The following is a 60,948-nucleotide window of genomic DNA, read 5'->3' as shown; positions in this document are numbered from 1 at the left end:
TAAAAAAATTTAAAAAAAGTTTGACTTTAGCGCGCTTCCACGGTAGGGCGGCGGATTTCAAAGCTAAAGAGGCGTATATGAGATCTCCGACACTCGGTGGGTACAATAGGTCATAAACGGTCGGCACAGACTGGAACGACATCTTCGGTACTAATTGCTCATGGATCGAATTTGCGACGAATAACCGACGAACTTTTTGCGGCGGCGTTCGCTCCTGCCGCGGTGTCAAAAAGCTGGCTGTTCGTCGCATATCTAGCCGAGCTAGATATTGTGCGCTCGGTGAACGCCGGTACCGGAAGTGGCCGATGCGCGGCGAAGGGGGGGGGGTTGGCCGCCTGACGCGTTAAGAAATGAAACCACCCCCTGCTATACGCCACTGTGACAAGTTAAGAAATGCAAGGTTACGCACACCAGGTAACTCCGGCGGAGGTGCCAAGAAAGTCTTCTGGTGCTAATTCAAGATGCTGTTCTACCTAATGGACTTACCACCGTGCAGTTGTACGATTAGCCGGGTGGTACTTTACTGTAGAGGGATGTTGCTATGATATTTGCTTCCATGAATGGTATTGATTTCTAGGCAGCACTCCGCAATTCCGATGGCAGAGTCTTTGTGACACATTCACTAAGAAATTCAAGAAATGGAAGGTAGGCGCACCAAATGGTTCTGCCGCAGATGGTGCCAAGGAAGTCCGCTGGTGCTACTTCAGAATGCTGTTTTTTCCAAAGGACTTTTTCGATGTTCCAAGGTATGTGTGCAGGTCGTAGATATATCGGAAATTAGGTCAGATTTAGTTTATCCATACCAAGCACATCAGCAGATTGATTACTGCAGGGCCAATTTTCGACTGTGTGTACTTTCTTATGGTCCAAATTTTGTTCTCCATATAAGGCAAACTTCAATCTTTTAAGGCGAGATGCCCGATTCATATGGAATTTTAAGTATCCACAACACAAAACGTACGGCGTAAAAAGTAACACAAATCTGCTTGCCTACATGAAAGTTGATGTCTGTTCTTCATATCAAAAGGAATATACAATTTTTGCTTTGATCACATGGTAGAGCAGGGCAGTGGCAACTGCTTTATTAAGCAGTACAATAATTATTGCTTACCTTTTTACATTATTTTTTGTAAGCACCACAAGCAGCATGGCACAGTGGTGCAGAGAGACTCCGGAGAGCGCAGGAGATATCATGGAGATATAGAGTGAAAGAAAAGGTAACCAACTAAATGTGTTGATAGAGAAGAAACATTATTGGTACATTAATGCACCAGCCACTTTAGGGACAACTGCACCTACTGTACACTTTTAGAGCTCTTATAGTAATGCTCTATTGTAAAGCCTGGCCTGTTTGACAATAAGTTGTCACGACATCTCTATACCTGATGAGTTATGAATACAAGCAGTATTAATTCATTGTTATGACTTTTATGGCGCACATTTTTCTTTTAGACGCGCTGGAGCACTGTGACGCACCAGACATCCTGAGCTTAGACAGCTCTTGCAGCCTGTCCAGAGTGGCTGCATCAACAAGGGCACCACCAAAGGCCAGCACTACAACTACTCCCAAAAAGTGATGTGGCGTAAAGTCAAACCGGAAGAAAAGCATAGTTGATGTCGTAGTAGACAAGGTCGACGAGCAGCTTGATCAAGTTGAAGAGGTTGACGAGTGCGCCCTCTTCGGTCAGATCATGGCCCACAGGATGAGACTGTGACAGTGCATCAGAACCGATTTTCAAATAGGTGTGTTTGGGGCAGCCAAAGAGTTTGAGGGGAACAATAAAATACTTGTGCACGCAAATGATTTGCCTCATGCAGTCTTCCTAAATGTGTCATTTAAGACTATGTCGCATCTGCAGCTTGACGCTGCATTGAAATGCTAATACTGAACGGTGCCATTCACAACTACGTTCTGTCTCGTCATATGGTGGACAAAGAACCAAAGCTACAAGCCGCCTGGTCCAACCATGAGCCAGCTAGAAACTATGTGGTATTATTGTTCCGGTGTGCGTGCCATATGAGAAATATAGCACTTGCTTTCTAGCTGGCCAATGATTAGACCTGGAGGCCAGTAGCTCTGGCTTTCAGTTCATCGTAGGACGAGATAGGCCATTGCTCCTCTTTTTTTTAAAAAAAAGTAGGCTAAAACTGCAAAATAGTATGATCCTGTCCCATCACGCCAGCACTAGCAATTAAAAAAAGTGAGAGCGATTACAAGTTTTAATGTCTTTGATAGGTACATTTTCTGCTTTTGTGCAAATCGATGCAACCACTACAGGTTTGTGTTGGCGTTCAGCTCTCCATGCAATGAAAATATGTACCAGGGTAGAGAAGAAAATCGTATCAGCGCAGCATCGGTGGCGTTATCTAGCAACGAGCAGGAATTTCTGAAGTTCACAATGAGGGCCCAGCGCGTGTCGTAGTCAGCAACTATGGGTGAAAGCTGCGCGTGCGTTTGCGTGGATCAACGTCTGTTTGTCTCTCATTTTCTTTGAGTAAAAAAGCTTTAGTTGCTAGTCAGTGCTCTGTCCTGTCCGGTTTGTCTCTTCCTTTGTACCTTTTGTGTTGTTTTATTCTACTATGTACAACGATTACCAACTATACTATGTTTCACATTCTATTGTACCGAAGGAAAGGCTACAAGCGCGAGTTCCTGGCACACCTCGGCGGCACAAGCCCTCGTGAACCAAGGGCAGCTGCCAACGCTATGAGCTCGCGCTTCTAGCTTTCGCTGCGGTACAACATGAGGTGAAACGGAGTATAGCCCAGCTATCAACCTTATTGCAACATATCTGGTACCTTGTAGTTGAAATAGGTGCTCCTCGAGTTTGGTGGTGCCTTTATGTGGACGTGTTTCCCATATACTGCAGCAAGGCAGTTTGGAAAATTCCACCTTCTTCTGAAGCCAATCACTCTGTTCAGCCACTGTTCATTTGTTGGTACATAATAACAGTGACATATTTGTAAAGTGGGACCCCAAAACAATTAAATTTAAGCCATAACAGCAAATTGTGGTCAACCATGCAGTTGTGTGTAGATAACAGGATAACAGGTAACAGGAAAGCCCTGCAAAATAAGGAAACTGGCCAAGTCATACACTACAAATACACATGAATGTTTGCATGCCCTACACACCAACTCATGTTTACAAACAAAGGTGAGCGCATTTAGCCGCACGCCACCGGCGCCGCGCATGCGCGTGTCGGCAAGAACCACCACAACCCGTATCAACAAACCTTTGGAATGTGATGTTGTCGGCGTCGGTGTGAGTCCCTGTGCCCTTTTTTGCGTTGGAATGTTTGATTGTACGTCTTACTCGAATTCTGATATTACTTTATTGACCTTAGCGAAATTAACAAGGCTTGCCACCCCGCAAAACTTTGGGTACATAATGTGACGCGCTGCAATTCCTTCCATGTGAATGTTGCAGAATGGACGCTATAAAGCTTGATTCACACAAGACTCTGCTCGCTATTTTCAGTCGTGATGTCACTCGAGCTGCCAAAGCATGGACTGCAGTTGCGATGGTCGAAGTCTTTAGTGAAAATCGCAAACAGAATTTAAACAAGTGAATTGGGCACGCCACGTCGGTGATCGCCACTAGTAACGATGCTCAACACCTCCTTGTATCTGCTGTTTACACCTAGCCTACTTTTCCAAAAAAAACTTTAAACGTAAGCCTTTTGAAGCCTGCCTTTCGTATCAATATGTTTGGTATACTGGCCGTTGTCGTTTGGAGCAGACGTCAGTTTAGACAAGTTTAAGAGAGCAGACGACAGTTTGAACGATCAAACGGCTTTTTGAACGTGAAGACATACTGAACGTTGTCTGTGGGTGGACTAGAAAACTTTATGGTTTTTCCCGCATTCATGCAAGAACAAAACAAATTTGACGACCACAAGTGTAATGACGAGACCAGCAGCCGACAGAATGCCGAACAGAACAGAACCCGTTTATTCAGGACGCCATACTTTATACACACACACAAGGACACCATGTTGCCAACCGAGCACCTGAAACCGAAACTGGACAATGTTCTATAATTCACACAATACACAACAACAAGTATCCGTGAATTCAACCCAAGGAGCTGCTCACACAAGCAATCGTGGTCCGACAGTGTCTGGTTTTCCCTTTTCACGGCGCCTATTCACTTTTTCGGACGAACCGAGCAGGCAGAAAACGCATTAAAACGGATATTCACACCTTTCATTGCTCTTTTGGTACAGCCTCAGTAGCGGCATTTTGACAAGGCAAGTTTTAGTCTGGTTTCTTCCAAAACAAAACAGAAATGCCCATCCCGCAAGGCGACTTCCACCCACAAGTCCAGACCGGAAGTGTGCCCGAAGCGCCACCGCCGCGGCATGAGGAAACAAAGTTGGGTTGGTAACATCATTTAAAGAAAACCTGAGACTGGGAAAAATATAATACCGAACAGCACGACACAGAATCTGTTGAGATTCTGTGTCGTGCAGTCTGTTATTTTATTTGTCCCATTCTAATGTTTTCTTTCAACGATGTTTCCTAACCAGCTCGCCTGTGTACTTTCCATCTTTGAGTTTGTGTATAATTAGTTCCATAAATCAATAAAACAAACAACAACAATCATACTTACCGGGAGGTATGCTGCCCTCAACCGACTTCAAAGAGCTCTGCAGGTCTCGGGGATGACCTTCCGGCAAGCCTGAGAACCAACCCTAAATGCCAGGGCCACATCCTTGATGGCGGTGCCAGAGGAAAGATGTCTGCAGATGGAAATAATCTGAAATTTTAGGGTTTTGTTTACCTTAAGAGACATTTGAACATTTTTTTTAACGTGCGATTGTACGTAAGCGTGATGACAAGCCTCTGTTCAGAAGATAGTCGCTCACAGCAGACCCAAGCAGCACAATTCCCTGGTTCAAGCTTGAGCCCGCTTGGGCAGCCGGGGAAAGTTTCCCCGGCCCAAGCACCATTTTGCTCCAAGGGGCAAGCTATCCCCAGCCTGGCTAGCCACCCTGGCAGTTCAGTGGGGGTTCCTTGTCTAGCCAAGCTTGGCTCTATGGCGTCTCTACAGCCAGGCCCAGGCTGGCAGTTCAGTGGTCAGCCAAGCTTGGCAAAACGGTCTGAACGCAGCCTGGGCCATGCTGGCAGTTCAGTGGTCAGTCAAGCTTGGCAAAACTGTGTAAATACGGACTGGGCCAGAGTGGCAGTTCAGCGGTCGGCCAAGCTTGGCCAAACGGAGTAAATACAACCTGGGCCACGATGGCATTTCAGCAGTCAGCCAAGCTTGGCAATACGGTGAAAATGTAGCTCGGGCCAGGGTGGCAGTTCAGTCGTCAGCCAATCTCAGCTGTACAGTAAAGCTCGGTCGATTTACCTGCACCGGTGCATAAAAGTGCAGGGTGGTGCTTTCAGTGGTATCTCAATACACACACCAGAAGCACTGCCCTACACTTTTCTGCACCAGTGCAAAAGGTGCAGGTAAATTGAACGAGCTTAGTATAAACACGGTCCATTGCCAAGGACCCATTTCACTTAGCTGTGAGCAAACCTTGCAACCATCCTGGGAGGCCCAATTTGTACCCTTTGATAAGCTTGCATTACATGAGTCTTTGCATCAAGAAATATGATAGTGGACAAAACCCATTTGCAATTACCTAGTTCAATTCGATTTTTCGCAATGTCCTCATGAGTTGCTAAATCGCAACAGAACAAAACAATTTAAAGTCTGCCATTTCAATTTTGCTACAAGTTTGTGGATGGAATGCACGAGAAAGAAGACTCGGAACAATGTTTTTTCTTTTATTTCTATATTTTCAATTTTCGTTTTTGTTCTTGACATCACGTCTGTGAGATGTCCAAGATGTCAGCGTTGACGTCAAAGTCGCCCTCTGGCAGGCTGCTGGGCAGGACAGTGACGAATTGGGCTGAGAGGATGGCCGCGTCTTGAATCTTCTTGGCCATCCTCTCAGCCCTGCCTCCCTCGCGATCCGGGGCCCCAGACAAGTAGTCGCCAATGGCACGCTCCACGTCGACCACGCTGCCTCCCACTCGGCTCCGGATTATAGCTGGAGAAAAAGAAAACAAAAAAACAGCAGAAGCGAATGTTATGCACGCCACAAAGCAAGTCACAAAATGCATTAGGGGCCTATAGAAACAGGGGGAAACTCTCGTGCAGTAATTTATTCCAAGTCGAGTTTAGGGCTGCCGAGAAAGAATTACCATATTTATTCTAAACAGGTTAACCATTTGCTGGAAACTGTTCTTTACCAGTAGGAGTTGATCTGTAATCATAACCAAACAAGGTCGACCTATAGACCAATGCACTGTTTTAAACAAGCCTGCATTTGGCCACATTAAATGTAGGCACTGTGCATGCGCGGAAATGAGCTTCCTGTGAGGTGAGGCGTTTGTGCACGCACCATTTTGACAACAGCGTCACTGCGGTGGCGTGGCATCAAAGCCATGTGTTCGTCTACAAAGGCCTGTTCACACATACATCACAGCACCAACTCAGTGAAAAGCACCGACTTTGCACATGACCAGTGGTGTCACAAGAGGGAAGGGTGGGGGAGGGGGGGGAGTGCACGAGACGAGTGGCTTGCATGCTTTCGCATTCACAACTCGCAAGTGGAAAAGGTGGGGGGGGGGGGCACCACCTTAGGTGCAGCGCTCGGGGGGGGGTGTCATGGCGGGCCACGCAACCCTATAATGGCATCACTGCATATGACCCCACTTTTTCCTGCTCACACACAATTCAGAGCCAGCTTTAGGCATTGACAGCAGTGCTGAGTGTTATTTCAACACCAATATTAATCTGCTAACTAACCTAAGAATAAGCTAATGTATTCCCCGTTTGAGAGAACCCAGACGCTGCTCTCACCAGCCACTGCAAAGCAATGAAGCTTCATGCACGCGCACCATGGGCAGTGCATGATTATGAACTCTGAGCTCCATGTGAAATCAAATTTGTGCGACCAGGGGACCTAAGCCGCTGTGAATGACAGAAGAGAGCATGCGTGCTGGACAAAGAGATGAAGAGGCAAAATGAAAAAGAGGTGTAACAGTTGAAAAGGCAAACATAAGAAACAATTAAAACAGGTAACCCCATGAGAGTTCGACAGGACTGCAGTTCCCGACTGTAACAGCCGAAATAATTTTTAACTGGGAATGTATGAATGAGGCTCTACCGTATATACAAACAATACTTAAAATTGAAAGAATAAAATAAAATGTGGAGGACAAGCACAGGACAACCACATTCTTTCGTAATTGTCCTGTGTTTGTCCTTTGCGTGTTATTCTTTCAATCTTAAGTATAATTTTCAACTCAGTGCAATTTGTTTAGAGTCCCTGAAAGATTAAGTTTTTCATAATCCAGATTCCATAGCAATACCACTAACATGGTGCATTACTTGAAACATCAGCTCACCGCCTAAGATCACTAGCCAGAAGGGAAAAGCCTCGACTTGATTAGAAAATCAGGGGAAATGACTAACCATGATGATAAAGAAAGTGCTTGCTTTATAAACACTTATTCAGGAATTATATGAAAATACTCTTGCCACTTTACGCGCACGTTTACAAACCACAAATTTTGCTTAAAACTGATCCAGTAATTCTTCAGATTCTTGGCAGCTGACAAATTAAAAGAAAAAAGTTCCCATCATTTTTAATTAGCAATGAAGGTGTGGAATGAAAACACCTTACCAACGGCCACGGCACAGAGCTGCGTGCCCCTGAACGGCCGCTTGTTGCCCCTGCGGCCGCAGATGCTGAAGTGCATCTGCACCTGCTTCCGCAGGAGCCGCTCCAGGGTGCGCCGCACAGCCTCCGCGATAGTGTTGCCACCCAGGCCGGAGAGCTGCTCCTTCTACACGAATAAAAGAAAAAAATATTGCACTTTAAGAATCACAGTTCATTTAATATGAGTAAGATGAAAACTGACTATGGTATGGCATCCATCTCACCTAAGTGAAAAGGTAATGTGAAATTGCATTAACTCTGTTGACAGTATTTACTACACTATTATATAATAGAGAGTACGGAAGATCTAATGAAAATAAACCCTGAAGAAGGGGAGCAAGGGAAAAAAAAGGACAAACACATATCTCGAAACACACCTAGCTGCATTTGGAGATTTGTGTTTGTCTTTTGTCGCCATACCTTTTCTCCAGAGTTACTACTGTTATTGTCCAGCTAGCTTCCACCTCTGCAATTATTGCATTATCATCATACTGAAGATCGATCCAGACTTTTACTGAAAGTAATTAATAGATCAGGTAATTGGCCCCTGCTGTTCTTGATGTTCTTGTTGCCTTCTTCCCTTCATTTTATACTTTCCAGCGAGCACTGATTGCCCTTAATCATTCTATATGCCCCTGTTCTTGACTCAAAAGTATGTAGAGGTGTGAAAACAATAAGGCCATATCTTCAATCGTAATGCTGCCTTAATAAGTGGCTGTCTGTGACTAAATAGAGATAATGGTTAAGCTAACATTTTGGTAAAGTTTAGATACGAAGCAGTTGAACATATGCCGTCGCTCCATTTCTCAAACCGGTTGAGCCACAAGGCACTAACATATAGTGAAAAAAAGTTTGATATTCACCAGGACAGCCTGATCAGGGGGGTTGATGAGGCGCCTCTCTGCTGCCTCAAAATCTTCCATTGTCGCCAGCGGTAAAATAAAAACCGCTGGCGGCACTGGGGCATCAGGCGGGCAGTTCGCACGCTCAAGCTGAGCAATGCGCACTGCCAGCTGTTCCTGGTTTGCCAGGACCTGCGCCGTGTCCTGGCGGAGAAGGTGCACCTCGTGCCGCACATCCAGCACCACCTTCAGTAGCTCCGACTGGAAGGCTAAAATAGAGGCAAAGAAAATTCTTGTGGTCAGAGATCTACGAAGGAAACGTGCTGAAAACAACACTTCACCTAAGACTAAAAAGAAAAAAACAATGATAAAAAAAATTATAGCTCAAAAAAATATTTTTAAGCCTTATGCAATTGATGGCAGCAAATGTAGGCCGTCCTGCCAGTGGATCTTTCATCGCACATATTGTTTACGTCCAAGCAATAAATTATATTTTGTTCCACCTTTCGAGAGACCAGAAACCTACAAATCATAGACGTGATTGTAGCTTCAAATTTAGCTACTTTAGAAATTCCAGCTCCAAATCTGTACCCGTTATCACCTCAAGGACCACAGTAAAAAAAAGTCCGGCTCCTAGCGGATCATTACTAATTTCCCCCTTTATGTAGAGAATTAAGATACATGCAGGCACATTTTACATCAAATATATATTATCTTATGGAGCCGTACACATTTCAAATGCCAAAAGCATTGCTGCCCCCTCTGACAACGAAATCGTATGAGAACTACTACTTGCAGCGTATGAGTAATGTGCAAAAGTTCATTTTTTTCTTAAGGTGAAAACGAGTATAGCTATATTTGAAAATGATATCCCCAAATTTAGCTACTACCCCCCCCCAACCACTCCCCTTGGCCAGTGACCATGGAAAGCAGGGTTTGGGGGGGAGGTGAGGTTTGAGGGCAGCACTGTTGAAGGCCTAGGGTGGCAAAATGTTAAGTTCACCTCTCGTCACAAGACTTTCGGAAGGGGCACAGCGTCACTGAAGGTGCGCAGCCTCATGATACGTTGTGGCACTGGACTGGTGATTATGGTTTATAGCATCTACTACTGTCTTGTGTAAGGTGAAATAGAGCATAGGAAACAGCCTCATCACTCCACAAGATTTCAACACAATAGGTAAGCTTCTTAAAACAAGCTAAACATTAGTCACTTTTCTTAATCAGGCACTAGTTTTTTTTTAGATATTTGAATAATAAAAATAAAACAGCTGTCACTGATAATAAAAATAAAACAGCTAGCTTGAACATGCAAATCAACCCAAGCTATGGGCACCAGGTTGCCCCACCTAGCCCAGAGTGGCGGAGGGGTTAAGGTCGCAGGTCTTTCTCCGCCACCACTACTGCCGGCTAAATGGTGCCACCTGCTGCCCTATGTGTGTGCTTACTTGCACAGTCACCGACATTTTTTACTGATGTAAGCGATTGCTGGCATCATGTGTACAAAGTCTGCTTTGGGGTCCCTCAAGGCACTGATACCGACGGACGTTGGGGTTCCTTAAGATACTGATATCAATGCCACTGATAAAGAGGTCGCAACCGTTGGACATATGGAAAACTATTTTATCTCAGAGTTGATGAAATGACATGTCGCAACTAGGATGCTTTCATGTACTATCGGGGAAAAATGAAATGCGAACAGAGGAGCGCGTGGCTCGCGGTACAGGCTGCGCCGCCTGGAAGTGAGCCTAGGAGCGAGGGTGCGTGGCCTACTCCGACGTGTTCACGCCCCTCCCTCTGTGCTCCTCAAGCTTCAGCAGTGCGCCTCTTAGTGCGCTGAAAGCTATCGCCGCTATCTTTGCTGGCTCAGCGCGAGCGGTGGAAAGAAGCTCGCCGCACTCGCCGAGCAGGCAAAGATAGCGGTGACGGCTTTCAGCGCACTGAGAGGCGCACTGCCGAAGCTGGGCGAGCGCCAATCGAAGGGCGTGAACACATCGAAGTAGGCCACGCACCCTCGCCCCGAGGCTCACTTCCAGGCGGCGCAGCCTGTACCGCGAGCCACGCGCTCCTCTGTTCGCATTTCATTTTTCCCCGATAGTACACTTTGCTCAGGTTGGCAATACTTGCACTTTCATAACGATTTTGTTTATTTTTTGCTTAGGAGCATGAGAGGTCTTCAATTTGTGATTCTGGAGTATGATCGTTTGTATACGGAGTATTGCCATAACTGCAGACTTATGGCAAGGCCACGTCGAGGCATGTCCAACACTCCTGTTTTGGTGTAAGCACCGAGTGCCTGACTTGGGCCTCAAAACGTTTATTTAACAAGACCCCCACCGCTGCCACCTGTCGGTGCCACAGTGCAACTGCCATCATGACAAGCATCAATGTTCAAAAGGCAGAACTGGTCTCATACAAAGCTAGAAGTATGAACAGATAGGTTTCAAAGGTGCCCCTGCTGCACGAGGATTCATACAGCCAAGGCACATTTTCTAAAGCAAGAAGGCTTGCCATTCACGTTAAGGTTTCAAAGGTGCTTCTGCTGCACAAGGATTCATGCAGCCAAGGCCTATTTCTAAAGCAAGGGGACTTGCAATTCATGTTGAAGTGAGATTATGTAGATATCAGCAATGACCGGTTCATGTAAAGATGTCAAACATGTTGTTCTTAACAGGCAATCAAACATCTCATTCTTGAAATGTAAAACAGAGCATTACGAGTGATGGGCAGGTTTTGTTTTGGTGGTCGAACTATATCGAGAGTATGGGCATTTAATGCCATACTAAGGGCATTGGAAAAATGAAATGTACAGATGTGATTGTGCCAGTCTTCTAAACTTGGTCAGGTCAATATTAAGCAGTGATCGTAATGAAACATCTGGTATGCTTACGGGACATGGTAGCCTCAACCACCTGAGCTGCCTCAGCTGCCTCCAAATTCCGCCTCCTGGGGGCTTGCCGCTCTGCCAGGGCTGTGGTAAAGTATGTTTTAGTCTCAGATTAAGGTCTTTCAACTCGTCACACAAGTCATTCACACTTTTCAGCAACTACATATCAGCCATTTTGGCACAGCCAGTGTCCATCTCTGCCCAACATCTCAAGGGCAGTCAATGTCAAGAAATCTGACAGATACGCTTCAAATGCACACCTTTTTGGGAGGCAAAGTATGTTTGTCAGCTCCACTTCCAAAATGAGCATAAGGTGTCCAAAGCTTAAGCTTGGTGACTTCTTTTATAAACGGTTTTCGAGGCAAGCAAAAAATTTTATGAATGACCGGAGGCAGCAGATTGGAGGCGACAGCAAATTTTCTGCAGTCTGCCAAAAAAATGTGCATGTGAAACGTGTCATCACAAATGCCGGTATAGACAGCCTTTTTTAAAGGGATGCTGAAATGAAAATTAAAATATACTTCCCACGTTAAGAAAGAAGTTAAATGTAATCACTGAAGTCAGCTAATGACAATCACACATTAGTATTTTTAACAGATGGTTATATTTTTCGTTCCAAACAGCCAATTCCATCGAGAGCAGCTGTCGGAGAGCACTATGCTTCTTGAGAAAACCAGCACCTACAGCGCGCTCGTGATGTAAGGTTTAACTTCGCGGGCAAGGCTACAAGGAGGCTGGTGTGGTTGTGAACTGTGCCACTTGGTAGTGTCAACATGTTACAATCTGGCGGTTCAAGAGGCCCGCTTCCCGCAGAAGTTGAATAGGCACGGGAGAGAAGGGAAGTTCGGTTCCGCCAAGGGAGAGAAGGGAAGTTCAGTTCCGCCAAGTTTAACAGTCTATGCACGCTCAGAGCTTAGCACAATACCTCTAGGGAGTGGCACTGCTTTTATGTGAAGTTTTACTTAACGTTCGGAAGCATCCACCAGGTGTAATCTGGTAATAAATTTTTTTTTTTATTTTTTTTTTCGTTTTAAAAAGTTTTTTGGCGTCAATTGAAACTAAAAATTGGCATCTTTGTGGTGTGGCCAAAATGTGCTTGGTATTTAAACCATAAAATAGACTAGGCATTTTGCTGCAGTACCCCTTTAAAGGGATGCTGAACCGAAATTTTGATTACACAAAACACGCGGTAAAAGTGTGCAATGGGATGCTACAAACACCAAAACACCACTCATACAGCGATATCTTGAACGGATGACCAAATTTTTCAAGAAAAGGAGGCGCATTTGAGAGAGATGATGTCGCCATGTTTCTCCGAGAAGGAGAGGGAACGGCCTCGCGTCTTCTCTGCCTCACAGCCTTGAGGGAGCGAAGCGGAGAGAGGAGGAAACTCGGTATAGTGATGTCACGCGCCTCGTCGGCCTAGTTCAATCTGGACCTCTTTTTCCAAAAATGCGGCCATCCATTCGAGATATCGCCTTACGAGTAGTGGTGTAGGGATTGTAGCGTCCCGCCTACATTTCCTGCATTGTTTTTTCTGAAATCCAAATTTCGGTTCACCATCCCTTTAAACTAATAACACTGGCTGTATCAGACGGTGGACAAGGGGAAACATCTCAGCTGTCTCATTTATGCTCATCAAATCATTAATTCCAACAGTTACAATTGTTACAAGAACCTTACATGCAGAGTGAAAGAGGTATAGCAGCTCAAGAGTGAAGCCACTGATCTCTGACAATTTGCTGGATCGCGCATCCCCGCTTGGTTGCTGTAGCACAAATGCGGCCACCGCACAGTCACCTTGCCACAAAAAATCTACCTTTCAGAGCGCAGCTAGGGTGGGCGGCAGCGTGCTGAAGACACGTTTTCTGCTTAGTTATTGTCATTTGTCGTAGAGGTTGTTTAAAACCTGGCGTAAATGGTGACCTTCGTTGGCCTTCGAGAACATGAGCAAATTTGTACAAAAGTCCAGCACCAGAGGAGAAAAGCACAACTCCTTGAAAGCAAGTCTAGCCGGTCTAGCGGCATGATAGAAATTTCCTTGGTATGCCAAACTGCTGCATCTCTGTGCCTTCACACACGTGGATAGCGATCAAGAATCGACGCCGTGTTGATGTGTTTTGCATGTGCAACGTGCGTGAAAATCTATGTGCCTCTGGAGCAGCGTTTTACTTTACTGTGGTGACTGTAGTGTCGAGACCGGTTATAACAAAATAGCGGCTACATCAAAGCAATCTCGATTTCCCATTCCCTTTCACACTTCGTTAACCAAAGTCAGTTATAACGAAATAGCGGATACAGCGAAGTGATTTTCGATTCCCGTTGACTTCGTTATAACCGGTCTCGGCGGCATTTGTAAATTGCGGCGTTCGTGGTCCAGATAAGTCTGATGCAGTGGCGACGGACGAGGGGGGGCGGCAGCGGTGGTTGAAGGGAGGCTTTCTTGTGGGCACTTACCGAGGTGGTGGAATTCATGAGTAATCGCATGAGGTTACGATAGAGCAGTTTGCAGTAAGTATATATGCAATTATTTTTATAAACAAAATAAAGTGTGCTATTTGAGGCATTCAGCAGTTCCAATGAACGCAACACTTTATGCTTGTTATATAATGAAGCACATAAAAAAATTTTCCGGGTTAGACTCTTTACTGACCCATGAAAATTACAGTATGAATGTTACTGGATCTTATGATTAGGCCTGCGCTGTGCTCTATAAACCGCCTTGCCTGGCGGTGAAGTCTGATCTTTGAGTAGCACCAAGCTGTTAGCTTGACCGGTATCCAAGGATGCGAAGGCACAGAGATGCAGCACTTCGGCGTGCCAAGGAAGCTTTGATCACGTTGCGACACCGACAAGACTTGCACTTGGCGAGTTGTGCCTTTTTCCTGCAGTGCTGTACTTTCGTAAAACTTTCCACGCGTTCTTAAAGGTAATTGTCAACGGTTACACCAGGTTTTCAAAAAATTCTCCGGCAAATGATAACGAACGAGCAGAAACATATCTTCAGCACGCTACCGCCCAGCCTCGCTGCGCTCCAAAAGGTTGATTACCTGTGGCACGATGGCCAACCGGTGGCCGCATTCGAATAGCGGGGAAGCGCAATCCAGCAATTATCGTAGAGATCAGTGAGCGAAGCAGATTAATGCTAGCCACAGTTTGTTGAACATTTAAAAAATAGCTGATAACCTTGTATGTGATATCTCTAGAAATACAAACAAGCGGGTTAAATATACAACTTTCCTATGTCAGTCTAGATTATCTGTGAATCATTGGAAAGAGCCGACTGTGAAACTTACGAGATGTAGGAGCCCGACTTTCTTTGGACCACCCCTTACTGGATGGAGGGTCTGGGGCCCTGCGCTTGGGAGGGGCTGGAGAAAAGTATCACAATTTACTTTCCACATGGGCAATTATGGCTTGGCCAGAGTGCCCCTTTTCTTTCTAAAATCTTAGACAACTTTTATCTACTCGTTTAGAATGCAATGCATGCAAAAGGCATGAACCCCCCCCCCCCCCTTTTTTTCTTGCTGCCATACTGCCAAAATGGAACATCAGAAAGGTTTAGGCGTGATTTTAAAACAAACTCTCTTTAATTTCATAAATTATTGTTTGCTTATATTCACATAAAAGAGGAATTTTGTATCCACGAGCATCTTTCAAATAACAAAATCTTAAAATCCCAATTCAAATTAACTGTTTTCTAAAGTCAAATGGAGGAATCACTTTTTACAGTTCTAGATAGGTTTGAACCTTCATGAATAACGTGTAGATTCTCATGTGTAAAACATGTGGAAATAAAGCAAGGACACTTACCCCTTGCACAGGCACCTCCCAGGCCAGTAGCTGCAAAATCAATGTCAAGTGTAAATACATTGTCAGTGTCTCTCGCAAGGTAAAAAAAAGATGAAATATATTTTTCTTTACTGTAGGCTAACTCACGTGGAATGGGCACTGAGAGACGCACAGGAGCGTCGGCCGTGTTGTCTCTCCCAGTGGCTAGAACAGACATATTATCAGAATAAAATTAGGTTAAACAAAGAACCATTTCTTCTGCTGAAAATGTTAAATTGCTATGATCAACATACCTCCATCATCGGGCTCCCCGACATCTGTGCTCTCCAAGCACGAGTTCTCCAGCCCCTCGGTGGCCTTCCTTTTGGCCTTCTTGTATGTTTCTTTAAGAGAAAGCAAATTGATACAGACCCACTAATTATTTAGCTCGTGCAAAACCTGGTTTACAATACTGCAATGCCAACCCATAACAGAGCAAAAAATCACTAAAACCAATTTACAATTTTCTAGATATGGTTCCTTTCACAGCTTACAATACCAAAAGGATATATTATTGTAGTGTTCTGCCGGGAAACCGGCATTTGGGGGCAATGCCTGATAGCAGCACTCTTTCAAGATCAGCATTTGTAAAGGCTTCAAATACTTTTTTTTTTATGTACAGCACAGTGTGGTGTCTGCTGCTAGCATGAGAAGCGCACTGTTGCTTGCATCATTCTGAAATTTAATGCAAAGGCCCCATATGCAGTCATGGTCAGAAGAAATGCAAAACATCTGCAGCTGCACAATCAGTTGTCGCGATTCCACAAACATCTACACAGAGCAAAATTAACTTTGGCTCAAAAAGCAGCAATGCCGAGAGAATAAACACCCATGACTGAAGCACTTAGTAGTGTATTGGGGTTTATGTGTTGAGAAAATGACTGAGAGAATAAGACGAGAGCTCACAGGGACGTCGGAACACTGAACTCTGGTTGGAATGATTAGTGGTAGAAATAAAGCTAGCTGTTTTTATCTCCACTGCACTCATCAAACGTGTTTGAATTTGAAAGCCCAATGCCGGACGCTGGCATTCCCATTCTGATGTGTTCGACAAGTGCAGTTGAGACAAAGATAGCTAGCTTTAGACCTACGCATCAATCATTCCAACCAGAGTTCAGCGTTTTGACATCCCCATCCAACCTCGTCTTCTCCTCTCACTCAGGTTTTCGCCGCATAAGGTGACACTTTCATTTGTAGGGCGAGTGCAACTTTGAAATGGCGTGCACTAGGAGCAGCCGAAGCAACTTTAGCTGCTGCTTGCGAGCTTCAAATCTGTCCATTGTATGTAAAGCCCCATTCACGCACTTGCATTTGACTACGAATGAATGAGACACGATCAGCTTTTAGCCTCTTGCGACTGCCTACGACCGGCTGACATTGCTGGACTGCTGGTCATAGGCCTTCGCAAGAAGCTTAAAAAATCAGTCTTGTCTCAGTCGGTCCTAGTCAAATGCATCTGTGTGTTAACGGGTTTTCATAAGACCTATAAGCCGGAACATGTAAACGTGTGTCACTCAATACAGACATGGCAACCTAGCAAGTGCTACGCTCCCTTTCGTGCGTGTGCAGTGCAAGACTACGGCTTTTTGAAGAACAGAGATACTCCAGGCTCACGCTCGTTTCCTACACTGGCTGCTGACAGTGCTATGGCAACTGTGAGGGAAAACGTGCACGTAAAAGCTCTGCTCTATCGCCACATGATACATATTTTTGACTATGAAATTTCAATTGCAATCATACTCCCAGAGAGCTCGCATTTCATTACCAGTCAAGTTTCTGATGCTGCTGTCAGGTTCGATGGGCTAGCTCAACACCATCTAAAATAATCAAAGCACCTGCACTAGCATTTCGCAGTCATCACAGTGAGATCGAGCACTGAAACAGATCAAGTGCTGCATCTTTCATGTCATTGTGATAATGCTCCGAGCTACTCTTTCCTTTCTGTTATCACAAGTCATATGATTTGTTTCATCTGTCTATATTTATGGTTGCACCAATAAATGGGGGATTCTTGGTCACTCCCGAATGGCTCTCTGGTTGTCTGACCTGTCTGAGACGTCATCTTTGATCGTGTCTGCGGGTTTGTCGGGCTGTGAAGGCTCTGGTGCTGGACGAGGATTCCAGTCTACGTCCGGCAGTAAGACCAGGGACGTAGTCCCTGGTCTTACTGCCGGACGTAGACTGGAATCAGCAGTCATATGATCAATTAGTGAAAATTACTCAAAGCAGTCATATGATCAATTAGTGAAAAGACGGTGAGAGAGCACGTGAGCTGGTGGTAGCTAATCATGTCGTATTGCACCTGAGACTGCGGTGGAAGAAATCGGAAGAACTTTCAGTAGAAGGAACGTTCTCTGTGTCTGTTTGAGACGTTCTCTCTGATTGAGACGTTCTCTGTGTCTGTTCCTTCTACTGAAAGTTCTTCCGATTTCTTCCACCGCAGTCTCAGGTGCAATACGACATGATATGATCAATACAAGCTTGCCGTCGTCTGTCAACAAACCATTGGAATGCTACGTTTTTGGCGTCGATGTGTGTCCCCATGCTCTTTTCTATGTTGCAATTTTTGCTTCTATGTCCTCCTGGCAGAGTCAGACTACTTTAGCAGCCTAAGCAAAATTAACTAGGCTTGTTTCACTGCATGTGGCGATTCTTTCCGCGTAGACGCCGCAGAATGGACGCTAAAGCCTGATTCGCAGGATGAGATTCTGCTTGCTATTTTCAGTCATTATGTCGCTCCAGCTGCAAAAGCATGAACTGTAGCGGAGATGGTTGACGTTGATACGAAAAATTGCAAGCAGAATCAGTCCAAGTGAATGAGACATAACAAGTCGGTGATGGCAACTAGTAACAATTATCAACATCTTGTATCTACTGTTTACACTGAGCCTGCTTACCTTGACCAACCTTCAAAATTAAAGGTCTTTTGAAGGCCTGCGCTTACTCCATATTGCAATTACCAGGTCAATGTTTTCGCTACGGGCCGCTGTCGTTTGAACGAGCAGGAACGTTTGGAAGAGCAGACAACGGTTTGAACGATCAGGCAGCCGTCCGAACTTGAAGACACACTAAACATAGTCCGCGGGTGGTCCAAACAACTTGGCCGTTTTTTTCACATTCGTGTTGGAACAAAACAAATGAATTCGATGGCCATAAGTATCCGCGAATTCAACTCAAAGTGCTTTCTGTACAAGCAATCGTGGTCCAATGCCATCTGGTTTTCCTTTTCACTAGCCCTGTCCATGTTTTTGGATGAACCAAGCAGGCAGAAAACTCATGAATACTGATCTTCAAACCTTTCGCAACTGTTTTGGTACAGCCTCAGTTGCTGCATTTTGACGAGAAGGCAAGTTTTTGCCTGGTTTCTTCTAAAACACAGGCATGCACGCCCCGCATGGTGACTTCCACCCACAGCCCCAGACCGGAAGTGTGCCTGACGCACCACCACCGCACCATGACATAACAGAGCTGAATTTGTGTATATATATAGACAAAGTTTTCGGGATCGAATTGGGTAAATACTAGATAAACCTTTGTCTTATTAATGTGGCCAGCTTACATTATGGACAATCTTAGGAAGGAACGGAGGTGTCCATATTAACGAGGCATCCCTGTATGTGCAAACTACACTCTCAGTCCAAATCTAAACATTGTTTACCTTTAGATATACTACATGATCATATCAATGACTAATGCCCCTAGGTATGTGCAAAGATTTCACAACTTGAAGCCACGAGGATATCATACAAACACCACTTACTGCAATAGGAGAACACCCGCACAGGGTGGAGGGGCCACTCCTCTTCATTCCCAGGTGGGGCCTGAGACTGGGCCAGTTTTATCACTGATGCCGGTGGAACGTTTTTTGGCCAAGAACACATCGTCTTGTCAGCATCGAGCCAGGCCGTCGGAACAGCGGCCACGCTGTCGTCCCCGACAAACTCAACCGCACAAAAAGGGCGGTTTTCCTTTCTGTAATGAATATAACATTTTCGTTACTGCAAGGCAAAGCCACAGCTGATTAGCAGTGGGTAATAATTCAAGATTAGGGCCGTGCTGCTGAGAAAGGGAGGATGGGCCTAAGAGGACACGGAATAAGTTGATGAGGGCTCACTCGCGTGGAACTGAAGATGGACGGTTTCTGCGGCCCAGCAGACCCGCCAATAATGAAAGACGTCCGACTCCGTCAAAGGTTTGAGCATGACTGACCTATGATCACGGGCAAGCGCTCGCAATGCACGGGCTCAAGTGCAAGCCCGTGTAAGTGGCACACCGAGTTCGTGGTGTGCCACACTATTTATTTTTAAATACTGCACAATGTACCTTGGGTTTAACAAAGCGACTAAGAATGAGATAGAGTTCCTGAGGGCCGGCAATCAGAGCATTTTATTGGGGAAAAAAAACGAGAGAAAAATCAGATTTCTTTTCTTACCTATGCCTGTTAAATGAAATGTCACAAATGTTTTTGTTTTTTTCCTAAATTCACACAAAAAGGTGTGCATACTGACCCAAAAAAAGAGAAGAGTTTCATATTTTTGTTGTAACTTACGATTAAATTAAGTTTGCTATTTGATATTAAAAAAAAAATGCATTAATTTACTGATCTCTATGACAATTGTTAGATCACGTTTCTCCACTCCGCGAATGCAGCCACCAGACGGCCATCATGTACCAACGGGATGTTGACCAGTTAAAGCGTTTTAAAGGGATACTTCAACGAAATTTGAAATATACCCGTCGTGTTCACAAATAGGCTGAATATGATCCACAATATCCGTAAATGACAATAAAACGTCTGTATTTTGAGCCTGATGGCTGTGTTTTTCGTTATAAACGGCCCACTCTGGCAAGTGCTCGGAGAGCAGCCAGCGGAGAGCACATGGCCTCCGCCGCAATCGTGACGTAGTTTGTCTCGAGATGAGCAAAGCTGCGTCAAGGCTGACATCGAGAAGATGTCCTAGACGTTCCAGCCACGGAGGCGGCTGCTTTTATACGAATTTTGAGTGACGGGTTAATCTTCTATAATCTTGTAGAGGAACAATAGCGGCATTTTGGGACACACAAAATATATTCTCGGGGAGGCGTTAGCAGCAGCCACCGGGTGCTCTTTGCTAATCGTTTAACTCGTTTTCAAATTCCTTTTGTGTCTTTTTCAACAAGAGATTGGTGCGTCTGATGTGATACTGCTCCCTTGAACACGAATAGACCAAGAAATAAGCGCCGAAATTTCGTTGTAGTATCCCTTTAAGAGGCTGGGCGGCAGTGTGCTAAAAGACACGTTTTCAACTTAATAGCAATCATTCGCTGAATTTTTTTTTTTTTTTTTCCTTGTGTACTTGGTTATAGGTGCCTTTGAGAACACATAGAAATCTTTATGAAAACATAGCACGGCATAAAAAAGTCACAACTCATTGAATGCATGTCTTGCGGCGGGATCAAAGAACATGCCTTGGAATGCTGAAGTGCTGCATCTCCACCCTTGCACACTTGGGCATACTGAACAAGCATTGAAATCGTGTAGATGATGCTGAAGGTCTGTCGTGTATGAAGATTTATGTGCCTCTGAAGCAGCGTTTTACTTTACTCTGAAGACTGTATTTGTAACTTGCAGCACTCGTGGGCCAGCAATTAGTTGATTTTGTGCCGACAGAACACAGCGGCGGAGAAGATCGTTCTTTGCCTCCGGGACATTTCTAGCAACCAAATCTGTGGAAGGGAATAGAAATTTATCTTTCTCGATTCCCCCATCTCCCACTTCCGACACCCCTGATAGCATAGCTCAAAAGCGTCAATGTGATTTGTAACCCATACATAACTGTGCTGCTCTGTTTTCAGGTGACATGAGTAATTCGGATCCATACGAGTACATTTTAAACACTGCCGATAGCGCATGATAGCAACCACTCATAGTGCAACCAAACAGAACTGCTGGACTATCCAGAGATCTGCGAGTGATATGTATGCGGCAAAGACATGTAAAAAGCGACACACCTTCAAAACCTTCCCGAATGGTTAACACATTCACACGACGTCTACTTTTTATCAGTGTCCAAGCGTGCGAAGGCAAGGACGCAGCATTTCGGCGTGCCAAGGCATGTCCTCTGATCATGTCATGAGACTTGCATTTGACGAGTTCTGCCTTTTTCCTGCAATGCTGCACTTTCGTAAAACTGTCCACATGCTCTTGAAGATAACATAGTAACCACAGGGTTTTAGAAAATTTTTTGTCGAATGATGGCAAACAAGGATGTGTTTTCCAGCACGGATGCCATCTAGCCTAATGCTCAAAAGGCTGACTTCCTGTGGGCACAAGATGGCAAATACAAAGCTTTCGGTGGCCGCACTCATGCTGCAGCGACCAAGCATTGTCTACTGGTGATAAGTGTACTGATCAGCACTGATCAGAGCACCAAGCACTGAACAGTGCGACCAAGTAGGGCATTACAGAGTCACATCTTCGCGCTAACTTACCACTTCGGAGCATGCAAAACTTATTCTTAATATTTATTTAGGCTGACAACTGTACGGATACTACCCATTCAGCCCGCTTCAGACGGGGCAACTTTTCAAGCACTTTCGGGGTTGCTGGCGGGTTGTTTCATAGCTTTCCCTAGATCGACACGAATTGCTGAAATCGGGTTCGGCCCCTGTAACGAGTGGGCTAAAGCGCACACCCAGCTCGACGCGCGTGGAGCGAAAGCTCACGCTGCAGAATCCAGGGATCCTGGGTTCGAGCCCCACCCCTGCCCATTTCGATGAGCATCGTACCAGCGTGCGGTCGTGTATCACTACTGCGTGGTGCACGTTAAAGACCCCACGCTAGCGGTGTACAGCACTGGCTAAATTGCTCATCTACAGCAAGTGACTTGTCGCAACTTTAAATTGCTGACCAACTACAGGCTGTATTCACCAATGTTTGTTTGCAAACAAGCTCGCTGCCGCCCACTATCGGCGGACCCCTGCGCGCTTCCGGTTTTCCTCTTCTTTTCCTCTTGCCACACATCCTTTTGTTATTTGTACTACGTTCTACAAAGCACGTAGGTTCTTACAAACCTATTACAGGTACCTCTCCGAAGGAAAATCTTATTTTCCGATCGCTGTGTGTTACTGAAGAAATAAATACACTACCGGAAGTCTACTGGGGCACCAAATACTGTGGCGCCCTCGTGGTACTAACTCCCACCGAATGCGGTGAATAAATATCCCCGTAACCCAATTTGCTTTTTTTTTTTTATGATAACTGAAGACTTGGTTCTGGTTTGAAATTAATCGCTTTTGGAAATGAACTGTTTCAGAAAGATGAGTTTGTATTTTTAACGCAATTTAAAGATATAAAAACATGTTTTTAGCATGTAACTGTGCGTCTAAATAGTGCAAGGAAAATAAAATTTCCTGATGATGATGGCAAGTCGTAGCAATTCGGCTGCTGCGTGCGAATGCGGGAGGTCCGTGCTGCTGGTGTTGCGACGTAAAGTTGCTGGGCGAAATTGCACGCGCACTGGGCGAAATAGCACGCGCACTTGATGTCATTGAGTGCGCGTGCAATTGTACTGCATCTTTATACAACCGCGTTCGCAACCGCTTTGCGAACGCGGATCCGCTTTCAGTGTGAATGAGCGGTGAAGCGGGCCTTAAGGGCGGTTCAGACACTTGCGTTTGAGTGCGTTTGACTGCGTTGCGTCGAGAACGGAAAGCGAGTCACCGGCACATCTGTGCTTCGTATGAAGCGTGGATTCCAATTCAAGGAATCATCTTAGCACGCGATATAAGCAGCAGGGATGTCCTGGTTTCTCGCTGCCGCAACGCAGTCAAACGCAACTGTCTGAACCAGGCTTTAGGGTGTTTTGGTAGACCGTACGCTTTCAGGTAGCGTGCCCAGAGATAGCGTGCCCAACCCATGCTTCAAAATGACGGCACGAGCTCCCCCTAGCAAAGCGGAGCTCGAGCGTACGGTACTTCACGAGTAATAGCGGGATAACTGAGCGCGCGAGCTTCTCAACGAGCGTCGCTCGAGCAGCAACATCGTTGTGCGCTCAAGAGACGAAGATGCACGGAACGCGGTGACGCACACACTGCGCCGTCTCAATCACACTTCGACAAACTCTTGTGCTCTCTGCTCTGTCAGTACGCCCAATCGCATAGTTCCGCATTAAAACTTCAGCCGTGCTCGAAAGTCAAGTAATAAAGGGGTCACTTACCCGGGCTGCCAGGACATCGTCGACGTTGAGCTTGTTGCGTCGTTGCAGCAAAAAGACAATTACACCGCTCGAAATATTCGATACGAAAAACGAAAGTACTCAAAAAATAAATCCCTAAATCTAAGAAATCTAAATACAAAAATAAAAACCTGCTCACTACGGAACCTCGTGCTCAGAAGACACGGGGACACAACACGAAATAATCGTTACAAAAACGATAGTCGATAGTACTAAAAAAAAAAACCTAAATCTACGAAATCTAAATACAAAACAAAGAAAAGCTGCTCAGTGCAAAACCTCGGGCCCGAAAGGAGACCTAAATTTACGAAACTTAAATAATACGAACCAAAGAAAAGTCGCTCAATACGGAACCTCGTGCTCGGAAGGAAACACGGGGACACAGATGAAGAATACAATTACACAAAACGAAATAATCTATATAAAAACTAACGTAATCTACGAAATCTAAATAATATTAAACAAAGAAAATGCGCTGCTCGGTGCGGTACGTCGTGCTCGGAAGAAGACTCGGGAGGCACGGGGACAGACCTGTAGAATCACGGAAACCGAGGGAGAAAAGGGACCTAGGGATGTAGGGAAACAATCGTAAATTGCGTTGGGCGATAACTCGCGCCATCTGGCAAAAAACAAAAAAATATTAGGTGTCGTTGATTAGTGGGCGAGCATTGTTTTCTCGCACCGCTCGCACCGTGCGAGCTGCCTAGCATCTGGTGGCCGCGTTAACCAGGGGCGGACCCCGGGGGGGGGGGTGGGGGGGGGGGGGGGGGGGGGCGACGGGGCCGGCCACCCCCCAGACAGTCTACTCCCCCCTCCCCTTTCCCCTCATCTAGGAAGGCAATTTTACCTAGTTGAACCCCCCCGGTGCGCAGACGAAAGAATGGGAGAATAGTATCCTTACAAATTTTTTGCCCCCCCCCCCCCCCAAAAAGGGAGTTCTGGATCCACCCCTGTTGTTAACAAGCACGACGCAACGTTTGAATTGATCAAATTCAAACGCGAACACATCGAGGGGCGTGAAACAAAAATATTGTTTTGCACATTTCACTGGTGAATGCAGGTCTTGCTACTAGTTCAGACATTTGCGTCGGTTGCGGGCATAGCGCAGCGAACGTCGATTGAGGCAACCTGGACAACCATATGACTCGTGATTACTTCACGAAGCTACTTTATTCTCAACGGCGAACCAACGCCTCTACCATTGCAGTCATTTCAATAGCACTGAACATGACTGTCAAAACTAGGCATAAGAGGCAGGGTCTAGGACCATTCGTCAAAAGCCCATAAGAGGCAGGGTCTAGGACCATTCGTCAAAAGCCCATTCGCCGACAGACAACTGGTAGACGGACAATTCGTCGAATAAGACAGTTCGCACTAGGCGAATTAGTCGAACGGGAAACTTGTTGAAGCGGCCCGTTCATGTAAAAATATTCATCGAAAGAACTACAACAATGTTGGAGTGATGAGCCTATAGCCGGTGACAGGTCAAGAACGAAGCGGAAGCTCCTCCCACCCCTTTCCTCTTTAGTGGAGCGAATGGTGGAGGGGAGGTCGCCTCCTCTGCAGCGTTCGATCTACAAAGTGGGAAGAGGTGGGGGGAGCGTCTATCCGGTGAGCTTAATTGTCCGGTGAGTTCCTGTCTGGGATTCGAGATCTTCTATGCTCAATGGCACTGCTTTGATGCCATTTTATTGAGAGAAACCGAAGATGTATCACAGCTGAAATTAGAACTGCTGAGGTACCCAGCGGATTGTATTGTCATAGGTTAGCACACTTTAGCACATGGCAGCCATTCTGCTTAAACAAAGCCCAGGGATCCTGCGCTCAAGCCTCACCCATATGACAAACTCAGGCTTTTGTAACGAGAGACAAATAGCCTTATGTGGAGTTTGGTGGTTCACTAAGTTCACAAAGCTCACGGTCTCGGGTTTTAAGACGGCTGGGAGCATTTTTGACTACGAACGTGCTATAGTCTATTGTTATTGTGTTTTTATTGAGGCAAAAAAAAAAAAAAGCTCACTGTTTTGAGGTTTTGCCAGGAGTGGTCACAGGCCACTGTTTTTGGAACTTGTAAGGGAGCACCCGAGAAACAAGAACAGTGTTTTTCGGCCTGGATAAATTAAATATTCACCGCGAAAAGCTCAAACTTCACGAGAATGTGATGCAAGCGGTTGGGATAGAACGCGGAAGTTTGAAAACGTTACGATATCTGAATAAAAAAAATGACAGAGAAAATGAATTTCTCTACGAGCCGACACGTCCACCTAAGCCTAATATCGTAAAAACAGAATTTGACATTGCGGACGATTTTGGGACTCATATCAAAGAAAAAAAAAACAAAAACAAAAAAACTTGTCAATGAAAGAGAATATTGTTTTCGTTCTTGGTGAGAAGTTTTTTTTTCCCCCGCTGGAAATAGATGCCACAGCTGGCGCCCACATATTAGGCTTATGTGACCCGATCCAAGCAATGTTATGTTGTCAAACTTCCCCGTTATATCCCAACCGCTAGCGTACATTCTCGTGGAGTTTGAGCTTTCTGTGATTTATAGTTTATTTACCTGGGCTGAAAAACACGGTCCTTTGGCTTACGTGATAAAGCAAACAATCATGTCATCGGTGCATCTTTTCAAGCGAAGTGCTCACGTTCGCTTGTGCCCCACTCACTGATAGTACAGCCATAGGTACAACCTCGGTACAATACTGATAAAGCTGGTGGCTCGAGCGTGTGGCTCCAACTTGGGGTTCATTCTCACGTCCTCTAACGAAAGTGAGACAATATAAATAAAAAAAAAAAAGTGATTTTCATGTGCTCCCGCTAGCAACTTCTACACCGGCAGGGAGTTCTTTCACGCTCGAGGCTCGCGAAACGCCCGATTGCTATCGAAGGTAGGAAGCTCGCACTGGAGCGACCGCGTAGCCAGGACGGCCACCCACCCCAAGGCCCAAAGTCAGGGTTGAAGGACCCTGCTGCGTAGCGATGGAATTACGACCGATTTAATAAACCACTTCTTTAACGTAGACGCTGTAAGCACCCGATAGAGCAGCACCGCTTGCTCGACATTGAGTTGCTCATGCTCTTGTAAAATTATGTGCAAGACAGAAGCTTTAATTTTACTATAGGAAAACGACGAAAAATTCTGTAGCTGTTGTGCCCAGATGTCACCGTTCAGGAGGAATCTCAAGAAGGGCATAAGCGGCACAGCTGCTACAGCGGCACAGGCTACTCGTGGCTGGTGGTGGCACTGTCTTGGCTTTACTCGGTTGGAGGCACCTATACGTGATCAGATGCTCACTACACTGATCAGTGGCTCACTACAATGCCTCGTTGTCAGCCGCTCGCGGCCTAGCCTCTCGAGTACTGTATGTTCTGAACTCTTTCCTTCAGGTGCCTTCCCGCGCCCCCGACCCTTCGTCTTTTCCGCAGGCCCACGCAGGCCCTGCGCTCCTTTTATTTTACGGGCGACCGCTTTTCTTTTTATTTACTTGACTCGTCTGTTCCCCTCACCAAGCTGATCAGCATGAGTTCGAGGTGGAAAAAGCCACGAACATTGCGAAAGGAATTTGATGAAATCGCAAGTAGGATTGCGGCCGCAAACGCTACGGCCGCCGCCGGAAGGTCCACCGCCGACGCCGCTTCAAGCGACTCTTCAAGGGACGCAACAAGCAGCGCTTCAAGCGATGACGAACCTTGCCCCGGCTCTTGTGGAAGCAGCACAACTGACGGAAGTGGAGCTGACCCTGCGACAGGCTGCGACCCAGCAGACGCGCTTGCATCTGAAGACGAGCCATGCAACGCAAGTTTCGAGGTCAGCGGAGCTACCTCGGAAGACTGTCCGCGCACGGCCACGGAGGAACTGGCTATCTTAGCGCGTCGTTTCAACTTCACACATGAAGCAGTGAATGAGACCGCTGCTGCGTTAAGGAGACTCGGCCACGACGTCCCTAAAGATGCCCGAACTATTCTCGGCACCGAGAGGAAGGCCCCGCTGGAGCAGGATGGAACTTTTATTCATTTTGGGCTGAAGAAAGGTATCGAGCAAGCCCTGCAAGGGAAAACAGTGCCACAGGAGCTTCTCCTCCAAGCAAACATTGATGGGCTCCCTCTTTATAAGAGTGCAAACATTGGCTTTTGGCCAATCCTTTGTCGCCTGACAAACTGTGGTGAAAGCACCCCTTTTGTTGTCAGTATGTTTTGCGACAGCGGCAAGCCTCCAGACCTCTCAAGTTTTCTTGACCCCTTCTTGAAGGAAATTCAAGAGATGACAGCCAACGGCTTCGTTTACAAAGGTTCGTGCCTAACCGTCCATTTAACAGCCGTCATATGCGATGCTCCTGCAAGGAGCTTTGTTAAGAAGGTCAAGGGCCATACTGGGTATCATGGCTGTGAGAGGTGCTGCCAGAAGGGTCGGCACATTGAGGGAAGGATGACATTCCCGGAACTTGAAGCACCAAAACGAACTGACAAGTCATTTCGTGACCAAGAGGACCCATTGCACCACGTGGGTGACTCGCCGTTCACTCTGCTGAAAAATGATATAATTTCACTTTTCCCCCTAGACTACATGCATCTAGTGTGTCTAGGTGTGATGCGCCGCCTGCTTCAAACGTGGGTTAGGGGGCGTGGATCGTTGAGGACCACACAGAAAGAAAAACTCAACAGAAGACTAAAGTCGTGTGCCAAAGTATTCCCCCGACACTTCCAACGGAAGCCCAGAGGTGTGGACGAGGTCGACCGGTGGAAGGCAACAGAATTCCGGACCTTCCTCTTGTATGTTGGACCTGTTGTTCTGAGGGGCCTGCTTCCAGATCACCAGTACGAACATTTTCTCTTTTTGCATGTGGCCATAAGAATTCTTGCATCACCAGCTCACCACGTTGAGCATAACGCCTATGCCAGAGACCTGCTTCGTTTTTTTGTGCAGGAGTATGGCACCGTAGGACTTTACGGAGCACGGTTTTTAACCTACAATGTACACACATTGAGCCACCTTGCCGAGGAGTGCCTTGTCCACGGACCGCTTGACGCATTTAGTGCATTCCCTTTCGAGAGTTTTCTCGGAAAACTCAAGCCCCTGCTGCGAACACATAGCAACCCTTTGGCGCAAGTTAGCCGCAGGCTTTCTGAACATGCGGGAGCAACATGCTTCTCTGTTGCAAAACGAGTCACCCACACCATCAACAAAGGAGACTGCTACCTGATCAGGAAATCCCCAGTCATCGTTTTAGAGGTGTCTCAAAGCACGTGCGAAGTCGCTTCATTAACAAATGCTAGGAACTTTTTCGATGTTCCGATGAAATCATCTGCCCTAGACATTTTTAGAACCGATGGCCAGGACACTACAGTCAAGAGATTGCAGATCTCAGATGTTCATGGGTCCCAACAGTGTCTTCTTTTGCCCTCCAAGTCCGGCCATGTTGCCTTTCCACTCCTCCATATGCAGTAACTCCTTATCTTTCCCTCGTTTGTTGTTTTCGGCTGGCCAGAACTCTCTGCCGGACATTTGCTGAAACCTGTCGTAGAGGCTGTCGTCGGCTGTCTTGGTGGCTGCTTGGAAGTTCTTTCCCAGCAACGCGTGCATTGTTGCTGATCAGTGTGTGGGGGTGCAAGCTGCTTTTCTGCGGACATGGCTGTCTCCTCTTTTCTGGAGTCCGTACTGGTGCGTGGAACTGAGTGTTTGGCCTGTTCGGCTGCGACATTTGGCTGGCCAGAACTTTCTGCCGGACATTTGCTGAAACCTGTCGTAGAGGCTGTCGTCGGCTGTCTTGGTGGCTGCTTGGAAGTTCTTTCCCAGCAACGCGTGCATTGTTGCTGATCAGTGTGTGGGGGTGCAAGCTGCTTTTCTGCGGACATGGCTGTCTCCTCTTTTCTGGAGTCCGTACTGGTGCGTGGAACTGAGTGTTCGGCCTGTTCGGCTGCGACATTTGGCTGGCCAGAACTTTCTGCCGGACATTTGCTGAAACCTGTCGTAGAGGCTGTCGTCGGCTGTCTTGGTGGCTGCTTGGAAGTTCTTTCCCAGCAACGCGTGCGTGGTTGTTGATCAGTGTGTGGGGGTACAAGCTGCTTTTCTGCGGACATGGCTGTCTCTTCTTTTCTCAAGTCCGTACTGGTGCGTGGAACTGAGTGTTTGGCCTGTTCGGCTGCGACATTTGGCTGGCCAGAACTTTCTGCCGGACATTTGCTGAAACCTGTCGTAGAGGCTGTCGTCGGCTGTCTTGGTGGCTGCTTGGAAGTTCTCTCCCGGCAACGCGTGCGTGGTTGTTGATCAGTGTGTGGGGGTACAAGCTGCTTTTCTGCGGACATGGCTGTCTCCTCTTTTCTCAAGTCCGTACTGGTGCGTGGAACTGAGTGTTCGGCCTGTTCGGCTGCGACATTTGGCTGGCCAGAACTTTCTGCCGGACATTTGCTGAAACCTGTCGTAGAGGCTGTCGTCGGCTGTCTTGGTGGCTGCTTGGAAGTTCTCTCCCGGCAACGCGTGCGTGGTTGTTGATCAGTGTGTGGGGGTACAAGCTGCTTTTCTGCGGACATGGCTGTCTCCTCTTTTCTCAAGTCCGTACTGGTGCGTGGAACTGAGTGTTTGGCCTGTTCGGCTGCGACATTTGGCTGGCCAGAACTTTCTGCCGGACATTTGCTGAAACCTGTCGTAGAGGCTGTCGTCGGCTGTCTTGGTGGCTGCTTGGAAGTTCTCTCCCGGCAACGCGTGCGTGGTTGTTGATCAGTGTGTGGGGGTACAAGCTGCTTTTCTGCGGACATGGCAGTCTCCTCTTTTCTGGAGTCCGTACTGGTGCGTGGAACTGAGTGTTTGGCCTGTTCGGCTGCGACATTTGGCTGGCCAGAACTTTCTGCCGGACATTTGCTGAAACCTGTCGTAGAGGCTGTCGTCGGCTGTCTTGGTGGCTGCTTGGAAGTTCTTTCCCAGCAACGCGTGCATTGTTGCTGATCAGTGTGTGGGGGTGCAAGCTGCTTTTCTGCGGACATGGCTGTCTCCTCTTTTCTGGAGTCCGTACTGGTGCGTGGAACTGAGTGTTTGGCCTGTTCGGCTGCGACATTTGGCTGGCCAGAACTTTCTGCCGGACATTTGCTGAAACCTGTCGTAGAGGCTGTCGTCGGCTGTCTTGGTGGCTGCTTGGAAGTTCTTTCCCAGCAACGCGTGCATTGTTGCTGATCAGTGTGTGGGGGTGCAAGCTGCTTTTCTGCGGACATGGCTGTCTCCTCTTTTCTGGAGTCCGTACTGGTGCGTGGAACTGAGTGTTTGGCCTGTTCGGCTGCGACATTTGGCTGGCCAGAACTTTCTGCCGGACATTTGCTGAAACCTGTCAAAGAGGCTGTCGTCGGCTGTCTTGGTGGCTGCTTGGAAGTTCTTTCCCAGCAACGCGTGCATTGTTGCTGATCAGTGTGTGGGGGTGCAAGCTGCTTTTCTGCGGACATGGCTGTCTCCTCTTTTCTGGAGTCCGTACTGGTGCGTGGAACTGAGTGTTTGGCCTGTTCGGCTGCGACATTTGGCTGGCCAGAACTTTCTGCCGGACATTTGCTGAAACCTGTCGTAGAGGCTGTCGTCGGCTGTCTTGGTGGCTGCTTGGAAGTTCTTTCCCAGCAACGCGTGCATTGTTGCTGATCAGTGTGTGGGGGTGCAAGCTGCTTTTCTGCGGACATGGCTGTCTCCTCTTTTCTGGAGTCCGTACTGGTGCGTGGAACTGAGTGTTTGGCCTGTTCGGCTGCGACATTTGGCTGGCCAGAACTTTCTGCCGGACATTTGCTGAAACCTGTCGTAGAGGCTGTCGTCCGCTGTCTTGGTGGCTGCTTGGAAGTTCTTTCCCAGCAACGCGTGCATTGTTGCTGATCAGTGCGTGGGGGTGCAAGCTGCTTTTCTGCGGACATGGCTGTCTCCTCTTTTCTGGAGTCCGTACTGGTGCGTGGAACTGAGTGTTCGGCCTGTTCGGCTGCGACATTTGGCTGGCCAGAACTTTCTGCCGGACATTTGCTGAAACCTGTCGTAGAGGCTGTCGTCGGCTGTCTTGGTGGCTGCTTGGAAGTTCTTTCCCAGCAACGCGTGCATTGTTGCTGATCAGTGTGTGGGGGTGCAAGCTGCTTTTCTGCGGACATGGCTGTCTCCTCTTTTCTCCAGTCCGTACTGGTGCGTGGAACTGAGTGTTTGGCCTGTTCGGCTGCGACATTTGGCTGGCCAGAACTTTCTGCCGGACATTTGCTGAAACCTGTCGTAGAGGCTGTCGTCGGCTGTCTTGGTGGCTGCTTGGAAGTTCTTTCCCAGCAACGCGTGCATTGTTGCTGATCAGTGTGTGGGGGTGCAAGCTGCTTTTCTGCGGACATGGCTGTCTCCTCTTTTCTCAAGTCCGTACTGGTGCGTGGAACTGAGTGTTCGGCCTGTTCGGCTGCGACATTTGGCTGGCCAGAACTTTCTGCCGGACATTTGCTGAAACCTGTCGTAGAGGCTGTCGTCGGCTGTCTTGGTGGCTGCTTGGAAGTTCTCTCCCGGCAACGCGTGCGTGGTTGTTGATCAGTGTGTGGGGGTACAAGCTGCTTTTCTGCGGACATGGCTGTCTCCTCTTTTCTCAAGTCCGTACTGGTGCGTGGAACTGAGTGTTCGGCCTGTTCGGCTGCGACATTTGGCTGGCCAGAACTTTCTGCCGGACATTTGCTGAAACCTGTCGTAGAGGCTGTCGTCGGCTGTCTTGGTGGCTGCTTGGAAGTTCTCTCCCGGCAACGCGTGCGTGGTTGTTGATCAGTGTGTGGGGGTACAAGCTGCTTTTCTGCGGACATGGCTGTCTCCTCTTTTCTCAAGTCCGTACTGGTGCGTGGAACTGAGTGTTTGGCCTGTTCGGCTGCGACATTTGGCTGGCCAGAACTTTCTGCCGGACATTTGCTGAAACCTGTCGTAGAGGCTGTCGTCGGCTGTCTTGGTGGCTGCTTGGAAGTTCTCTCCCGGCAACGCGTGCGTGGTTGTTGATCAGTGTGTGGGGGTACAAGCTGCTTTTCTGCGGACATGGCTGTCTCCTCTTTTCTCAAGTCCGTACTGGTGCGTGGAACTGAGTGTTTGGCCTGTTCGGCTGCGACATTTGGCTGGCCAGAACTTTCTGCCGGACATTTGCTGAAACCTGTCGTAGAGGCTGTCGTCGGCTGTCTTGGTGGCTGCTTGGAAGTTCTCTCCCGGCAACGCGTGCGTGGTTGTTGATCAGTGTGTGGGGGTACAAGCTGCTTTTCTGCGGACATGGCTGTCTCCTCTTTTCTCAAGTCCGTACTGGTGCGTGGAACTGAGTGTTCGGCCTGTTCGGCTGCGACATTTGGCTGGCCAGAACTTTCTGCCGGACATTTGCTGAAACCTGTCGTAGAGGCTGTCGTCGGCTGTCTTGGTGGCTGCTTGGAAGTTCTTTCCCAGCAACGCGTGCGTGGTTGTTGATCAGTGTGTGGGGGTACAAGCTGCTTTTCTGCGGACATGGCTGTCTCCTCTTTTCTCAAGTCCGTACTGGTGCGTGGAACTGAGTGTTCGGCCTGTTCGGCTGCGACATTTGGCTGGCCAGAACTTTCTGCCGGACATTTGCTGAAACCTGTCGTAGAGGCTGTCGTCGGCTGTCTTGGTGGCTGCTTGGAAGTTCTTTCCCAGCAACGCGTGCGTGGTTGTTGATCAGTGTGTGGGGGTACAAGCTGCTTTTCTGCGGACATGGCTGTCTCCTCTTTTCTCAACTCCGTACTGGTGCGTGGAACTGAGTGTTTGGCCTGTTCGGCTGCGACATTTGGCTGGCCAGAACTTTCTGCCGGACATTTGCTGAAACCTGTCGTAGAGGCTGTCGTCGGCTGTCTTGGTGGCTGCTTGGAAGTTCTTTCCCAGCAACGCGTGCATTGTTGCTGATCAGTGTGTGGGGGTGCAAGCTGCTTTTCTGCGGACATGGCTGTCTCCTCTTTTCTCAAGTCCGTACTGGTGCGTGGAACTGAGTGTTCGGCCTGTTCGGCTGCGACATTTGGCTGGCCAGAACTTTCTGCCGGACATTTGCTGAAACCTGTCGTAGAGGCTGTCGTCGGCTGTCTTGGTGGCTGCTTGGAAGTTCTCTCCCGGCAACGCGTGCGTGGTTGTTGATCAGTGTGTGGGGGTACAAGCTGCTTTTCTGCGGACATGGCTGTCTCCTCTTTTCTCAAGTCCGTACTGGTGCGTGGAACTGAGTGTTCGGCCTGTTCGGCTGCGACATTTGGCTGGCCAGAACTTTCTGCCGGACATTTGCTGAAACCTGTCGTAGAGGCTGTCGTCGGCTGTCTTGGTGGCTGCTTGGAAGTTCTTTCCCAGCAACGCGTGCATTGTTGCTGATCAGTGTGTGGGGGTGCAAGCTGCTTTTCTGCGGACATGGCTGTCTCCTCTTTTCTCAAGTCCGTACTGGTGCGTGGAACTGAGTGTTCGGCCTGTTCGGCTGCGACATTTGGCTGGCCAGAACTTTCTGCCGGACATTTGCTGAAACCTGTCGTAGAGGCTGTCGTCGGCTGTCTTGGTGGCTGCTTGGAAGTTCTTTCCCAGCAACGCGTGCATTGTTGCTGATCAGTGTGTGGGGGTGCAAGCTGCTTTTCTGCGGACATGGCTGTCTCTTCTTTTCTCAAGTCCGTACTGGTGCGTGGAACTGAGTGTTTGGCCTGTTCGGCTGCGACATTTGGCTGGCCAGAACTTTCTGCCGGACATTTGCTGAAACCTGTCGTAGAGGCTGTCGTCGGCTGTCTTGGTGGCTGCTTGGAAGTTCTCTCCCGGCAACGCGTGCGTGGTTGTTGATCAGTATGTGGGGGTACAAGCTGCTTTCGTGTGGACATGGCTGTCTCCTCTTTTCTGGAGTCCGTACTGGTGCGTGGAACTGAGTGTTTGGCCTGTTCGGCTGCGACATTTGGCTGGCCAGAACTTTCTGCCGGACATTTGCTGAAACCTGTCGTAGAGGCTGTCGTCGGCTGTCTTGGTGGCTGCTTGGAAGTTCTCTCCCGGCAACGCGTGCGTGGTTGTTGATCAGTGTGTGGGGGTACAAGCTGCTTTTCTGCGGACATGGCTGTCTCCTCTTTTCTCAAGTCCGTACTGGTGCGTGGAACTGAGTGTTTGACCTGTTCGGCTGCGACATTTGGCTGGCCAGAACTTTCTGCCGGACATTTGCTGAAACCTGTCGTAGAGGCTGTCGTCGGCTGTCTTGGTGGCTGCTTGGAAGTTCTCTCCCGGCAACGCGTGCGTGGTTGTTGATCAGTGTGTGGGGGTACAAGCTGCTTTTCTGCGGACATGGCTGTCTCCTCTTTTCTCAAGTCCGTACTGGTGCGTGGAACTGAGTGTTTGGCCTGTTCGGCTGCGACATTTGGCTGGCCAGAACTTTCTGCCGGACATTTGCTGAAACCTGTCGTAGAGGCTGTCGTCGGCTGTCTTGGTGGCTGCTTGGAAGTTCTTTCCCAGCAACGCGTGCATTGTTGCTGATCAGTGTGTGGGGGTGCAAGCTGCTTTCGTGTGGACATGGCTGTCTCCTCTTTTCTGGAGTCCGTACTGGTGCGTGGAACTGAGTGTTTGGCCTGTTCGGCTGCGACATTTGGCTGGCCAGAACTTTCTGCCGGACATTTGCTGAAACCTGTCATAGAGGCTGTCGACGGCTGTGTTGGCGGCTGCTTGGAAGTTCTTTCCCGGCAACGCGTGCATGGTTGTTGATCAGTGTGTGGGTGTGCAAGCTGCTTTCATGCGGACGTGGCTGTCTCCTCTTTCCTCTGTGTGGAACTGAGTGTTGGGCCTGTTTGGCTGCAACATTTGGCTGGCAAGAACTTCCTGGTGGACATGTCCGCCAGAAAGAAAGAAAGGCCGAAGACGTAATCACGAAAAAGCAACGTGAACATAATGAGTGACGGCCTACTTTTCTCAAACTGGCGTTGTTCATAATTACTGCTAGACTGAGTTCCATGCACCGGACCGGTGCATGGAACCGAGTCTTTGGAATAGTTATCTTTGATTTTTGGTTAAAGCAAGAAGTTCCTGCTGGACATTTCTCCTTTTTTGCGAAAAGTGTTGCGAGTTGCGTTGCACTGGTCTGGGGGCTGTGGAAATAAATGTTTTCACACAAGCATGAGTTTGTTGTGTTCATACAGCAGCAAAGTATTGTTTTGTGGCAATGACTGACTTTTTGGCAACAGAGAATTGGCTAAATTTCCACATCATATGTTCATTTCACTGCCCTGCATGAAGTTGTCAAGTATGTTTGCGTTCTGCCGCACGTCATTATTAGTCAGTCCTTGTTGCGGTGGCTCTCGTAGCAGTGGTTGAATTTCAATTGGTCTTTGCCAAGTGCCTTCTGCGATTTCTCCTACTGTCTGTGAGCAGTACGTCTTTGGAAAATGAACCTTCTGGAAGCCTAAGTTTCTGGATGTCTTTCTAAATTACTTAATTTGAAGGTTTGAAGTTGCAAAACATTGCGTCTGTCTGTGCCTTCACAAAGTTCTTTTCAAGTTGTACCTATATAATATCTTCAACCTTTAAGCTCTTAATTATATGTTTGTATACGTCTGATATTGCAAAGTTGATTTCTAAGTAAGAGCTTCCAATTAGCACCTAAGACCAGATGCGTAGTGGCCAGTCCAATTCATGAATCGCATGTATGCGAGTTGCGAGCAACGATACGGGCGACGGCACAAGCTACGTGAGTCAGCGACGAGCGACGGAGATTTTTCACTGTCGCTTGTCGCGTCGTTCGGTTTTTAGATCTCTAGAAAACGTAGCTCATCGCCTTGGTCGCTCGCTGCCAGAGCTTTCATGCGGTTTGCTTTGCCGCGCGACTGACCGAGCAACAGCGAAGCGGGTCGCCGTCACTTGTCGCTCGTGAAATCGCTTACATGCGTCGGGACGCGAGCCTCGCCCGTGCGCCGGCCCGGGTCACTTCGAGTTCACTGTGCCGAGTGTCCGACGGCGGTCGCCGAGCCTGGCTGAGCTCAGTGGACGGGAAGTTCGACTCATGTGCCGGTGACCACTGGCGCCGGTCGTGGCGGTGAGACCATGGGCTCGGTGTAGTAAGTACATACGCGTCAAGGCTGAACCCCTTGTAAGCGGTTCAGCGAGCGACGGAGATTTCCCACGGACGCTCGTCGCGTCGCTCGGTTCTGGATTTCTAGACAACGCTCATCGCTTTGGTGGTCGCTTGCTCCCGTCGCTTTCATGCTGTTTGCCTCGTCGAGCGACTGATCGACCGACAGCGGGTCCTCGTCGCCCTCCTTCGTTGCTTGCCAAATCGAGGTTTCTGTCGCTCGTGCGTCGTTGGACGGTTGGATTCTGAATGTCTAGAAAACATCGCTAATCAAAACTTATGCGACGGGAGCAAGCGACCACTACGGATCCAGAACCGAGCGACGCCACGAGCGACAGTGAAAAATCTCCGTCGCTTGTTTGCGCTATTGCTTGATAAAGTACTCAATCGGTGGCTATCTACACTGGTTGTCTCGGACCAAGTGAAAACAATGAACACCAAGGAAGGCCTCGGCTCGGTCGGCTCGGACCTCGGCTGCCTCGGCCTCGGCTCGGTCGGCTTCGGCTTGGTCGGCTCGGACCAAGAAAAAACAGGGAACGCCAAGAAAATCCATTCCCTGGCAGGTCCGAGAAATTTTAGGGCCAGGCAATACAATGAAGCGCCACTGAACCTTCAACGCTGGCGGCCGTCTGGCTACATTGGTCGGCTCGGACCAAGAAAAAACAGGGAACGCCAAGAAAATCCATTCCCTGGCAGGTCCGAGAAATTTTAGGGCCAGGCAATACAATGAAGCGCCACTGAACCTTCAACGCTGGCGGCCGTCTGGCTACATTGGTCTGCTCGGACCACGGAAAAACAAGGAACGCCAAGGAAAGCGCTTCCCTGGCAGTTCCTTGGAATTCACGGGCCCAGAAATAGCAGCGAAGTGCCAGGCTGGCAGTTTACCGAATTCACTGGGCGGCCCCGGTCCAGTCTATTACGACCAAGGCCCAATCCTGGCCCCAGCTTGCCCAAGCAAGTGTGCTGCCTGGGGAGGAACTCTTTCGTCAGGTCATCACAAACAAGAGCATAAAGTTGATCGAATTTATCCAGCATCATGCGGTAAAATTTGAAGAATAGAGAAGGATCATTTCTTAGGACTTGCATCTGAAAGAGTAGCACAATACCATGAAAAACAAAACAATCATATGAGGAAACCACAAGATCATTCATATAAAGAACCTAGTTAGCGGCATCCTACAGGTAATAGCTAGATTATTGTAGCTTAAAAAGGTATTTCGTTTAAAATCCATGTGCAATGATTAGGTTATATTTAACGTGCATTACGCAGTGCTGACACAAAAACTTAGGCTGGTACGGTAAAGGTAGGACTACCCAGGATGGCCCGGTTCTGCAGGACGAGCATTCGCGATCTTGTATGCAACTTGGACTCTGCCCGCACACGAGGGAATGTCGACGAAACTTTGCTGAACTAAATGGTATCATTTAGTTCAACAAAGTTTCGTCGACATTATTTTTTCCCAGTGATATTTGTAAAGAAAAAATGTTGTCAATATTGCCAAATGCTCTAAAAAATGTAGTTTGTGCTCTGTGGCTTGAAGCCGTAACATGCTGCGTACGATACAGACACCTTTCCACTGCACTAAGCTACAGCTTCTTTTTTTTATTTATTGCCTGTTAAACGTTGGTGGAATACATAGTTATCAAGATAGACTAAAAAGGTAAAACCATCAGCCTTCCTGGCTAATGTCACAGTTAGAAGTCTTTGATGGAGGACAAGTCCTCCAGAAGTGGCAGCCACTCAGGTTGAGGCTGCTGCGCCCTGTACAGCTCTTTAAAGAAAAACATCTGTTCTACAAAATACTTATACACCGGCCGCACATCGACATCAACAAGACGTACCGCCATACGGCATCGCCATATACCGTGCAGTTCACTAAGCTACAGCTTCGACAGATTCGTTTGGACAAATCGAGTTTTGTGTAGTATATATAGCAACTTTTGATGGGGGGGGGGGGGGGGGGGGGAGCTACACTACGTAGTGCACATAGCATTACTCCTTTTGTTTTCCGTTCTCAATTAAAGTGAGACGGAGTATAGAAGCCCCGAGTACTATATTAAAGGCTTGTGCACGAGCTTATAAAATTTAAAGATAATTTCCGTCCACGAGACCTTGCCCAGCAGGATCCTGCTGGACGAGGTCTCGAGTGACAAGCGCGCGGAGTTTTGCGCTTCTTGACTTAGCATTGCCGTGACGCTCGATAGCTCAATTTTCTAAGGAAATCCAGTTCTATACATTCTTTAATAACAATGCTGACTCCGGGTGTAGGCACGCAAGCTGGCCCCGTGTGCATGAGTCTGTTGGCGCTTGCATTGGGTTACTTACCGCTGTGTGGAACTCGCCTTCTAACCTTCTCTTCTGCCATATGGGGTGTACCCAGGACCGTCTCCTCTTCTTTTCTTGTTGGAGTTTTTTCAAGAGTAACAGCTTCTTCTTCAACAAAAGAAGTCGTCGCCGGCGGTTAAAAATGTTCATACTCGCGAAGCTGTTAGGAAAGAACTCTGCTCTGAACTTCTAAACACGCTCAAAATCTTGACAATGCAGAAAATGAAAACCATAGAAACTCGATGCACAGTGTTACAGACCAATCATGCTCCCCGCCTCATCCGGACAATCATTTTCTAAACAAACACTTAAAGGCTTGTTAAAGCTCAAGAGTACATTATTATAAGTTACTTACTCGTTTCATCGAATTTGTTTAGCGCTTTTTACAAGTATAGCGTGTTCAAACAAAGGTTTATATTTGCTTGGTTTTAGTAGACATCAAGTCCCCTCTTGGCAACACTGAAAGTCGCGCCGGTCGCCGCCGACGGCGTTCGTCGCTGGTTCGTCCCATGGAGTTCAGTGGTGAACGTGAACGCGACGGCGCGTCGTTGTAGATTTTGGCCGTTTGAATTTCGTGGTGAAAGTTGGCTCCATGGAGTCCAGCCTTAAGCCAATGGGGGCATCCGCTCTCCGCGACGGTCACCCCGCCTCTCCTCGGGCTCCGCACGCCGCGAAAGAGAGGTTAGAGAGAAGCATAGAGCAGATTGCGGGGCGGGGGGGCGCGGTGGAGGGGGAGGGGGGGGGGGGGGGGGGGGGGATTGCCACCGGATAGTTGCAAAGACGTCGTCGTACTGGACAGTGAATTAAAAATACAAATTGAAAAGTTAAAACATTAAAATAAAAACAAAATAAATACAGATGCCTAGGGTCAAGACCAAGTAACGTTCTGTGCAGCAGGACAGCAGGGTGCGGAAGGCACAGATTTGCTTCGCCTTTCAATGAAAAAAAAAAAAAAAAAAAATATATATATTATCGGATCTCGCATATGAGTGAATAAAATGAAGAAAAAGGAAGCAGCGGGTCCAGAAGCGCGTGTGCAAGTCTCACTGTTTCACACAAACACACACGCACGCACACACACACACGCACGCGCGCACACACACACACGCACACACAAAATAATGGTCAAATTTCAACTGCAGATACAGTGCCACTTGGTCAGGGGGAGTATTGGTGTTTCCTGTTAATTCTTAGACAACGTTTTAATCGCCGCCAGTGTTCCTGGATTTTCATTTATTCCTTTATCGACGGTGTTAAATCGGCATATGATTTACGATTAGCGTTGCTCCCGTTCGCGGTCTGACTTAAATCCAGTTTCAAGGATCGTTATCGAAAGTTTCTCGAACGAATGATGTGGGAGGCTAAGGTGTTTTGAAGGAGGGAGGCTTAAGAACGATTTTGAATGAGATTTGTGATTATTAAAGCGTTTCCTGAATGCTGTGTTCGTTTGCCTTATATATTGCATTTTGCAGGCACTGCACTGAAGCAAATCAACCACACTCAAGGGTCACATGTCAGGTTCCCTCATAATTTTAAAAGGAGAATTGCGATTGTGTGCTGGTAGCGCTGCTATTACGCTGCATTTGTTTGCAGACCAGACATTCTGGTTTCGTGCACGGCTTGTATTCGTCATTTGGCGATGACGAATTCAGTCGAGAGTTTACAGGTGAGTCTCTTACGTTACGTGATCGCCTGTAGATCACACCGGGGGCGGACGGAAACGCACGTTTAAGATGTTCGCTTTGTTTTAGAATATTATAGTGCCGTCTCAGTATACCGTTTACATTAGGAAAGTTCGTGCTGTAAGTTATGCATAGATTCGTGCGTTGTAGGTCGGGTTTGGCACTGTATTGGAGGGGAGGAGGAATTCATGTATTCCTAATAGTGGCAGGTTCATCCTCCTTCGCCCTCCACCGCCCTCTCCACCACCAGCTTCCTTCGCACCTTGACCTCCCATACACTTGCGATGCCACTACTTTTAGCATTTCAATGCTAACGGGACTTGTACTGAAACCATTTTTGAAAAACTACTATCTTTGCGATTCGGGTGAGTGATTCGGTTATTTCAACAGAACATATTAAAAAAAATGGGGAAAACTATGATTATCTATTTTTGAGGTTAACATCGTTGAGTATAAGAAAAGATAGCTAAATAAAGGCATAATTAAAAACAAAACAGCACAAAGCTGAGGACCAAATAGATGGTAACCGACAGGACACTTTCAACTGAAAATTTATTTATGTAGGCATCCAGTACAAATAGGAAACATGTCACACCACAAAAATTAAGAAAAAACACAAAAAAGATACACATCCCGTGTTCAATACACCGCCGTCACAGATTTGTTCTCCCCGCTCCAAGTACAGCAGCTCTTTATCTGAAAGCACTAGCGACGAGGCGCTAACGCAATCTGGTTCCAGTCTTGCGATGTCACTAGCTTCTATAATTTCACGCGTAACACTGTCTCTATTTTTAAAAACCACTTGGCATCTGTTGAAGACTGGGATACAACCACAATATCTGCAAGGAAGCCCGAGGTGCCCCGACACCACATAAAAAAAAACAAAAAAACACGTCATATCGGTGTTCCCTCAGCCGATCGTTGACGCTCCTTCCTGTTGGACCAACATAACGAAGGTCGCAAGATAATGGAAAGGAATAGACCACTCCTAGCACACTAGCCACGAATTGATTTTGGTGTTTTTTTAGTGCACTCAATCTTATTTTGAACATCTGAATTTACTTTTCTATAGAGGCCGGCCAGTTTATTTAATGCTGAGAACACCACCTTTTGATAAGCACGCGTGTTGGGTATATAAACCAAGAAGTAACAAACCACATTTGCCGTTTTTATAGGCGCACTCTAAACTAGTAAAAAAAAAGGGATAGTTAACCAGTGTTCCCAAAATGCACTAGAGAAGTCTTGTCACACCAGGTTGATATAAGTTTCATTAAACAATCTTCTAGAGTCAGAACTGCTGGCTATCAGTCGCACCTACAAACTGCAGTGGCTGATACCTTACTAAAGAAAAGGCGTACTAATTTCACTTTGAAGGCTAGACAAGTAAATAAAAATGTCACTGTTGTACTGTGGCTGCAGAGTATCTCACATAACCTCATGAAAGTGGAAAATCGTGTGGGAGTTGAGGTGGTGTTTTCAGCATCAAATAAGCTGACCGGTCTCTGCAGAAAAGTTAATTAAAGATGTCCAAATAAGATTTGGTTCACTAAAAAACACCAAAATCAATTCGTGGCGTGTGTGCCGGTAGTGATCTATTCCATTCCATTATCTAGCGGCCGTCGTTATGTTGGTCAAACTGAGAGAGAGAGAAATACATTATTTTAAAACAACTATTAGTCCGAGTCGTCGCTACCTAAGGAGCCTAAATGGCCCCTGGCTGTGGTGCTGGGTCCGGTTGACAGGATCCCCTTATATGCGGTCAAACAGGAAGGTGCGTCAACGATCGGCTGAGAGAACACCGATATAACATTTTTTGAAATTATGACACGGGTCATCTCGGGGTGCATTGCAGAAATTGTGGTTGTATCCCAAGTTCAAAAAATGCCAATTCAAAAAAAAGAAGGCAAAAAAAAGTCACGCGTGAAATTATAAAGGCTCTTTATATCTCAAGACTGGGACCAGATTGTGTTAACACCCCGTCGTTCGTGCTTTCAGATAAAGAGCGGCAGTACTTGGAGTGAAGCGGGCAAATCCGTGACGGTGTTGTATTGAATCAGTGTTGTGCATTTTTTGTGTTTTTCCTTACGTTACTAGAACACTCAGTTGGGAAAATCACCGTTAAAATCTGGGCCGCTGGCGTCTACCAAGACCGAGCTAGATGCGACAACAGTGCCACTCTTAATCGTTTGTCTTTACAGCGGTCACCTTGAGTTTTTAAAATCCATAAGATTGGATTTTCTTATGGATTTAAGAAAAAAAAAGCGAGAAAGCTATTTTTGTTGTAACTTTTATTGGAGTTTACTAAAAAAAATGAGGCGCGCAAGATTTTTTTTAATCTTTATTTTGCAAAATTTTGCGGCACAATTAATAATGTCTTATACGACCGTGTCTAAGCGGTGATTTCAGTTATAGCGCCGAGGCGCATCCTAACTTCGGTAGTACTTCGCGGCGCGTCCGCTTGGGAGACGGGGCGGCATCCCTGAAACCCTATATATTTAGGCGCCAAAATGGCCGATAAAAGCCAAGTCACGTGCAGTTCTTCGAGTGGCCGCTGCGGGAGAAAGTGCGGCTCTGCAGTCGCCACTAGCTCGGTTCTCGAGTACGGTTCGGTGCCACTTTTTCAGAGCAGGCTCTATGGCAGTTTCCCAACTGAATGGTTCTAGTAACGCTGATTTATGTCGTGTGGCATGCTTGCCATTTATACTGGATGCCAACATAGATAAATCTTCAGTTGAGAGTCAGCGATGCGTCCTGTCGGTTACCTTCTATTTTGTCCTCGTCCTTGCGCTGTTTTGTTTTAATTATGTCTGCATACCAACTAGCCCAAACTTCTACGTTAATTAAATAACGGTGTTATTTTTTAATAAATGCTGCTCAAATACTTATAAATTTCACTTTAATAAAGTTTCATATGTTTTAAATAAATTACAATGTTAGAACTCGATAATACAAAAATATAAAAGTGCTTGCACTAGGCAACGTTGGGGATGAAGCATAAAATGCAACGCTTCTGTCATAATATATGTCAGGCCACTTTAGATTGTTTTAAAGGAATAGGGCGCGCATTATTTATTCATAGGAAAATTTCGTGTGTGTGTGTTTGTTTTTATGTATTTACATCGACCGCCAGAACTGGGCATACACATTTAAGCAGCCAAACTGTAGTGTTGAACCTTCCTCAATATAACAAATATCACTCAACCTTTTATTTTAATCTTAAATTATGAGTTTATTTGGAATCAATGTCTTTCAATATGAAACCGAAGTTCATATTTCGATCTTAAAGATCCGTGTATCTAAAAAAGTAGTTTCGGTTTCCCGTAGAGCTCCTCAATGTACGTCACCGTAGGTAACCAGTAGGGAGTTTTTGTTGTTTGCACACGTTGGTTACCGTGACTCGGGCGAAGCCAGAGTTTCAGATATCGCTCCAGCAGCAACGCCACACTTAAAAAAGGGGTGCGTATTGAAACGAACCTCCCACTCGTTCCTCCAAACGACCTCTACATAGACATGGAAACTCGGCTGTTCGTTCCTCCGACATTTCGCTCCTCCCACTGGTGTCCCTCCGCAAATAAATACTTCGTCCACCCTCAAACTACGACTGCCGCAAGCTTCCGCTTAAGCATCACCCGAGTGGCTCTTTTAAAAGATACCTCGACAAAATCCTGATCCTCCGATTTAGAAATTGCGACCACCCGCGCATATTTATTTTATGTCTCCGTGCGCGAAAGGCATGAACACGACATTCCGAGCGACGCCGAGGTATCGGTAAAGAGGATATCCCCTATCACTCGTCCGCTTTCTCGGCTCCTAAAAGGACAGTCAGGACCAGTGTTTGTCGAAACGAAGTCGGAGTTGGTCCGATTGAACGTCCGTTCTATATGACAATTGCTCGATCGCGCGTCCCCGCTCCACGAATGCGGCCACCGGACGGCCATATTTTGCCTATAAGAAGTGTTTACTGGCAGCAAAAGCTCTGTGCGTGACTGATGAGCGCCTGCTGACGGAAAGCTTCCATGGTTCTTTTGGAACGTGCATTCTGCACCATCAAGACTGACGGTCTTAGCGGCCTATTAAGGTGGGTTCGTTCAGAGCATGTGCTCTAAAAATCGCCCTCAAGTATGGCGTCCAGTGAACACCTCCTATAGACGTTTTTCACTTTCTTTTATCTCAGTCACGTATATTTCGTATCTAGCTTGCGGGACGAAAAGATAATAAAGCATTTCAACCTGGAATATCTGGAATATGAGAAAAAGAAGCGCGCCTCTAATATGACCTCTGCGGTATCTGGTCATCTTGGCATTCATTGCCGCGATTGTAACTATCATCCAGATTTCCTGCAATATGAAATCATTAAAGGCCACTACGACCAACTAACCCGTAAAATAGCAGACGCGTTGGAGATATCTAGATTGGGCACCAAGTGTTTCAGCTGCCAGTCTTTAGGCCTTCTGCGTTGCCCAGGAGGCGCTGCGAAAAATGACTTGTCAGGACTCGTTTTGGGTAGTACAAACTTGAGCGACTCAAACTGCCAAACATATAGAAGCGTGCATGCTCTGGCGCGGAAGACGATAACGAGGAAAATAGAAAAAAAAACGAAAAACGCTAACGCCGTCGAAGCACAGGCCAAAGCTAGGACGATAAGGGCGTGAATCAAAAAACGCCCTATTACGCGTGCCAAAAAAAAAAACAAAAACATAAAGGGAAAGAAAAAACAAAAACGTCGGGACGCCAGATGTTCTAACGTCACCACTGTGAGATACGAGACGCGTACCCTAGCGGTGGTGGCATGAATCCAGAACCTTCGATTGTCTTGCGGCGTTGAATGTAGCCGATTTCGGACGTCCAAATGTGTTTTTCCGTACTTCTGTACTGCACAAAAGGAAAAAAATCACGGCGAACGCGCTATAATAGTGAGAGTCCCAACCAGGTGAGCTTGTACTACCCAAAACGAGGGCGCCACAGTTTGTTCAAAGCTTTAGCGCAGGAGGCCCATTGCCCTATCTAACAGAGAAATAGATTATCTTGCTCGTAACTAGTGTAAAATGCGCGCGTGAGATATGGTGGTTTTGTGGCGTGAGACATGACTGTTTTATCGTGTTATTATGGTCTTGAAAAAACAAGTATCTATTGTGCGGTCACGAGGAATAAAAATTCAGTTGAGAGTCAGGGCTGTGTAGGTGTCCTTTTGCTTCTCGTCTCTCGTCGTTTCGCTGTTTTATCCTTTAAAAGATTATATGCACATTTGCGACACTATATCTACCTTTGATATTAGCAAATCATGTGACACGAAGTTTCGAAATGAAATTTATTTTCACGGTGTGAGTTCCGGTATTTTGGCTTATTATTGCTCCGAATGTCCTTGTAAACGAAAACAAGCAATTGTTTCATGCAAATATCTGTTTTTGTTTTTTTAGGCTTGTTTTTCCCACAGGCATCATTTAGAATAGGCCTGCCTCCAATAAGACACACCGTGCCACTTTTCGGCAGAGACCACTCTTCTAAAAAATCGCAACAGGTGTCTCGTGGAGCCAGGTATGCATGCGAGACCTTACTCCTTTTCAGCTGAAAAGAGAAAACCAATTACATGCCGAAAGGGCAATACATATGTACACAAAGGAACGAAAATCCCTCCCTTTTCTAAGTCATCCTTTAAAGTGTCAATATTAATTACAAAAGGGTGAAAGAAACTCTCTGATAATTTTTAAATTCATCCTTCGGAGTGTCAAAATTAATTCTCAAATGAATGAAAGTTGCTCTTTTTAACTTTTTACTTCATCCTTCAAAGTATCAAAATTTGTCCCCAAAGGTACAAAAGTTCGCATCAATTGAGAAAGTTACCTCCAAATAATAGTGTCATTGATCTCTATATGTCCCGGCGTAAAATAACTCGTGAAACAACTGCCGAAAGACACAACGATGACGTAATGACGTCATGACGATACTCAGAAGTAACATGGAACTGATGAAAAGTTCCATTTTAAGTTTCCTAAAAAAAGGTAAATGATACCAAAAAGAGAATAAAATACAAAAAAAACACAAAAAACACAATTATAGTAAAACGTAGGGGTGTGCGACTATTGAAATTTACGAGTACGAATCGAGTGGTAAGAGTATGTTTTATTGCCTTTTTAAAATAAATAAATGCAGCTGCATTTTACTGGGCTGCAGCAGGCTAAAGAGACTACTAGTAATGCACTCATTACAAATTATCATGTAGGAAAATTAACAGTTCAACGTGGAAAGACCCTTTCACGGGAAACCTGCGAAATTAAGTTCAAAGTTCGACTTATGGACAGTGTTCTCCGGCTGCTACACGAATATTTCAACTTTTGGGAAACAAATAGGTTAGGAAGAACTTTATTTTCAATTTCATGAAATGGTTACCAATATTTACACCATATAAAAGCAAAAATATGCACTTTTAACGGTTTCATTAGTTATTGATATGAGCAAGTGATGCCAATAAACCCAACAAATATTGCACTTTTCCTCTGCCAAATAAAATCAAGTAGTTCTTTTTTTTTTTAGTTTTCGCGTGTGCACACGAAAGTCAAACCTCTCCCCCCTCCCCGTCATACAACATTTTATCATGGGCGGCCCCTCCCCCCTCCCCCCCCCCCCCCCCCAAAAAAAAAAAAAAAAAACAGAATTCTAGCTACTTGCCTGTGAGGACAACTCAGGCAACAAAGGCTCTGCACTTATTGGAACGACCGATTCACTGACTCATACTTCAAGGGCTGCAGATATTGCGAGTACATTGCTCACCTGCTCGTTCTACCAACAAAGTACAAATTTTATTGTGTAATGCAGCATATAGCTGTACCAAAAGAGCTCTAACTTGTTTTCTTAAATACCACATTAAGTAAGCTGCATATAACATCCTAATAGTTCTTTAATATTGCTCCATGCATTAAAAGGTTAGGTGTGAGCCATGAGGCCTATGGTGAGGGTGAACCGAAATAGTGTCTCGTAGTGGCAATTGCCATGTAACCACCGCTAGAGGGTACACTGCATCGACTACCCGCAGCAGCAAATACGCGTGCATACACGCGGACATAGGTCGCAACCCAGCTGGATTAGGCCTATATGATGTGATGCAGATTTGCTTCCTTCGCTAGGAGCAACACAGCAAATATCTTGGTGAACCACCGTGGGGAGTATTTTATTTTTACATAGATACATGCCGCGTACACCCGAATTTTCCTGGGGAATTCGGGTGTACACGGAACGTTTAATCATGTATTCAGAAAATACATCTTTCTATATACCTAAGAGGAAAAAGAAGAAGCGTGACAAAGATTTATTTCAATTTATTTATTCTTTTTAACTTAACATAGCTACGGTTTAGGCCCATCGGGCTTCTAGAGGAGTTGAAGGTGCTGCTGTGGCCACAGTTTCTGTAAGGATGCAAGAAGACGCACATGTTAGAAAAGCTCTCGAATGAAGGTTCTCATTTCCGCAGTTGATATTAGCATTATACACATTTTAAAATATATATTTCGTTTTAAGAAAACCGATCCTACGTTAGTAATTGTTCTAGTAAAAATTAAATTCTTTACTTACACTTCTTCTTGCGGAGAAGAGTTGTATAGTCGCCGAAAGTGCCAAGGCCATAACCGTAGTTGAGACCGTAGCCGGCAAGGCCGTGTCCATAACCATAGTGGCCGAGCCCGTAGCCAAGGTGTCCAACTCCGTAGCCGTAGCCGAAAGCTGGAGCGTGAGCAACGGTGGCAACAGCTGGAGCGTGAGCAACAGTGGTCACAGCTGGAGCAGCATGGTAGGTAGCGACAGCTGGAGCAGCGTGGTAGGCGGCGACAGCTGGAGCAGCGATGTGGGAGGTGGCGAAAGAGCGGGTGACGACTGGAGCAGCGGCAACGGTAGCGACTGGGGCAGTGGCGTAGGTGGCAACCCTGGTCACGGCTGGGGCAGCTGCGTAAGTCGCAACCGCTGGAGCAGCGTGGATTGCGGCAACCTTGCTGACGGCTGGAACGGCGTAGGACACAGTACGAGCGACAGCAGGAGCAGCAACAGCCACACCACCGTAGCCGAGACCATGACCGTAGGCCAGGCCGTGGCCGTAGCCGAGGCCATGGGTGAAGCCGAGGCCATGACCATAGCCGAGACCTAGGCCGTAGCCGAGGCCGTGACCGTAGCCAAGGGCGTGTCCGTAGCCAAGAGTGTGTCCGTATCCGAGGCCATAACCAAGTCCGAGACCGTAGCCTCCGTTGAGGTAACCAGCGAAGGCGCTGGTGGCCAGGGCCAGAACAAGACAAGCACGGATCTGCGACAGATTACAAATTATGAAGCACCCTGTATCGACCACAGCAATATGTGCAAACGAGAGCGCTCGCTCTTCGGACTAGTTCTCTTGCCATATGGATGTTTATTTATTGCAGCCCTTGCCGGAGAATTTATATTCATTTATGTTTTCGGCGGATGGGATGCTACAACATACAGAAGGAACGCAACGGAGAGGTCGCTATTTAAGGCTATACTTTTAAGGATAGAATAATGAAGCACTTTCCTTACTTGAAGTGCTTGGCGTGGTTAGTTTGCAGGTTATGCACATAGAAGAAAAAAATGAAAATAAAGAGATATAGCTGGTATAGCTCTCCCATATTCGTCGACCAAGTTAGAAGTTTTTTTTTTTTTTTAAGTCTAATGCAATAAATACTTAATATGTTAAATTTTAAGCCGGAGTTGCTTTACATCAAGCGAAGTTTCTCAAGTCTAATTCTATCAGAATTTTTACCTAAAAGGCAGCAGTTTTATACGCACCATGTTTGACGTTCTTAGGTTGTGCTGAAGAAGCTCCAACTGTGTGTGTGTGTCTCATTTTGCTCGTATTTATACTAAAACTGTCTAAGGGAGGATTACCTGTAGTACGTGCGAAGAATATTAATTGGTAGGTGGAAGCGAGTGGTAAATTATCTGATATAATTGTAACTCTCATAGTAATGTCAACCCTTCGTTTTCTGTGCACTCGAAGGAACTTGGACATACCTGAATAGACAGCGAAACACTTATCGGGAATCAAGCCATGATTCGTGTGCGGTAAAAATGTTAATTAACGGCGGGAAATAACAGAAATCTTCGTGCAGTTTCAAACACTTTTGCGTTGTGGCACTTGTCCAGATGAGGTCTAGTTTCCTTTCTCAGTACCGTCAATTCAATCAATATTAATCATGCTACGAAATGCATAGTCCTTTACTTAACTATCGGTTGTTTATGTCATCTAGGCAGACTTCTGCCAATTAATCTGAAAACTGCATACAACTAGAATTACAAATCACTCAGCCTTAAATAATTAAAAATTACTGTTGCCTACTGCGTCCGTCAATAAAGTCAATTGCTTGTTTCGTTACAAGTAGTCCATAGATTTTTCGGGGTTTATTTGTACAGTACGTTAACGGATTTATTACGGTTCTTATTTTGATTTTTATGATATCAGTGTATTTCGACAATATGTTTTGGACTAACCCTAGAAAAAATGGATTACCTATAAATAGTAGTAAACTGGTACGTATACAACCTACTAGCTACAAGTGACTTTCAGGTTAATTTGTTTACGTACATTTGAAAGCGTGAATTGAAGAAACTTAGATGTTTCTACAAATTGTAATGCAATACTTTTTAAAATATCCCAAATCACAACTTCCTTATCGTAGTCATGAAAAATAAGGGCGGCATATAGGCACTATACCTCGTGTTCTTAGTCGGAGGCAGGACAAAAATGCAGTAGAAGCTGTTCCTCTAACCCGCGCCTGTTGCCTTCTGTTGTTATTTGATTCTGCAATCACAAGTCTCGGAAATCGATAATAGGAAGCTCGCAGTGAAGGCGAAGCTACCTGCTACTGCAGTACTTCAGAATTCATGCACAAGAGATGCACAGTTTCATGCATGGCTTCCGTTGCACTAAGGCATGTTCACATCAAAGCGTTTTCAGTGCATATACGCTGGTGACCATGACGTCACCTAACTGCGCAGACCTTCTCTATGGTCACCTGCGGCATCAGAACAAGAGGTGGTCTCTGTCCGGTGGACGGCCTCCAGCATACGCTCGCTGTCTTCCGTCGTACTTTGGCTGCCCGGATATACGCTTTAGACTCATAAGACAGCGCCTTATAAATGACAGTTGAGAGCTCAAAACTTCCAAGCGAAAGTTCTATTTCTCCCTTACGACCCACACAACTATAGGTTGTCTAAAGCGGAGCACGTACGAGAGGCTTGTATATAATTTTTGTTCTAAACCTCGCACTTTGTACGTATGCGAAATCCCGAGCAGTCACGCCAAGCGTAAATTATGCCAATAGACTATTGCAGGAATTAATATGAACTACCATGACGGAAATAATCCAATACCACAATCTAAAATCTAATGTGCGGCCACTTTTTCTTGTTGCTTCAGCCTCTTTCTTCATAATGCACACATACATTTAAACTCACGGAGACAAAATCAATATAAAAAAGAGCGCCATCGCTTTATATGTAACAGCTGTTGTAATGCACTCTGCAATGCGTTTATATAACGATAATATTTGAATTTTTACTTAATGTTTATGCTGTCCAACTGAACGTAATAGTGTAATATATCTTTATTTGTTTTAAAAATAAAAACTAAGAATAAAGTCATGTTTGCAATAAATATCTAAGTTAGGTTACAAATTACTGCGGTAAAATAACTTAAAAAATGCAGCCTCTTCGAAAAATTGTCACTTGTAAGTAATCCCTTACTTGTAAAAAACTACACCCAAAGACTGCACCAATGTAGCTACAATCAACATCTTGTAAACTCGAACCAGGGACGAAAAGATGGATGAAGCATGGCGAAGAACAAACATCAAGGCAATATAATTAGTGCTTCATATTATTGTGTTTTGGCTTTGATAATTCAAATAAAACCTTGTTCGCAATATACTCGAGAAGGTACATTTTTATTGTTCCTTTATCTATAACTTAATCATTTTCAAGTGCAGTGTTCAAAGAAACAAAATGGAGCAGCTGAGCCCGTGGCCTTGCGTAACTGCGGCGACATTTTCCGGGAGAATAGGCCTGCCTCCACGAGACACCTGGTGCGATTTTTTAGAAAAGTGGTTTCTGCCCAAAGTCGCACGATGTGTCTTATTGGAGGCAGGACTATTCCAAATGATGAATGTGAGGAAAATAAGCCCGAAAAAAAAATCTTATCCTTTGCATGAAATAATTTCTTGTTTTCGTTTACAAGAAAATTCCAGCAGCAATCTGTAGCCAAACTGCCGGAACTCACGCTGTGAAAAGAAATTTTATTTCGAAACTCTGTGTCACATAATTTCCTAATATCAAAGAGAGAAATAGTGTCGCAAATGTCCATATAATCTTTTAAAGGCTAAAACAGCGAAACAACGAGGGATGAGAAGCAAAAGGACACCTACACAGCCCTGACTCTCAGCTGAATTTTTATTCCTCGTGACCGCACAATATATACTTGTTTGCTCAAGACCATAAGAAGAAGATAAAACAGTCATGTGTCACGCCACAAAACCACCGTATCTTACGCGCGCATTTTACGCTAGTGATGAGCAAGAAAATCTATTTCTCTGTTAGATAGTGCAGTAGACGGGCAGCTGACACTGTCGGCACCTAATCTAGATATCTCCAACGCCTCCGTTATTTCACGGGTTAGTTGTACGTAATGGCTTTTCACGATTTTACATTGGGCAAACTCTGGATGACTGTTACAATCGCGGCAATGAATGCCAAGAGGACCATATACCTCAGAGGTCATATTACTGGTGCGTAATTTCCTCGCATATTTCAGGTATTCCAGGTTGAAATGCTTTATTACTTTTTTGTCTCGCATACTGGATACAGAATCCACGTGACTGAGATTGAAAGGAAGCGAAAAAGTTCTATAGGGGGTATTCACTGGACGCCATGCTTGAGGGCAACGTTTAGAGCAAATGCTCTGAACGAACCCACCTTAATAGGCTGCTAAGGCAGGCAGTCTTGATAGTGCGGAATGCACATTCCAAAGGTACCGTGGAAGGTCGCCGTCAACTTGCGCTCAACAGTCACGTACATAGCTGTGGCCGCCAGTAAATACTCCTTAATGACAAAATATGGCCGTCCGGTGGCCGCATTCGTGGAGCGGGGAAGCGCGATCGAGCAATTATCATAGAGAACGGAAGTTCAATCGGCCCAACTCCTACTTTGCTTCGACGAACACTGTTCCTGAGTGGCCGTTTAGGAGGCGAAAAAGCGGTCTGGTGAGAGGGGATAGCCTCTTTACCGATTCCTCCGCGTCGATCGGGATTCGTTTTCATGCCTTTCGTGGACGGAGATGTTCAATAAACATGCGCGGGTGGTCGCAATTTCTAAATCGCAGAATCAGAATTTTGTCCTCTCGAGGTATCTTTTAAAAAGAGCCACTCGAGTGATGCTTAATCAAACGCTTGCGGCAGCCGTAGTTTGAGAGTGGACCAAGTGTTTAATTGGGAAGTGACACCAGTGGGAGGTTCGAAAAGTCGGAGGAAGGAACAGCCCGAGTTTCCATGTCTATGTAGAGGTCGTTTGGAGGAACACGTGGGCGGTTAGTTCCAATACGCACCCCTTTTTAAGTGTGGCGTTGCTGCTGAGCGATATTGGACACTCTGGCATCACCCGAGTCAATGTCACCAACGCGTGCACAAAACAAAAACTCCCGATTGGTTACATACAGTGACCTACAGTGACGTACTCTGGGAAGTTCTACGGAGAACCGAAATTATTTTTAGATAAATGAATCTATACGATCGAAATATGAGCGTCGGTTTCATATAAAAAGACAATGATTCTAAATAAACACATAACTAATAAAAAAAAAGAGTGTTTTTTTGTTAAATTGAGAAATGTTCAACACTACAATTCCGCTGCTTGATAATTAACTCAGTTCTGTCGGTCGAAGTATATAAAGATAAACAAACACACTTACACGACATTCTCCTATGAGTGAATAATAGTGAAGGAACTATTCCTTTAAAGGAACTATTCCTTTAAAAAAAATCTCAACTGGTCTGGCAAGTCATGACAGAAGCGTTGCTTTTTAGAGTTCATCACCACGTTGGTAACTAAATACTACACGCATGCACTTTTATATTTGTACTATCGACTGCTACCAGTGTAATTTGTGTTAAAAAATCTAGAAAATTAATTATTATACAATATTTAAATGAAGTTTGCAAGAATTCTGAACAATTTTTATTTTAAAAAAGCGCGTTATTTAATTAACGTAGAAGTTTTGCCCAGTTGGTACACAGACATAATTAAAAACAAAACAGCGCAAGGACGAGGACAAAGCAGAAGGTAACCGACAAGACATAGCGCTTACTCTTAACGGAAGATTTATTTATGTTGGCATCCAGTATAAATAGCAAACATGCCACACCACAAAAATCAAGAAAAGACACACAAAAAAACATCACGTGTTCAATACAACACTGTCACTGGTTTGCCCTTCTCGCTCCAAGTACTGCCGCTCTTTATCTTAAAGCACGAGCGACGGGGAGCCAACATAATCCTGTCCCAGTCTTGCGATGTCACGAGTTTCCATAATTTCACGCGTAACTCTGTCTTCAGGAAAGTGGAGTGACCTAAAAAAAAAAAAAGCAGTCTCTTTCGTAAATTTAATCTGTATTTATTTGCTGTAAAACAGCTGAAAAGAATGGCATACGGAAGGTAGGACAACCTTGATGCAGTCCAAAAGCCGGTTTGAGATGCGCTTCCATTCCAGAAGAGGCCTTTGTTTCCTCCTTCCGTACAGTCACCCAAGCAGTATTCAGTTTGCAAGAAGCAACTCTCAAATATTCCTCGAACGTTTCTTTTCTTTTTTTTTCTGTCAAACCCAGTTTTCAATTTTATCAGTGGTTGACGCTTGTTTGTGTGGGCTTGATAATAATAACTTTATAACTTAAAGATACCAAGCATCGCACCGATCTTGACTTATGCATTCGTTGTCTAAAAAGAAAAAAAAAGTGTGCTCTCTACAGCACCCTGTCCTGATACCTGCATTCCATCTAATCTGGTTAAATTTGCATAATAAATGTACCTTACGAACGTTGCAATTACCACATGATCTATTGATACAACTAACAGAATTATCACTGCACTTTTTTCGATTTTAGTCAGCAGTCGAGATTGTAATTTACTTGTACCATGCAGTGAGAAAATTCTTCGCATCTTTTAAGTCAGTGACATTCACGACCACCTGGCGACGGGAATGTATGCATCTTCGTCTCCGACCGTGATATTTTGCCCACGCGATTTTTCAGGTGATCAATATAGAGTGGTCATATAGGTCAATTAAAGGCAGCCAGACGTGGAATATGCAGTAGAAATAGTAAATATTCAATATTGTCTCATCAAACATTTACACAAAAACGTTCGGGGAAATACTGACCATCCCTAAAATGTCATAATGTGTAAAATACATAGTTCAGATGGGATGCGTTAAGTCCGCGCTCCTTTACTCCTACTTCGACGCTTCGAGTTTCGTACTCCAAGCACAGCAACTAAACGGAGCGTAGCGTACAGGAGCGCGACACACCGAAACTATTGACGAGCCGAATGAGCCATTTCCGACAGCAGATGACGAGTTTGTCATGAATGGTCATTCATGACAAACTCGTCATCTGCTGGATACGGGCGGCACGATCTGAAATTATTACGAAGATAAATTAATAAATTAAAAAGGTATCTTCGTTGTGACTATTTTACATAATAATGACTACATTTTAAATGTGTCCAGTGTACTGCATTCCGCGGTAGCACTCCAGGTAAACACCTAACTTGGCAAAAGTGTGGCACACGTAAGGGCTTTACTTGGGCGTAGTGAGCTTTTGCTTAATGACGTTTATCTGTGCCAAATCACTTTGTCCTACTTTTTCCCGATACTCGGTTTCATACTTAGTATTGCCGCGTGCGCAGCTGGTCAAGCAGGCAGCGCGCGCGTAACCTAACGGTTATTGTACCTGCCTCTCACGCGAAAAGGCAGGGTTCGATTCCTGGGAGCGACGTGTCCTCTGTTTATCTCTGCATCTTAGTGTTTTATAATTTCGAGACTCCTGGTGCTTGTTCGAAGTCCGAATGTTCTATGCCTCGAACTTTCTGCGCCGATTATTCCAGAAACACAATCGTGTACATAAGCGGCTTCGCGTAGCGAGCCAGGGTCAGTCTCGCCCCAGCGCTCGATCCTGCGGTTTCGCCGACATCGACGCCCACGACGCTCTGCTGTTTTCATCTCTTCCCTTTTTGTTTTAGGCACAAGTTCGCCCCATTGAACGTTTAGTTTACTCAGTCATCATCGCCTCATCAATTGTCATTCGTGACAGTATATATTGCTTTCAAACCTATTGGCGCAAGCGTGTAACTTCATGAATGGGTTTTTTTTTTTCGCAAGAACGCGTGCAAATTATTTGAGAGATCAATCCCCCATGCTCGCGCCGACAGCTTTCACAGCGTTGCACACTAAGTATGAAACAAACTATAGTTGGGCGATGCTGTGGCCTGCGAAAGTTTCTTTCTTTCCCTGGTCTGCCCTATTAGTGCGGAAGTAAGTGCCATACTTGAGCCATAACTGCCATTGTAAACCCTTACTTAGTTATTTAGCGTCCAGAAGTTTTAATTTCCTCTAATTAGTCACTGAACTAGCAAATATGTTCTAAAATGTCAAGCTTCAGAATGTTCATAGGCATTCCGAAGCTTGCCTTTTTTCTTCTCTTTTCACGGTTTGCGACAAGCGTGCTTTTTACATGCGCCAGAAAGAAAGAAACAAAATAAGTGTTCAAAACACGATGGTTCGATGTCATCACGCCCGCTGATAACGCCGAATACTTAAAATAACGTACTGGGAAAAGCTCCACCACCGCCGCAATTTTTGATCCCGGGGCCGCGGAGCGCGAAGCGCGCACAGCACTACAAAGCCAGGGCTGTTTTAAGGGCGAAGCTGTCCGTATGTCCGTCCGCCGTCGGGTGCACGTGCTCCTGCTCGTAAGCTCACGCGCTCACGTGCTCACGAGCACGTGAGCACGTGCTTTCGTGCTTGTGTAGGGCAAAAAAAAAAAACCGCATCTCCACGTGGTGAAAGATGTTGATTGGGGCGAAGCTCTGGTGGTGCTTGCCTGCGTAGACGGTGAGCCGCAGCATGCCGAGCCTTTCGTTCATTTTCATCCATGTCAGAAAGAAAATGTCTGGTATAAAACGTGGTTATATACGCATTTGAGCATTTGACCGCAGCGTGACATGGATGAAAACGAACGAAAGGTTTGGCATGCTGCGGCTCAGCGTCTGCGCAGACAAGCACCACCAGAGCTTCGCTCCAATCAACATCATTCACCACGTGGAGATGCGGTTTTTGTTTCTTATTCTTTTTGATTTTTGGCGCCGTGGCCGTTTTAATTTCTTTGGCTGAAGGCTTTGACTGTGATTAATCACAATGTAAAACCCGCAGAGAGCTCCGCTCATTTCTGCAACGCGTCACCTAATAATGGCATCTATTGAGGAGTTCAGTGTACATCAGTCTCGCGTAGCATTCGCTCGATGTCACCAGTTCGGTAACGATCGAACAGTGTTACTGCGTATCCGTTGTAGAACCTGTAACTCTCTGACCGGACATTAACGTGCGTACCTACGCGCAAGGACAACAATCCGGCACACTCTGTGTTTTCAAAATAAGCGTTGTCTGCTCCAGCCGCTGCAAAACGTTGCACCCTCCAACATTGGGGTGGAGAATTCGCGAGACACCCAAAATAAAATAAAATGTTTCGGGCAGATTTAAGGTAAATTTGTGTTTAATTAAGTCCCTGACCTACCGCACCCTACCAATAATCTCATCGGGCCTCTATCTCAAAACATAGATAAGCCAGCGCCTACAGGACCCGCCCTGATTGCCTGACTCTGGCATTTGTTTGAGAATCGAAGCCCAAAGATGCCAGATGCTAACCGGAATGCCAGACAATGAAACCTAACTCTAAATTGTTTGCCGATTTGGGACCATACACGAAATATACCTACTTAACTTCCAGGCGGGAACCCTAACTCTTGCAATTGTTTGGAGAATTAGGCCTATAGATGCCAGATGACAGCAGAATTATTAGGAAGTGAAGCCTAACTTTGGCAACTGTTTGGGAATTTAAGCGCAAAAACGCCAGATGACAGTCGTACTAACAGGAAATAAATCTAACTCTGGCGCTTGTGTGGCGCTTTAGAACGAAAGAACGAAAGACACTTCCACGGTGTCTCCCATATCTGCGGTATGACGTGCCAGTTGTTTTCAGCGCACCAGAAAAACCGGTGGAGTTGTTCAGAAAGGGTCGTGTGTTAGAGTTAGAGTGTTAAAGTTCAAAAAGGGTGTTTATTTTTTTCTTGTTGAAAGAAACATGCAAATCAGTTTGTCGATTGCCGAGTCGGTATCGTGTACTGCATTCCACTGTCGTGTGGGCCAGACTGGACGTAGTATTAATAATAGACTGAGGGAGCACTGCAACTCATTCCGTAACACTCCGCCTGGCTCTTAGCAGTCCACTGCAGCAGGTGTGAATGTTCTCCTGGCTTTAAAAACACTAATATTTTAGGACGGTTTAAAGAGCAGAAAGCGAGGGAGGTTTTAGAGACTTTTATTATGAAAACTTTGGGTGATGGCTGCATAAGTCACCCGTCATTCGCTTTGACAGATGCTGAGGAAGCATTCTTATCTACGACAGTGCCACGCGCACGTTAGAGGGGGGTGGTAACAAAAGAGGTTCCTTCGTTTTGTAGATTAGAACCAGTAAAGGGAGAGGGGGATAATTGAATGACACATATGTGCAGCCGGTGAAAAGAACTATCGTTGTTTTTCCAAGTTTGAATATGACTTCAGTTGCGAGTAATTGGTTGTCTCTCTTACCTGTCCTCTCTCTTTCGTCCTTGCTTTTTACGCGCTTTCTATTTTATCATGATCTGGTATCAACGAACCCAACATTCAACCCTGATGCAATATACATTGAACAGTGCTATTTCGTTTCAAATAAAGTGTGTACTAAATCTTTCTTGATTTGAGTTAGTTTTCGTTGCCCTGTTTTTCCCCTCTGATTTTTTGCTTGTGTATCCTGTGGTTTTATAGTGAAGGATTTGCTTAGATTATTGATAAAATAAAAATTCCTTCTCCAGTAGGTACTGATAAAATCAGCACTATGTTTCTGATAAAAAAAACACTGCAATGTATTTCAGCATTATCCTATCCATGTTATTTTCTCAGTCACTTGAACATGAAGTCTTGCCATGAGATTGAAAGGTGGGGAGGGTGGTTCCAATACACAAAGGCGTCGATAAACAAAATGCATTTAACTTCCGTCCCCCCTCCTTAACGAGCATAAAATGCAAAATTTTTGAACATGTAAATTTCTCTCAACATGCTAACTTCCTGGATTAAAATTATTTTCTTAAGGCGTCATAACACGGTTTTGGAAGTTCTATTCCTGCGAACCCAATTCCTTACCTTTACTCGTAATCTCCACATAACAGTTGACTAGGGATTCAAAATTGACTGTATATTTCTTGATTTCTACAAAGCTTTTGGCAAAGTTTATCAGGCCCTTCTTCTTCATACACTTAGTGGCGTTTACATATGCCCATATGTTCTTGCTTGAATAGAAGCCTTTCTGACTAATCGTGTGCAGTTTGTCCACGCCAACGGAACGAATCCTTCATACTCGCCTGTCAACTCCGGTGTACCTCAAGGTCCAGTACTCGGTCCACTACTATCTCTTATTTATAAAAATTATCTGCCTACCCGTTTCTCGTCTTCTATCGGCCTTTTTACCAACGACTGTGTTATTTAGAAAGAAATCCTTACCAACTCTGACATCTCTGCTCTTCGGTCCGATATTAACAATGTTACCCGATGGTGCAACGACTGGCTTATGAAATTTAATATCTCTAAATGTAAATCCATGTGTGTCTCTCATCAAATTAACTGTCCGTCCTACCTTTTCTATAACTCTACCCTCCTTCCTGTGTACCTCCATAGGTGGCTCGCAGTGCTCACATATGAAATGACCTGTCCTGGACCATTCATGTCCAGTATGTCACGAAAGGCACTAAACAACTACCGGGTTACATCAAAAGAAAAATTTTTCTTGCACTTGTATCATTAAAAATGCTTATTTTTAAAACCTTAATACGTCCTAAACGTGAATATACTACCTCAATCTGGAACCACGGTATCAACAATACATCTGCCGTAGAATCCATCCAAAATCCCTCCGCCGGTTTTATACCTTCTAACTATCACCGCACAGCTAACACACCTTTAATGAAAGCATGCCTACCCCTGACTATTCTGTTTCTTTGTCAAAAACTATCCCGTCAATGTTTCTTTCATAAGATTTATCATTGTAACCCTACTTTCCGCCAAGCGCTGTTTTCTGAATCATTTTACATATCGCACACCGATCATCAACTAAAAGTTGGGATCCCCTATTGCAGTACATCCACCTTTAATTCCTCTTTCTTGCCTTAAACCTCGATCGACTGGAACCGCCTTCCCGCAGCCATTGCCAGAATCACTGCCTCCGATAAGTCTAAACTTGCCATTAGTAGCCTGTTAAATGATGTCTGGCAATAAGTTTGTATATATTTTGCCCTTTTATGATTATTTTCTTTATTTCTATATACTGCGCCCCACTCCTCTCTGTGATGCCTTTGGGCCCTGAGAGGCAGAATACTGTAAAACTCTTTATTTTTACGGCCTCTATTTTTCGCGAATCCCTCACAAAGGACATAATCGCCGCCATCTAATTTTGCGAATTCCGGACTCCTGCATTGAACCTCCTAAAGACCGACATTTTCGCGTGCCCTTCAATAACGCGGACATTTCCATTCGCGAAGTTCGCAAAAATTAAGGGCTCACGAACATTAGGGTTTTTCAGTAAATGAATTGAAATAAAATGAAAATGTCGTGTTTGTGTCCGAATTGCGTTATTTATTTGTCTTTCAGGCTGATTTTGTTTCCTCTGATTTTGTTATTGCGTTTGCTTTAGAGATGTGTAGTGTTCTGATCTTCAGTTCTTTCTAATGTGTTTGTGTGATTTTTTTATGAATTAGGCTCTGCTTATTTTCAACTAAATTGCCAACACGAGTGCCAATAAGTTGTTCATGAAGACACTCATAAAAGCCGATTAATTGATTGGGTATTAATTTTACCTTTCTTTTCAAAAACAACCACGACTTTAGCATGCTAGCCAATGCCATTTGTAGGTGATGTAAATAATTATAATGCCGCATTCGTAAAACAATAACTCTTCCAAAGTCGTATCAGTGCCAGAAACAAAAGAATTATGATGAAATAAAATAATTTTATTTTCTTCTGTTCCTTAAAGGAGCCGTGAGGCCAAACAAAGCAAACTCCTAGGCCACTTGGAG

General features: G+C 45.8%; 2 protein-coding genes and 1 pseudogene across 3 annotated transcripts; 2 read left to right on the top strand and 1 right to left on the bottom strand.

Moving 5' to 3' along the window:
* The first annotated feature begins 350 nt into the window (after positions 1–350).
* Positions 351–1,864, top strand: LOC115314342 (annotated as a pseudogene).
* A 3,909-nt stretch (positions 1,865–5,773) lies between these two features.
* LOC120835959 lies at positions 5,774–24,144 on the bottom strand. 2 transcript variants are annotated; one of them, XM_040216594.3, is made up of 10 exons: positions 23,483–24,144; positions 19,045–19,256; positions 15,539–15,628; positions 15,393–15,449; positions 15,267–15,296; positions 14,750–14,824; positions 11,457–11,537; positions 8,591–8,838; positions 7,692–7,854; positions 5,774–6,050 (listed from the first exon to the last, which is right to left on the bottom strand). In XM_040216594.3, the coding sequence occupies exons 1-10, from the start codon at positions 23,497–23,499 to the stop codon at positions 5,824–5,826; spliced, it is 1,200 nt and encodes a 399-aa protein (XP_040072528.1). In that variant the 5' UTR covers positions 23,500–24,144; the 3' UTR covers positions 5,774–5,823. The 2 variants fall into 2 exon arrangements, with proteins under 2 accessions (XP_040072528.1, XP_040072556.1); XM_040216622.3 differs by lacking the exon at positions 23,483–24,144 and adding an exon at positions 22,413–22,496 and having other exon boundaries at positions 5,791–6,050.
* Positions 24,145–27,689: 3,545 nt separating this feature from the next.
* On the top strand, positions 27,690–29,049 carry LOC115324583. Its single transcript, XM_029985209.4, has 2 exons — positions 27,690–27,789; positions 28,060–29,049. The coding sequence occupies exons 1-2, from the start codon at positions 27,690–27,692 to the stop codon at positions 28,944–28,946; spliced, it is 987 nt and encodes a 328-aa protein (XP_029841069.2). The 3' UTR covers positions 28,947–29,049.
* Positions 29,050–60,948: the final 31,899 nt, after the last annotated feature.

The sequence above is a fragment of the Ixodes scapularis genome, unplaced genomic scaffold (genome assembly GCF_016920785.2).
Source record: "Ixodes scapularis isolate PalLabHiFi unplaced genomic scaffold, ASM1692078v2 PGA_scaffold1__304_contigs__length_218370807, whole genome shotgun sequence".
NCBI classification, from domain to species: domain Eukaryota; kingdom Metazoa; phylum Arthropoda; class Arachnida; order Ixodida; family Ixodidae; genus Ixodes; species Ixodes scapularis.
Note: the sequence above shows the minus strand (reverse complement) of the source record. Positions and strands in the feature narration are given on the sequence as shown.

What these genes read in the sequence shown, in the direction of transcription:
- LOC120835959 (XM_040216594.3), bottom strand. An exon ending in AAGTCGGGCTCCTACATCTC is followed by an intron (nt 11,538 to 14,749) that starts GTAAGTTTCACA and finishes ACTTTACCACAG; the next exon opens with CCCTGGCAGAGCGGCAAGCC. An exon ending in GGTTGAGGCTACCATGTCCC is followed by an intron (nt 8,839 to 11,456) that starts GTAAGCATACCA and finishes CCTCTATTTTAG; the next exon opens with CCTTCCAGTCGGAGCTACTG.
- LOC115324583 (XM_029985209.4), top strand. Translation starts at nt 27,690, where the DNA reads ATGTTTTGCGACAGCGGCAAGCCTCCAGACCTCTCAAGTTTTCTTGAC. An exon ending in CAACGGCTTCGTTTACAAAG is followed by an intron (nt 27,790 to 28,059) that starts GTTCGTGCCTAA and finishes TTTTCCCCCTAG; the next exon opens with ACTACATGCATCTAGTGTGT.